Here is a 72,089-nt window from a genome sequence, read left to right as displayed (position 1 = left end):
ACATTTATAGTTACATTTAATGTTCTGAAACAATCTCTTACTTACGTTATAGCAGCTATAAACAGTCGTTCCTTCTTAGCCTGTCATTTTTAATTAGTCAAAAGCTGAGGATCAGGTGGTCGAGCGGGTCGTCCACTGATCGTAGGGTCGGCGGTTCGATTCCCGGCCCACGTGACTCCACGTACCGAAGCGTCATCGGGTGAGACGCTGAAGTTAGCGCCTCGCACGGCAGCTCTGCTACCATTGGTGTGTGAGTGTGTGTGTGTGTGTGTGTGTGAGAACCAGTGTAAAGCGCTTTGTAGAACCGCGCAGGTTAACAAAGCGCTATATAAGTGCAGCTGTCATGTTACTCGGAAAGCGTAAACTCTGCTCTCAGCTTCACCTCTGACACCGGAGACTCCTTCCATAACATGTCCATTAATCCTCTCCCTAAAGAGAACTTCACCACGAATACTTATCCACAAGTCAGTCTTCTTCCGTTTCTGTGGAGCCGTAGTGAGTAAAGCTGTTACTATAGAAACCATAAGGTTTTAGAAGACAGGCATATAAACCTCACTGTAAAAAAAAAAGAAAAGAAAAGAAAAAAAAAGAAAGAAAAGTTGGCTTAAATTAACATTTCGCGGCAACTTGCCGCAAAGCTTTTATTTTTTAAATTTTTTTTTTTTTTTTTTTTTTTTTAACTTTACTCAACTTTTAACCAAAGTAGTTGACGGAACACAGTTTTTAACCTTGAGCTGAGAAAAAAAAAAAAAAAAGCCGTGCAGCAAGTTGCCTTGGATTTTTAAGTTAAGCCGACTTTTCTTCTTTTTTTTTTTTCCTTTTTTTTTTACACTGCTGTGACCTTGCGACCAATCAGGAGTGAGAATAGAGCATCGTGTCTTTTCAGCTTAACGACTCTCACTACAATCCGAATAGTTTCGTCCTGTCCTTCTGCTGCCTCTCGTATCTAGATGGGAAAAAAAAAAAAAAGATCTAAACTTTCCTTTGAATCCTTTGTGTCCTGTTGTCTGGTACAGTTTGCACTTTCCTCGCTCTATTGTCTGATCTGTCGACAAATGTTTGTTGGTGGTGTAGTCCGGTGGTTTTCAAAGTGGTTTTCACTCTCAGACAACCACACACACACACACACACACAATCAATTCCTAATGTAATGTAAAGATGTAAGATGTAATTATTAATAAAAAAAAAAAAGAGGGATATATTCAGAGGTCTGTATTTTTAATGTGTTTTAAAGACGTCTTGAAAAAAGAGGGCGGCCTCGGTCAAATGTCAATACCATTTGGGGGGCCTCGCCCTGGGAAAGTTTGGGAACCCCTTGTGTAGACTACAAAGTGACCGTTTAGTTACACGTTTGAGTCTTTCTCCCCTCGGTCGGCGATCAAAACACCTCTTCCGTAAGCGTGAAATCTGCGTTTGATTGTTTTCGGACTTAACGGGAGGAACCGGTTGGAAATGACGCAGGATATCCCCGACACTGTATAACGACACTGACGGCTGGTATCGATATTCAATGGGAGGCTAAAATGTCAAATCTGATATCTATCATTGATAATAAGAACGATGTAGAGTGAACTATTACACACACACACACACACACACACACATTTAAAGACAGAAGCGCAGCTGTATTCATGATTTCTACGTTTTTTCTTAAGTGTGAGCATTAAGGTTCTCAATGCATTCGCTTCTACCGGCTTCACGCTGTGTTTGCTCTGTACACCCGAGGTATAAATCATTCATTCCGAAAGCCCACTAAACTTGCTGTTTCGATGTTTCTACATTCGACAACACTTTGAATTTTTTAGCTCTGGTATATCTCCCTAATCTTCTGAAACAGTAGGAGTCATCTCAAGCACTTTGTTCCGCTATGGTTTATTATTAATGCCGAGGATTAATCACAGCTCAGCCGGTGGTCGATATTTTTCTTATACCGGCCCTAAACTGCGCTCGGGAATAATATTCCAGACCTCTTCAGGGTTTGTGAACGAAAAGAGATGTGTGTGCAACCTGCCGCTACTTGAGTGTAATCTGTCGGCAGAATTGATCAAGAATTTTATTTAGGAATGGACCTGACATCAAATGTTATTCATGTATTTTTATGGATTAGAACTAGGGACTGGGATCGGCTAAGCCGTGCTCTGACGCAGTGCAGTGACGGGACATGTACAGTTTAGGCTACACGTCGAATAGAAACCGAAGGCAAACAGGTCTCTTGATTCTTACAGGTTTGTTGTTTGTGGGCATGAATGTCTAACACTAACTCTTAACCCCTAAACTTAACACTTAACCCCTAAACCTAACACTTAACCCCTAAACCTAACACTTAACCCCTAAACCTAACCCTAAACCCCTAACCCTAACACTTAACCCCTAAGCTTAACACTTAACCCCTAAACCTAACACTTAACCCCTAACCCTTAACCCCTAAACTTAACCCTTAACACTTAACCCCTAAACCTAACACTTAACCCCTAAACCTAACACTTAACCCCTAAACCTAACCCTTAACCCCTAACCCTTAACCCCTAAACTTAACCCTTAACACTTAACCCCTAAACCTAACCCTAAACCCCTAAACCTAACCCTAAACCCCTAACCCTAACACTTAACCCCTAAACATAACCCTTAACCCCTAACACTTAACCCCTAAACCTAACCCTTAACCCCTAAACCTTAACCCCTAAACTTAACCCTTAACACTTAACCCCTAAACCTAACCCTAAACCCCTAAACCTAACCCTAAACCCCTAACCCTAACACTTAACCCCTAAACATAACCCTTAACCCCTAACCCTTAACCCCTAAACTTAACCCTTAACACTTAACCCCTAAACCTAACCCTAAACCCCTAAACCTAACCCTAAACCCCTAACCCTAACACTTAACCCCTAAACATAACCCTTAACCCCTAACCCTTAACCCCTAAACTTAACCCTTAACACTTAACCCCTAAACCTAACCCTAAACCCCTAAACCTAACCCTAAACCCCTAACCCTAACACTTAACCCCTAAGCTTAACACTTAACTCCTAAACCTAACCCTTAACCCCTAAACCTAACACTTAACCCCTAAACCCAACCATTAACTCCTAAACCTAACTCTTAACCACTAAACCTAACCCTTAACCCCTAAACCCAACCCTTAACCCCTGAACCTAACCCTAAACCTAACCCCAACCCCCAAACCTAACCCTTAACCCCTAAACCAAACACTTAACCCCTAAACCCAACTCTTAAGACATAAACCCAACCCTTAACCCCTAAACCTAACCCTAAACCTAACCCCAACCCCTAAACCTAACCCCAACCCCTAAACCTAACCCTAAACCTAACCCCAACCCCTAAACCAAACACTTAACCCCTAAACCCAACTCTTAAGACATAAACCCAACCCTTAACCCCTAAACCTAACCCTAAACCTAACCCCAACCCCTAAACCTAACCCTAAACCTAACCCCAACCCCTAAACCTAACCCCAACCCCTAAACCTAACCCTAAACCTAACCCCAACCCCTAAACCAAACACTTAACCCCTAAACCCAACTCTTAAGACATAAACCCAACCCTTAACCCCTAAACCTAACCCTAAACCTAACCCCAACCCCTAAACCTAACCCCAACCCCTAAACCTAACCCTAAACCTAACCCCAACCCCTAAAGCTAACCCTAAACCTAACCCCAACACCTAAACCTAACCCTAAGCCTAACCCCAACACCTAAACCTAACCCTAAACCTAACCCCAACACCTAAACCTAACCCTAAACCTAACCCCAACCCCTAAAGCTAACCCTAAAACTAACCCCAACACCTAAACCTAACCCTAAACCTAACCCCAACCCCTAAAGCTAACCCTAAAACTAACCCCAACACCTAAACCCAACCCTTAACCCCTAAACCTAACCCCAACCCCTAAACCTAACCCTAAACCCAACCCTTAACCCCTAAACCTAACCCCAACCCCTAAACCTAACCCTAAACCTAACCCTTAACCCCTAAACCTAACCCCAACCCCTAAACCTAACCCTAAACCTAACCCCAACCCCTAAACCCAACCCTTAACCCCAAACCCAACCCTTTACCCCTAAACCTAATCCAAAGCCTATCCCCTACTCCTAACTACTAACCCTAACCCCAACCCATGACATTCAAGACATGTTCTAACCCTAACTCTAATCATTTACCGTTACAAAACGGAAGACGTCGTCACGACACCGAAAGCAGACGCGCCGCCCAAACTGAGGCTATTTCTTAGTGAAGTTAACTCACAATCCCATGAAGCACTGCGAGTGACATAGTGACATAGTCAAATTAAATATCTATATCGAATTATTATAATTAGATATCTAATATCTAATATAATTATGCAGAAATAAAATTATGGGCTGTTTTTTTTTAAATAATAATTTTTACTATTCAGTACAGGTCATCCTTTTATTTATTTATTTTAATTGAAACGTTTGTTTCGTGATCAAAGAAACGACTATGCTGGCACGATTATATTTCTGTCTAAGGAACAGCGATGTTTCGTTATGTTACATCAAGTACAGACAAGAACGCGTTGGAATAGAAAATAATGCTTGAACGTCTTTTTGTAAGCGCTGCTAATTCGTTCATTCCGTGGCTTTGATGTTTTCAAATCGCCCAGACTGCAGTGGTTTTATTCTTCACGTTGAGATCACACAGGCCCGGATGGGGTGGGGAGGCATTTATCCCTGAGGGGTGTTAATAGTGAGGGGGAAGGTGGAGACCCACGCATCGATAAGTAACTAGCGAAAAAGTAGCAGGTCTTCAAAAACACAAAGAATTTCTTTCTTCCTGAACCCAGTCCTGAATCCCCGACATCCGGGATTTCCCTCGTTGTCATAATCATGCTGGGCTTTTTTCTACCATCCCAAAACGATGCTTTGTTTTCATAATGCTGCGACTTTATTCTCAAAATACTACGACTTTGATCTCATAACGTCCTTGTAGTCGATTGGGGCTCGAATCAGGTACATGCTAACGATAACTCTAACGCGTACAGCCTATAACGTACCGAGTCTCTTGACGCCAGGGCAGTCACACTCCGTTCCAGCTAGCCTCCGTTACTGTTCAGTGAAATGATCAAATTACCGTCACGGTTATATTTCTATAATAAAACACCGGTCAAACATCAGACCCTTAGCTCTGCTAGCGGTCTTGACTCGCTAGCGCTAACTGACTGATTGACGTAGCGCAGCGTACCACGGCGTACTGCTCGATCATGCTAGTGTATCTAGTATCTTGCGTTTGCTAGCTAGTTGTAGAGTTTAGGCGAGCTACGCAGAGCAATATAAACCAGCCGATTACAATCGGCCTGCTCGATGCTTAGCTAGCTCGTCGATATGATATCTAGCTAGTTGAGCTGAGATGTAACGGGAGCCGAATAAACTGAGCCGTGATTTCTAGTTGCCTTGTTCTTGCATTTTCTAGTTAGACTCCCTGCTTTCGACCGACGTCCGTTTGTTTTCCGATCCTTGCCGTGGATTAGAAACGGATCCGTCTTTGTTCGGACCGAATAATCGGACCCCGAAAGTGAAACCGTACACGCGTGTTTTTTAAGCCCCGCTAAACCCGGATTCCTTGATAAGGTATGACTCGCAGTCATGCAGCGATAAAGATGCGGTGATGTTCGAACGTAGAAGCCCGTCGTACACGGGGAATGTGGCGAAAAGTTTCTCTCGCCGTACTTTATGAAAGCAGCCTGACTCGAGCGAACCGGTTTTTGTTCTCTTCACTCCGAGAGATCGCTATTAATGTTTTATCCCATGTAGCTTGAGTGACATTTGAAAGGATATTGTTGTTTGGAGCGAGCGACTATGAGGAAGTAAACACTCCGACATTCTGAAAAAAATGTCAGAAGTGAAGCTTTGGGAGATTTCTGGGGGAGGATCCTGACAACTTTGTGCCTAAAATTCCTTTTTAAGGCCATCAGTCAAATTCAGACGAACACAGCTGGATTTCCGTCTACGGGGGTTGTTGTTGTTTTTTTTTTTAAACCTGGCTGCAGACGTACATGTTGCGCGATTTACATCTCAGAGGCATCGGCAGGTTTTTCTTTTGCTAATTCGGAAAATGTCAGCACGATGACGATTATTTTACAATTCGCGCTGAGGTCAATGTGAGATTGCGTGCGATGTTCCATCATCCTAACGTGTGCCTTAATTATCACCGATTCACAACAGTACCACTCGTGGCGTCAGGGGTGTAAGCTATCCAGTAGATCCTACTAGTAGTTTCCACTAGATTCTGGGGCGTGGCTGTGTTCGTTCAGCTACAAGAGCGTCAGTGAGGTTGATGTGAGGAGACTCCAGTTCCATTTCACTCCAAAGGTGTTCAGTGGGTTTGACAGATCAGGGCTCTGTGCAGGACAATCGAGATCTTCCACCCTCTTCCATCCTTCACACACCACGTCTTCATGGTTTGTGCACAGCGACATCGTCATGCTGGAACACTTCTGGACCTCTCGGTTCCAGTGAAGGGAAGTTGTAACTCCACAGCGTACGACGACGTTCTATACGACGGTGTGGTGAGCCGTGTGTCCACATACTTTTGGCCACATATACGCAGTCTTTCTCACGATCTTAAAAACCTCCTGATCCGAAGGTGTGTGATTAAATGTTTGAAACCGTGTGTCGTGGACGGAAATGTGATCGTGCCGACGTGTTCGTTTCTTTTCATTAGAAAACGAACGTTTTATTTACAAAAAAAAATAATAAAATGAAAAAACTCTGTTTTTTAAACGGACGACTCGGAGCGAAATATTTTCCGAAAAGCAGCCGATAAGACGTAAGGTATCGTCATTTTTCACAGCCTTCTTTGCTGGTATTTACCAAGGGTGCCAATATTAATAGAGGGCACTGTATGCATATATATATATATATATATATATTCCCAGCAGGCTAAGGCTATAAAAGTCATAATATAATTTCAAGAACATGTATTAACAGTGATCCAATACACTGCCGTGTTAAAGTCCGTCTAATTAGCATGCAACAGATGACATTTTATTTATTTATTTATTTATTTATTTATTTTATTTTTGAAGATTTAAGTCTTAATTCATATCCACTCTGATACTTAACATTTACTGTGAATTCAGGCTCTATTGTAGCCTTTCGTATGATGTGCCGAATGGGTTTAATTTAATTTTCACAGGCTCTCGGAATATTCTTCCTCTCTTTTTTTTTTCACGCTGAGAGAAGGCTGTTAGACTAAACAAGGACAAACAGGGTCACTGATGTGAACATCTATTCCACTTACATCACCTCGGGCACTATGCTAGTTTTTTTTTTTTTTATTTTTATCTCCGCAGGTTTTTCTGATGGAGCTAATTGGCCACTTATGCCTGTCCTTTTTCATAAATAATGAGAAAGCCTTCAGCTACTCTTACGGTTGCTAATAGGTAAAGGGAAGGAAAAAAACAAAACGGGAAAAACGAAACAAAACACAGCAACGAAAAACACATGCTAAGGTCTTGCTAGTCAAATCAAACTCAAGCTAAACGCCGTAGCCGATCTTTCGTCTCTAACACAGTCAAGGAAGTTGATTTTTTTGTGTAAAAGCTAATCAGCGAGGCATGTTATACCGCGCTAAACATGTCTGAGCGCGTCTCTTCATGCTAGGCCCCCACCTCACCGAGCATCGGCTGCTAAATGAGTCAAATCCAAAACACGAGCGTCTCAAACAGCATTTTGTTCGGAAGAAATTGTTTTCCTTTTTTTTTTTCTTTTCCTTTGAGGGTTTGTGCTGCCTTAGTCGCTACAGTAATTACAGATAAACAATAATGAATTCTTTTCCCCAGCTATGTTATGTAGTTTTGCATAATTAGCCATGATTATTCATTGGTTCTGGAGCTGAGCAAAACTTTTCACAGAAACTCATGTGGCTTGAAAACACATCATTAAAATGTCAAAAAAATTCAATAAAAAATAATATATATATATATATATGTGCCGAGGAACCAAAATAAAATCTAGAAGGAGAGTTTATCCAGACAGGAGCTTATGCAAGGCACTTCATGGTAAAAATTTGAGATGTTATCACGTGGTATTATGGATCAATCAATGCCATTTTTTTTTTTTTTAGGAATATACCGTATGTTTTTTGGTACGCTTTGATTCAAATGCGTTAAAAACGATCGCAAGATGTCGTGAATTATGACAAAGCCAGGGAAAAAGGAGCTGCGTCCGTCTCAGTGCTCGCTCAAGCGAAGCGCTCTCATGTTATGGTGTTTTCTCTGCACGCTCAGTTCGGTTGTCCTCGCGCTTTCGATGAAAGATACTGTTTAAACGACATAAATATGTTTTATCAGGTTGCTTGTAGAAGTAGACACCGTATATTTTGACATAGGTCTGGCGTAGTACTGTATGTATATATGTAAGTACATTTATATGCAAAAGTCTTAGATCCTTTCGAAAGCCTTAAGTCTTACATCCTTCGTTCGTTAGTTGAGAGACTAGAAGATAATGAGGAAACACTAGGGTGAACAAGTCTGTTCTTTCGACAGGACTCCAAAAAAAGATAATAAAAACGAGCTGTCAATGAATTTGAAGAAGAAGAAAAAAAAACAACCCTGCTGAAAACAACACAGAAATTCTAATGGTTTCCACTACAAATACCATCAGCTGTTAACTATTAAAACCATCAGCAAAAACGGTTTCCATTACGTAGTAGGATGCATTGAGGGCAGAAGTCTTTAATGGTATCCGCTAGACACAACATGCCACCAATAGAACGCAACAGATTACCAGAGACCCACAGGGAGCATTTCAATTCCCATTAAAACCATTAAAAAATGGTTTACTGACCGCAAAATCAAGGTCCTGCCATGACCATCCCAGTCCCCTGACCCGAACCCCATAGAAAACCTGTGGGGTGAACTGAAGAGGAGTGTCCACCAGCGTGGACCTCGAAATGTGAAGGATCTGGAGAGATTCTGTATGGAGGAACGGTCTCAGATCCCTCGCCATGTATTCTCCAACCTCATCAGGCGTTATAGGAGAAGACTCAGAGCTGTTATCTTGGTAAAGAGAGCTAGCACAAAAGTATTGACTAAAAGGGTGCCAATAATTCTTGCACACCTATATTTAACAAATATATATCTTTATTTTTTTTTTTATTTTTTTTTTTTACAAACCTGTGTTGTGGTTGCAATTGTTTGATATCCATGAGAGCAGAGTATTTTTGTGATCAAAAGTTTCACAGCCTTCACAGCTCATATTTACCAAGGGTGCCAATATTAATGGAGGGCAGTGTATATGGGGATATGGGGCAGACTACTGGGTCATGATTTTAAAGTTGAGGTGCATTACATCTGTATTGGGCATTATTATTATTATTATTATTATTATTATTATTATTATTATTATTATTATTTGCTCCTGTTTACCCTCGGACATGAAAAACAAAAGCGGCCATTTTCAGCTATACTTGCTTGGCTGACATTTCAACATATCCCTACTTAGTATATTTATTATATACTTTTTAAAGTAGAAATTCTTATCTATCACCACATTTGCAAATGTGCTCTGCAGCCACAAGCCCTAATGCACGTTGATGAATTTGGCGCAGGATGTGAGCAATTCTTGTTTCGGTTCTGTTCTGTGTATATTATATTATATATATATATATATATATATATATATATATATATATATATATATATATATATATATATTTCAGCACAGCACTACATGACTCCACCACGCTTTCCCCGCGTCTGACCAGCCTCCACTGGGATATCTGCCACCGGCAGAGTTGAAATGAAAAACACAGAGCCCGGTCTGGCTACACCTCGCTTTCGTCAGCCGTAACCATAACAGACGCTTGTTCTTCTATTATTAAAAAGTCAAAAAAATAAAGCACCACTGTGTAATTTCATGAAATCAAGTCATATAGCTTTGCTGTATATATATATATATATCTATATATATACACGGGGTGCTAGTCAGAGATTTTCTCAGGTAATTGGATTTCTCTCCTATCCTGCTTTTATTTCAGAATTTACAGGCGGTATTATAGGCTCGGTCTTATCAGCCATCCGTTTCTGCCTTTTTATTTAAATATGTATGTCCATATGGTAGAAGTAATTATATCCGAAGCAATATATTCCCAGTAAGCACGGTTGATCTCACTGGATTAGATACATAAGGTGACAAAGCTATCCAAAAGCATTAGTCATGCCGCATGGAGATAGCCCGGTGGTCAGGCTAAGTGTGTATGGATATGTATATGATATTCGACGTTATTTAAAAGAACCTCGTGAAGGTTGCACGTTAGAAAAAAACAGTCCGAAGAATCAAACGAGCGGTGGAAATCTACGCATTTCTCATTTTTGCATTGCTCACGCTGAAACAACAGACGGAAGCTTCAGGTTGTTTACACATCCATTAGGTCGCTGCCGTGACCCGAACCTTGCCGAACGTTGCTTTTATCGCGTTCATGTTCTTTTCTTCCGCTGTTTCATTCTGCTTTAATACACCGATTTCATGCCTTTAAATGCAGAACCTGGATTTCGGCGTAAATAATGACTTTTTGCGGAAAACAACCCCCGGATCTCGACGGTACAATAAATTTGAGTCGGGGTGAGCTGCTAGTCTCGACGCGTATTACTTTTTTTTTTCTTTGTTCTAGTAGTAATTACAGAGTTATTCGGGAACAAATAGACTTCTTGTTCTGGTGGGAAGACGATGTGTGATTTAGTGTACCAACTTTCCAAATCTTCAGTTGAGACGAGGGTTGTCACGGTTTCATGGTTAGTTATGGCGTATGACTGACCGTGCAGTAAAAATACAGATTAAAGCGCATTGCTGTGTCTTCTTCGTTTGGCTCGGCACGCCGTCTTTCCTCATAGCCAGTCTCTTGTTCAACTCACACCGACAACTCTGATAAATACTGACAACGGGCCTCATTTACAGTGTTTAAGCAGACGGCCTTATCCAGAGCGACTAAGACTGCCATCGAGAACATTTAGTGAAAACCTGTCGTTTTATAATATTTAAAAATTAACATATATACAGTCGTGCCCGAAAGTTTGCATACCCCTTGGAGAATCTGCTAAATTTTAATACTGTTAACAAAATAAGACGGATCATAAAAAAAAATCCCATGTTGTTGTTTATTTAGTCCTGTCCGGAATAATCTACTTCACATAACAGATGTTTACATAAAGTCCACAGGACACGATAATAGCTGAATTTATAAAAATTACCCCGTTCAAAAGTTTACACATCACTGATTCTTAATCCCGTGCGTCGTTACCTGGATGATCAACGACTGTGTTTATTTTTTTGTAAGAGTTCTTCATGAGTCGCTTGTTTATCCTCAGCAGTTAGACGGCCCACTGTTCTTCAGAAAAATCCTCCAGGTCCTGCACATTCTTTACTTTCCCAGCACCTTCTGCATAGTTCAGCCCTTTCCGACTGCGGTTATACGATGTCAAGATCCATCTTTTCACACCGAGGGCGACCGACGGACTCGTACACGACGATTACATCGAGTGCAAACGTTCGCTGATGCTCAAGAAGGCAACACGACACATTTAATAGCCAGGGGGGTGTAAACTTTTGAACAGGACGATCGGTGTAAATTGTTCGTCCAGGTAACGACACACGGTATTAAGAATCAAAGGTGTGTGAACTTTTGAACGGGGTAATTTTGATAAATCCAGCTGTTATTTTGTCTTGTGGACGATATGTAAACATCTCTGATGTGAAATAACGTATTCGGGACAGGACTAAATAAACAACAACATGGGATTTTTATGAGCAATCTTATTTTGTAAACAGTATTAAGATTTAACGGATTCTGCGAGGGGTATGCAAACTTTTGGGCGCAACTGTAAGTACATATTAATTAAAGTATATAAAATATAAACGGAGGGTGGGCAGGTCTGTCTGCGCAGAGCCTCAGATCATGGGAGATTTAGCACTCGTTTATTATTATTATTATTATTATTATTATTATTATTAATTAATTTATTTATTTAAAAAGTTTACTGGCATAGAAGTGAGTCAAAATATCTTCCATTTCTGCTTTTCAGCCTTTACCCTGACTGTTCATTTTGTGCTCCCAGCTGTCTGTTCACGTTACCTTTTATGGAGTTTTGTGGGTGTCACTAAATGCAAATGAGCTGTGTCAGGTACGCGCTTTGCATTTGACAGGTGATTAACATCAGATACACATCAGCATTTCCGAAACGTTCGGAAATCCAAGAGAAGACGTAACCACGGTGAGTTCGGGTTACGGTCACGTGACCAAAATGACGGCTGAATAAAAGCCCCAACTAGTTTGCATTAAAATGAGGTATATCTAGCACGCATGACATTTTGAATGTGATGACCATGTGCACATTGTGAAGACAGAGATCCCAGAAATCCCGTGCAAAACGATCAGAAAGACCTCCGACAACATGATTTAACAAACGTATTCCCAGAAACCGAACCGGCAGAAAAAAGACCAATTAGGAAATTTGAGCTTTTTGTTTCCTTTCGATTTATTTACGTACACAGAATCTTGTACAAAAAAAAAAAAAAAAAAATCCTAATAAATATTTCACCACCAGCTCATGTGTTTTTAAAATGGTTGATTAATAACTGTGATATATTTTTTTTTAGAATAGGTTATCATAGTGTGATATTTTCAAACTGTAACACCCCTAAGAACAAACACTCCACCAAACCCATATTAAATGTCCTACAATCTCTCCACTTCCATTTTAATCTTGCGAAATTGGCACATATGGTTCTGCAGAAGGAGGTAAAAGAGATAAAAGAGAGACAAAAAGTCCATCGTCTACATTAAATACAAGTAATTATAGTCAGGTAGGAGGAAAGCAGTTTCCTTTCCTCACTAATGAGCCTTGCAGATCTATATCTATATCTATATTTCAAGTGCCTTCTGTGCCTTTTGCTGAAAATGAATCATTCGACATCTGTTCCATGGTAATCCAACAAGCAAAATCAGTTTCACATCAAGACGTACGACCGTTAAGTCTTCCGTGAAATGCAAACCGAAAGCTTTAATTTGGCCATATTTAATATGTGCGCTAATGCTACTCATTACCGCTAGTGATGGCAAGTGCAATAAAATAACACTTTTCCACTAAATAAATGGTTCGCCGTGCATCTGGATTTCATAGCTCTGGGTTTTTTTTTTTCCCCCCGAAGAAATACTGCATGGCCAATCCGAACGCTGCGGCGGAGCAAACTGAATAAAATAATGAAGTGCAAAAGAAATAGTGAGTGAAGCATTGCTGCAATCGAATCAGTTTGGTTAAGTAACCATTGACTCCTGATTCTCAATGATTCTAATGTGTCTTGGTGCAACGTGCTAAATTGTGTGATTGGTAAACGTAAGCCGGGTTTACACTGTGCGATTTCAGCGCTCTTTTCACGCTGTGGGATGACGTCTAGGTCATTAGGTCATCGATGGATTTGCATAAACGTGGACATTCATCAAACCGAGTTTAGTAATATAAAATGCTTCCACTGTCTTAGAGGACTTGGGTCACGTGACGATTAGGCCTCCGTCTGACGGTGACTCAGGTCATGTTGGGCATAAAAAGTCATTCTGACATAAACAGTATAATGAATAAATGTTTTTTCGTTGCAAATGGGTACTCTGGTAAAGCTAGTGGTGTCACATTACGTGCGTTTGACATCATGGACCAACGACTGGGAAACGGCTTATTCCTTACAGTTAGTGAAAAATTCGCTAGTGTTCCGTTATAGATGATACGACCTTTCTAAAATTCATAGTATGTCATTTGGGACGCGACTTTGGTTTGTACTCTCTGATGCATGTTTTCGGGACAGAAGTAACGAGAATAAAATCAAGCCGAAAATCGTACAGTGTAAAGCTGGCTCTAAAAGCGAAAAGGGAATAAGTCATAAAGCCTATTGACTATAAGGAGTCAAGGGTGCTTATCCTGATGCTTACTCAAGTGAGTACGAATGGCGTACACAATGAAGAAGTTTACCTCTGTTGTCCAGAGCCGTTTCATTTGCTTTGATTTGTTTTGATTTTAGGCTGCCCTTGACATTGTCATACCTCACATTCCCTGGAGCCGGATATGGTACATGTGCAAGTACCAGTCCCATTGGCCAGTACATCCATGGCTTCTGGCGTAGCAGCAGGGTTGTAGCTCATGTAATATTCCTGCAGTTGGGAGCTCAGGTTCTGTTCTGGCTCGGGACTCTTTTTCCGTCGCTTCCGTCCGACCACGGAGCGCTGTTGCAACAGCCGTGTGGCTCCAGGATACCGTCTACAGGAGACGTATATCACCATCAAGATGAGCGATGTTGTAAAGAAAAGTGCCACACCACCAACCACAATCTTATGGAAGGATAAGTCCTCTTGTTCTGGAGACGGTGTCACTAGGAGGCTGTTGGAGGGTGGTGGCGTATTCGGAGGGGTGTCTCTGGGGTTGGTTTCAGGGACAGTAGGATAAGGAAGAGGTTGAGCCAACAATGGTGGGATGGGTGGTTCAGAGGTGGCTGGAGGCAGGGGTAGTTCGGCAGTTGTCAAAGGCAAGATTGGCTCAGGGGTAGTTTCCATACTTGACTCCCAAGTGTGGTGCGGAAACGGTGTTTGGGCAATGAGTTCAAAATCATCACAATCGATATAATTTTTTGTTGCCTCCATAACCTTTTCCCCTTGAAGATGTTTAGGGTTACTGCAAATGATACTTGTGTCTTTAGTTCCACGAAAATTCTTTAACCATGCGACGAGAGGACAAATGCCCGGCCCACAGTCCCAGACATTCCCAGCGAGGCTGATTGTTGAGAGGGAAATCCAGGCTGCCACCGTCTCATGGGACACATTAGCAAGCTTGTTAGACTCCAAGTTAAGAACCTGAAGATTTGGCAAGCATTGGAAAACCACAGGATCCAGACTCTGGATCTCATTGCCAGACAGGTCCAGCTTCTGCAGGGTATACCACATCCAGGGGAAGCCTTGGTTAACTGCCCGGATACGGTTCCACTGGAGATACAGCCCACGGAGGTTTGCAAGGCGTGGAAAAAGAAAGAAGTTGATCCTGGAGAACTGATTGTGCTCCAGGTGCAGTTCCATCAGCCGAGATAAACCCAAGAACGTAGTACGCGTGAGGACACGAAGTCGATTGTACCCCAGATCCAGAAACTCCAGGCTTCTGCACTCTATGAAAGCCCGAACAGGAATTGTTGTCAGCCCGTTGGAGCGTAGATGCAGATTTTGTAGCTTTCGAAGACCATGGAACTGACCTGGCTGCAATTCCTGGAGTTTGTTATAGGACAGGTCCAGGCTACGGAGATTTGGCACGCCGTGGAACGTAGCATTGTGTAGTTGTGAGATCCTGTTGGTGCTTAAGACCAACTCCTTTAGCCGTCGTATGCCCTGGAAAGCACGGCTGTCTACAAACGAGATCTGATTGTGGTCCAGGTACAGCCAGAGGAGCTGGTTCAGGTGGGCAAACTGGTAAGGGAGCATTGTGTGCAAGTCATTGTTTCGCAGAGACAAACCCTGGCAAGTTACTGAAATGTTTTCTGGGACATCGATGAAAGATGCTGAGTCACAATGGACGATTTTACTCTCACAACGGCAGCTGTAAGGACATGTTTTCTCCCCGGAGCAGAGAAGATGGAAGAAGGAGGCAAGGAGAGAGAGGAGGCATGCTAATCTCTTGGCACAACTCGACAGACCTGTGAAAAAAAACAAAAACAACAACATAATTTTAGTCTTCATCAGAAAGTTGATAATACTGCAACTGAGCTGCTAGAGGTTATTGAGGGTAATGGTTACCCAGGAAAAGATCAGCCTTGAAACAGTACCAGATGCTACCACACGATTAAAGTTTATGACTTGAATTCATTAATATAAGCAGTGTATAAAGGTGCCTAGAATCTGTAAAAGGTTTATTCTTTCATTAGACTCTCACAGTGGGGTCCAGGAACCCTTACGAGTACGTGACACATAGCCAAGAGGTGTAGCTGCCTCAACCTACCATTATCAAAAGTTTTATTTTGTTATTGAATGCTTATAGCCTTTAACTTGTTGCTTAACTTGGACTTGGAGTTGGTCTTGGACATACTGTGTTCAGGAATGAATAGTTCTCTGGCTGTAATAAATATCCAGAATATTATTGTGCGCATTTAAATAGTGAGCCTAATGTTTGAGTAGATGGATTATGTTCATAAAAATTAATCTGTACCGGCAGGGCTCATTGAGTTTCAATTACAGGTAAAAGCTTTCACAAACCCTTGCTTGAAACGGTCCTTCAGTTTGTCTTTCTGGGATTCTGTGCGCTTTAGAAAGCTAGAGCCGCACAAACGAGGCATTCCGAAGTCGATTCCTTCCAAAACGGAGGACTTTGAGGATCGCGATGTTCATAGAAATTGGTACGAGATTTTAATAGCACCACCCGCAGGACCGGAGGCAGAATGTGCGAGCTTGTAAACACGTGAAGATTGTTTTTGTTTCTGTACAACCGTCTAAGCGGTCTTTCATTAACCGCGCATTAAGAGTTCAGAATCAAGAGGAAGGTCTACGAGGTCAGAGTTAATAGCATACATCAACAGATAAAACCACAGCATTAATCCCTGACAGATCCGCATCCTTCATGAATTATGAATCATCAACAAGAAAGCCAGGTGATATTATAATTAAGACGCCATGCTGTCTAAAGAGCATAAATATCTCTATGTCTAAGAGAGTACACAAATTTTTTAATGGAGTAAAAGTGCAATTAATCATCTCAATAAATGTGATGCAGTCCTGAAAAACCCGGAGGAATGTGCCAGAGCTGAATTTTGGAAAACAGCCACACACACAAAAAAAAAATAAGGATCTGACCTAAATTGAGTTTGTCTGCCAATAATATACTTTGACAACTCTACTGTAACATAACATAAAATATAGTTTTACTGAAAGAACTTGAAAATATTTTCTAACCTTGCCTCGGTGTCTCCCTGCAAAAAGATCATGCAGTGTGAGGAACCAGGTTAAAAAAACAACAACACAGCAGTAAAAACTGCTTCAGTCACTCTGAACACGTCTAAAACCTCTCTAAACCTCCATTCGACCATGATTTTGGAGAGTTGCGGTGCCATTGGGAAACAGAATGAATTCGGTTCGTACTACGGTTCCGTCAAAATGCCCACGATGCTCCTGCTCCATCACATAATCATCAAAACGAAGAAGAGTGCTTACAGATGACAGAGGTTTAAAATGTTCAAATGGCCTAATAAATAAAACAATAACAATAATAACGAGACATGTAGTCTACAGAACAGTAGTGAGTGAATAAATCAGTGATTATTCTCCCCAGCGACCATAGCGTGAACAGAGATACGTGGAGCGAAGAGTCGCCGAGTCAATGAGGCTCATGTTTAAACTCTGTGAGTGACTTTTACCTCAGGTGATGAGAGAGAGAGAGAGAGAGACTGATGTGGATGATTCTTATAATCACCGCTGGAAATGTATAATAAAATTGGGCAGTAATGTTATTGTTCCATCAGTTCATTCGGTTATAAATGTAGAGGTCGGTGCAGCGTCTTTCGGCGGTTTTTGGAATGAAATTCCAATGAATTGAAGCGATTTTCTCCCTTGCCGCATTTGGCGCTAATGCAAAAATGATAAAACTGTACCTTGATCGAAAGATAAATGTATTTCGTGTTAAAATTCCACTCATTTTAGTTCCTGGTGGTAAATTAATGCAGGTTTTTATCAAGGAAGATAAGACTAAAATAAGCTAAAAGACTAAGATAAGCTAAAATGCTAAGGCTAATTAACGACAGCTTTGTTGCTAATCTCTCACCTGTTAGCTAGCATGAAAATAACCGAGGATGCAAGCTCGGTGAAATGCCTTGGGAAAAGAAAGCGTCCATAGCAGCAGATAGATTACATGTGGTAAAGTTAAGGATTTCGATCGATTTCTTCATCCTAAAACGTTTCAAATAAACGATTATACAGAAATGTAGTTTTTGAAAAAGTCAAAATTGTTAGGTGAAACCTAGCGGTCAAATAAATTCGATACCTACAAACACTGAAAAAAAAGTTCTGTAGCACAGGAATTGTACTTCTTGTCTAAGTCTTACACTAAATAAAACCTCTATAACCTCTATTAGACAAACTTTGCAGGAGGAAGTCGTCCGTGGACTCGATTCCCCCAACACCACCGCGTGGTTTTTCTCTCTCGCTCACCGAACACCAGCATTAATGTGTTTTCTCTACAAGCTTGACTACATGGACATTTTTAAAATCGCGGCGCGCTCCCGCCGGCTTTATTACATCGTCTGTTCCCGTCTCCAGTTTGTCTAATATTCAAACGGAATCGATGAATCAAACGTAAACATTATTAAATAGATAAAGACATAATATGTATATATACCTAATGTGGGGTTGCCAAGTGATTTAAAAAGCACTTTAATACTCTCCGAAATTAATTCTCATGAATGCCCTGAAATTAAATTATACCGCGAATACCATTTTTATTGCGTTTCATTAAAAGTGATCGGTCGAGCTCAAACGATAAATCAACCTATTGTGTCTTTTGAGCCATTAAATCTAGCTAATAGCTGCTTCAGTTTGCTTCATACTGTCTGATCCATGCCAGAAAGAGATTGGGGTAAAGTGGGCAATTTGTTTCAGGGTAGGATTGTATCCAAACTGAAAAAAAAAAAGAAGAAGCAGAAATGACTCTGACTCATCATATAGAGTAAAGCACGATTCTGTGGATTCGGTGCACATGTCCGGACCCCTCAGTGTGACAGAGCGAGGTCCAGGAGTCATCCAAGCTTACTGTGTGTTAGAAATGATAAAGTCATCAGTTTTGGTGCTGCTAGTAAATCTCTGACTGATTGCTGCCATCCTTACGGTCACATAATAAAGTCCTGCTAATCCGTTCTCACTAATCTCCAGCAATTAGCATTTATCTATATGTATGTATACTATATATACGGCAATAAAAATCATACTATGGACATGGTCCGTGTGTCTCGCTGATTATGTTAATGTAACGTATGGTAATAAAACACTCGGACGTGTACTGTTACCACCATGAAGCACGTCCTGTTTTATTCTTCTTACACGAGGACAATTTGCCAATAATGACTATTTTTAACGTATTAATGAATGACACGTTGTGACACTTTTAATCTGTTTATAGTTACATTCAATGTTGTGGAACGTCCACAAAACAAGTTAGGTCCTGTTCTCGAAAGCAGCCTTTCCCCGCCAGCCTCCATTTTTTTTTTTTTTTCCCTGTCTCTTGATTGTCAAAAGACGGACTCGTCTGGCCCGGAAATGCCCGAAAACGTAACGGTAAGTCTTTACCTTTGACTGTTACAAATGGAGACTCCTTCCATAAAATGGTACAAGTGGTACAAGTCCACATGAACAAGCTGTTACTGTAGAAACGATAATGAATTAAAAGGATTTACATGCAATTTGCATGTGATTTGCATGTGATTTGCATGTGATCTGCATGTGATTTGGAGTTGCACTGCTCAGGTGGTAGAGCGGGTCGTCCACTAATCGTAGGGTCGGCGGTTCGATTCCCGCCCCACGTGACTCCACATGCCGAAGTGTCCTCGGGCAAGACACCGAACCCCAAGTGGGCAAGCTAGCACCTTTAATGGCAGCTCTGCTACCACTGGTGTGTGTGTGAATGGTTAAAAAAGTGCTATTTACCAATTAGGCTTGATCATTAAAACCTGGTTATAACATGAGCAATGAGACCTGACTTACACTGATGTTACACCGAAATGACACTAATTTACATTTATTGTGCCGTCGTTGTGAGCTGAGCTAACCCGAACCGACGTTGTGATCGTTTGATGACGGCTATTGGTGTTTTGTATGTTATCACAGTCACCGAAACAATTGCCACGCTGCCTCAGTACAAAAGCTCCGTAGGCGATGGAACGATTTTCAGGATGCAAAGTGCCTCTCTGCACGCGCCAAAGCCAGACAGTGCTCTCACCCCCCCCCCCCCCTCCCCCACCACCACCCGCCCCCCTCCTTTTTAACCAGTCAAATATTCCCTAATAGCTTTTCTCTTCTCACTCGAGAGGCTCTTTTTCCCTTCATGTCTTCGTCTATTATACAAAAACACGGCAGACAAGCCAGGGCTTTTATTCCGCTGGGTGGCACAGATTTTGAATAATTAAAAAAAGCCCATATTTATCTACGTTAAGTGCAATCCCTAATTGAACTTTGCAGCACCTGCAATTAACCCTTCCCTCCAATTCCCTGTAAAACCCAAACGATCCATGCTTTAGCCTGTGCCCTCCTTTTGCGTTAAATATTCAATACACTACATTTATTTTTACACAGTCCATTCCGGTTTAAATAGTGCTTTTAGTATAAATCCCTCATTTTGTCGTGCCCTGCATCCCCCTCTTGTCAGTCAGCACGATCACACTCGGGTGCATTTTAGATGAGTATTACATCGAATAATGACACTGAGTTGAGCAGGTTCTTCACTGCATGACTGTGGCTTTTAAAGTTTGGATGGCAATCCTGCATGAGTCATGTTTATACATGCAGTCCACTCCGAAACTATTGGGACGGCAAGGCCGATTCTTTATTATTATCCTTTTTTTTTTAGCTGCAGACTGAAGACATTTCGGTTTGAGATCGAACGACGAATATGAAAAGAGAGTTTAGACCGTTGGTGTAATGAGTGACACCGAATGGGTCGGCCAAGGAAAACAACAACGGTTGATGACAAACATCGTGAGGGCTGTGAAGAAAAACCAAAAAACAACATACAGTGACATCACTAAGGTATCCCAATGCACTGTTTGAAGAAGACGACGAAAGCAGAAATATAGAGGCCGTGCCACAAGATGCAAACCAGGAAGCGGTAAGAATCAGAAAGCCAGACTGGAATCTGCAAAGAAATACAGAGATGAGCCACAAATGTTCTTGAAACCAAGATTAACCTCAGTGATGGAGAAAGAAAGGATCTGCTCATGGTCCAAAACATACAAGCTCATCTGTGAAACATGGTGCCTCTGTAGTGGCACGGCTTGGGCTCGCATGGCCGCTTCTGGAACATTCTCACTAATCGTTATTGATCATGGAAATCATGATGGTAGCCGCAGAACGAAGTGAGAAGTTTACAGGAACATTTTGTCTGCCAAATTAATCGGGAGGAACTTCATCACGCAGCAAGACAACGATCCAAAACACACTCAACAAAGTGTGTGGTGGAAGATCAGAGATCAAGACAATGGATTCTATTTGGAAGGTTGTGAGTTCAAATCCCAGGACCAACAAGTTACCACTTCTGGGCCCTTGAGCAAGACCTTTAACCCTCGACTGCTCAGTTGTATGAATGAAATAACGTAAGTACGGCACAGTAGATATTTTTGTTTCTTTTCGCCACCGATTTCAATGAAAACATTGCGGATTGCTGATGTGTAAAAATTACACTCTGATGCCTGTTAAAGTTCGCCGAGTTTGATGGAACACACTCCAACATTAAATGGTGTGGGCGGAGCTGCAGTCACTCATGCCAATGTTCGGGAAGACGGAGGGGAAGCTAATGGCGAGCTCTATGCTCCAGCACTGAAAGTCTATAAGAACCGCTCACAATGAGTTTAGTGTTTCAGGTTACAGCACAAAACACACATTTCACCAAAAATCAATCTCCGCCCACAAACACGCCTACTACTAAGCAGCAGCGAATATCAGTGTAACCCTATGGGAGGAGACCGCAGTCAGTCCACCCACCTTTTCATAAGATCACATGCAGAACGTGTACTGGAGGGTGGGGGGGGGGACAAAAAAAAAAGTGTGAAGGCAGCCTTGTGTGTGCAGAAGATTTTTTCAAATCAAGATATCAGTAGGATTATAAACTGATTATTACACTATATTCCCAAAGACCTTTGATTTGTTTTGGTCACAGAGGACCTTCCAAACCAGAAAGCATTACATTAAAATTTTTTTTTTTTTTTTTAGAAAAGCACCAACTGATGTCGAACGTTTTCTAATCTCTTGACTAATCAGGTCCTAAGAGGATCAAGCTAAGAAAGTGGGAGTTTAAAAAATGCATTAGGAGTTAACACTAAAATACATCAGTCTGGGAAGGGTTACAAAGCTATTTCAAAGGCTCTGGGACTCCAAAGAACCACAGCGAGAGGCGTTATCTCTAAACAGAAAAACTCGGCACAGTAGCGAACCTTCCCAGAAGTATCCGACCTTCCAAACTTCCTCCAAGAGCACAGCGACGACTCAACCAGGAAGTCACAAAAGAGCCAAGACAACATCAAAGGACCTACAGGCCTCTCTTACATCAATGAAGGTCACTGTTCATGACTCCACTATCAGAAAGACTCTGGGGGAAAATGGCGAGGTGAAAACCACTGCTAACCCAGAAGAACATTAAGACTCGTGTGAATTTTACCAAAACACACTTTAACTGATGAGTGGAAAGTGGAACTGATTGGAAGACAGGAGTCCCGTTCCATCTGGCGTAAACCAGACACAGAATTCCACAAAAAGATCGTCATACCTACGGTCAAGCATGGTGGAGGCAGTGTGATGGTGTGGGGATGCTCTGCTGCTTCAGGGTCTGGACAACATGCAGTAATCGATTTATTGATTACTGCACCTTTATATCAGGAATATACCGTGGAGTACAGATTGATTGTTTTCATTACATTTACAGCCTTTAGCAGACGCGACTTATCCAGACCGACTTAAACAAGAGCTTTGGCGTCTCTATAAGAAACACGTTCTCGTGCTAGTCCACTACGTCAGAGACTAACAGCACCGTCGAGAACATTTACTGAAAAGCAGTTGTTTTATGTTATTGGCATTAATTCAAGAATATGACAAATAATGAATGTGAGCCAACACAAACCTATAAATTAAGACCAATAAACGAATGTATTAAGTTTAATTAATTATTCAATTCAAAGAAATGTCACCATACACACGCTGGTAAATCATGGGTCATTCAGCTATACACTCACGCGAGTTGGAAGTGAACCAACATTTCAGAAACGTTACATTTAGCTTAAGCTAACATCTATACACAACTTATGAGGACCAGCGACAGTGAACAGGTTCCTTTCCATGTACACAATTCGGGTTCAGATGACATGTAACACACGTATAATTAGGACTTTCTGTCATACTAAAGTGTTGAAGTGAAACAGAATTAATTGGGTTTTTATGTCATCTGGCGTGAACTCATTTGGACCGACTGCGTATAAACACATCCCCTGATTGGTTCCCCAATGGGAAGGATTTTAATGGAGTTAATTAACGAGAAAGACAATGAAATAAGAAGCCACTCGTTTGAAGATGACAGCAGAATGTTTATAAGTAGATATCATGTTTAATTGCTCCAAAAAAACGGCTGGACAACTGCAAAGTTTTGTGTCTGTGCGTATACAAATATATCTGAGCAAACAACTTTTCTTTTCCCAGCTTCCTCTGGGATTTACGGAGAGCGGAAACGATCCTGCTTCACGCTCGACTGGGTTTGCGAAAGTTTTTCCTCCCTGAAGGCCTGGCATGCAATCTCTTATGGATAGAAGCCATCATTAAGCTGGTGATGTTGTGTATTAATGGTGTAGGTGCAGTGTGACGGGAGTGTATACTGATCCGTGAAAGCTCTGGCGTTGGAGAATAAAAACAAAAAAAAACATTCTGTCTATCGGTGCGAAGACTTTCGCCAATCTCGAACCGGCTCCTGAATGAGCTGTTCATACAGTATCAAAAAAAAACAAAAAAAACCCGGAACATTCTGTAGACAGTCTTTGGTTATATGCGTGATGGGTGTAATCCGATCCAAAGCGTGTTTACATTTAAAAAATGTATACACAAAAAAATACAGTCCCCTCCAAAAGTATTGGAACAGCAAGGCTAATATATTCGTTTTTGTGCTGTACATCAAAGACATTTGGGTTTGAGGTCAAAAGAGTTTAGGACTACAGCTTATATTTCCTGGTATTTACATCTAGACGTGTTAAACAACATAAAGCATAAAACCTGTTGCACCAGACCGCCCAATTTTTACATGAGCAAAAGTATAGGAACACATAAAACTTGAAGTACATTACCGTCAATAACACTTAATATTTGGTTGCGTATCCTTGTATTTCTTTGCAAATTCCAATCTGGCTTTCCGATCCTTAGTGCTGATGAGTGGTTTGCGCCTTGGGGTAAGTCTTCTTTGAATAGTGGATTGTTCTACCTTCACCCCTGCCCTGTGGAGGAGGTTGTTGTTTTTGTTCACAGCTCTCATAATGTTTCTGTCGTCAGCTGTTGTTGTTTTCCTTGGCCGATCCGTTCGGCGTCTGTTCCTCAGTACACCAGTGGTTTCTTTCTTTTTCAGGACATTCCAAATTGTTCAATACCCAATGTCTCATCACAACTTCAAAATGGCTTGCTTTTCTCCCATAGACAGCTCTCTGGTCTTCATGTTGGTTTATCCTTTTTCACAACAACTAAAGTACAGCGATATAATCTTCACAGGTCAACCTGAAGGTAAAACCTAAACCTAAACAATCAATCTAACAGAACACTCCTTGGTAACAAGAAACACCTGTCAGTTCCATGTTCCAATATTCTAATATTTATCTACAAATTGGATGGTCTGATACAAAATGTGCTCTGTTCTATGATTTTTTTTGTTTGTTTAAGACATCTACATATAAATACTTTGAAATTTATAGCTGAAAGTCTAAACTCTCTTCTCATGTTCATCTTTAGATCTCAAACCCAAATATCTTCTGTCTACAGCAAAAAGAATTGCCTTAAAACTGCCATTCTGATGCCGATTCAACTTGAACTTCGCCTGTTTTACTGCCCCAGGAGTGCAGTGACGCCAACACATGCACAGAACGAATGCAGTTAATGAATCATTTACAAATGAATCGAATGTAAAGGTGAACATGACTATTATTCTTCAATCACCCTCATCAGATAGGAATCAGATCAGTATTTTCACTCAGATCGGCCTCCGTCGCTTTTTTTTATTCACTCCAGCTCTCGTTCGGATCGGAAATATACGACCCCCGGGGCTTCCTGGATCTATGACTGACACCGAGTCTACAGACTGATTCTTAAACAAAATACCTTGAAGATTTGCAGTGCTCTAAACCGAAGCCTCCGGAAAGTGTTTTGAAACGTACCCGGGGACCGACTGGAACCGTTTATAACCGTATTTCGGATTTCATCTTGTTTTAAGGAGCGCTCTGGGACCGAGCCTGTTATTGCACTGACATTTGTGCTGCATGATTCAGAAGTGAATTCATCTGTGTAGTGATGAAAAACGTCGTGGCAGCTCGGAACAGAACAAAAAACAAAACATGACTAATCTGAACGGGGGGACCTGCAGATCATCACCAGATTATTTGGATAAACATAGGGCGTTAAATTTTCTGTGCAAAGGGAAATGACTGTCGTTCATCCTGGATATGCTGTCCTGACAAACAGCTTTCAGTTCTCGCGGACGAGAAGGACAAGTCAAAGAGCTGTACGCTATGTGGAAAAGAAAAGAGATTAAGAATGCATGGATACGTATACTGGTATCGAGTATCAGATCGATACGGTGCTCATTTACTAGTCCTTTTAAAAAAAAAAAACTCGATACACATCAACACTGCATGATGTACGCCTAGTTAACGTTGCTGTCCTAATCAACAGACGACACAAAATGACATCGATCAGGATGTAGTTCATGCTTAATTTAAGATATGCAGCAAAACTCCTCCGTACCAGCTTGTTAGGCAGCGCCGGTGCTTCAACCCCTGACCTTCCCATCATTAACCCAGAGATTTAAGGACTGAGCCATCAAATCTAATGATGTTTGAAAACTTTGTGCAAACATCACGACGAGGAACGACAGCATCTTTAACGGCGTTTAAACCGAGAGCGCGAGGACGGCTGACCCGAGCGCTCTCGTCGAGCGCCGTCATTAAAAACCAGCACGTTGAGTTCATTAACGTTGAATGATACTTGGATTTATCTCCTTGTAAAAATATCTGGCGCGCGCATCGTGTGCACGACGATTAACGCCTGTAACTTCACGCGATATACACAACGACGCAAGGGGCACCGAAAAGGGACGTTCTCCAAATATTCCACACTTTCCCTCGAAGGGATTGATGGGAAGTCTTTCACGCGGCCTTGAAACCTAGTCTTAAAAGCTCTCTTTCTAGAATTTTCTAGATGAGTAAATACTCATGAACGAACGTAAGGTCGGAGTTTGGATTCGAAACACAGCTCGTGACAACAATCACAACGACAGCGGAAAGCTCGATACGAGGGCTCCTCGGCGTGTTGCGCACGAAATCACGAAACATTCCGGGACAGGGACGCTCCGGCGCCGACACGCCATCTTGTGGATGTTGCTTTTAATCCTTCGGACGTCCATAAAACGTGCGGGCGAGTGTGTCATACGTCACGCGCCAAGAATGCGCTGTCCTTTAGCGGCACACGGCGGCAACTGACGTGAACGAATACTGAGTACGTGTACCCGTACTCTGTCTGGGGGGGGGGGATAAATAAATAAATAAAAGGTAACGATGCGTCCCTAATAATATCAGCAATCAGTCTCACAAGGACGCAGATAGGCAGCTCTCACACACAGCTACAGAAGGAGCGCCAAGATCGGCGAGAATCTACTTCATTTCCAGCGTTTCATTACTTTTAATTTCTGAATCATTCGAATGATTAATGACTAAAGTCTCTGGGGGAATTATCTGTTATTATAATTTATTATCACAACAATGTGTATCCAGTGTAACTCTAGAATAAATAAACCGGGTACGACAGGGAGGATGAGTTCACCTTGTTGAACTCTAGCCCGATTCTGGGCCTGACACCTTTAAGCACAGTTTACCTTCCCGGTCAGATTTTAAAAGCAGAACAGGACTCGGTTTTATTCATTTAAATGTTAAAAGTCCTGTCCCGAGGACGGATACAATCAAGATCTGGGTAAATATGACAGACGCTGATACAGTATGATGGTTCTATCTGAAACGATGGCTTGATTTTTACCGATGGCGAGAAAGTTTATAGAACTGATCGTGTTGGTCAAGGAGCTGCGGTTGCCATATACGTTAAATCCAACTTTATTAGCTCTGTTACTTTGTCAGTTAGTAAAGCTAAACAGTTTGAGGTGTTGGCAGTTAAAGTGGTGTATCAAAGGATTGCCATATCTGTCATACCGCCGCAAGGCAGCAACTCCATTTCCCAGAATGCACCACGAACTACAAACATGGCCGAAGACCACACACGGCCACGTTCGCCATCATCATAGGGTTAGTGTTTCAAATCACACGTACTCACACTATTCATCTTTAAGAGACTCTTATGCGGTGATCAAGTTGCGAAGTATACACTCAGTTAACGTTTTCCTCTGTTGATACCAAGCCTTTGTACCATGTCTGTTTATTCTGTTTGTTTTTTTTTCACTTTGCTTACGTCTACGACCTCGCCTCTTTGCCTTGCACTGTTTGCCTGATCGCCTCGCCTCTGCCTGTTCGTCATTATTGACTTCTGCCTTATCCTTTGGACTCTCATTGGACTGTCATACCTGCATTTGTTTCCGTCTGCGCCTCCAGATCGTGACAATATCACTGTTGTTGGTTGTTACAGACCCCCATCTGCTTCAAAGAATGCTTTTAAATCTATTTCAGATATTTTACATGGATTAAACGATTCCGAGTTTAACCTCATGGGTGATTTTCAATTGGGGTTGCTCAGGATCCTCAGATTGTTTTAAAGAATTGCGTGATTCCTTAAATTCTGTACAACTCATAAGTGCACCAACAAGGCCAAACATCAAAGTACAAGATAAATCTACTTTGCTTGATTTAATTATAACAAACATGCCTTAATGAGAAGGAAGTCTAAATCAGAGCTTTATCTGAAGTCAGTTACAGAAAACCTAAAGAACCGGGAAACAGATTAAATCCTTCTTAGGCAGACATGGGGTTATCCTCCCTGAACGCTTATTGGTTGGCTCTGGGGACAAATAAGGGACAAAGCTGTTATGATCAATCAGTTTAACAGACATTTCGTCTGTGCTAGGTCTGTGTTTGCTCGCTCAAATGTAGACGTATCTGTTCATTGTTCTGTACCTACTGGAAGTGAAGGGAATCTGGATTTGTACGCTTTTAAACCTATTTCAGTTGCTCGAATTTATAAAACTCTGAAAGATCTTGACCTCAGAAAGTCTGCAGGTCCAGGCAATTTGGATCCTTATCTCCTAAAGCTAGTGGCAGACATTATTGCTGAGCGCATAAGACGTATATTTTTAATTTGGGTCTTATGTCTAACTCTATACCCATACTGCTTACGTTCTTCCCGTATTAAAAACTGGAGTTCCTTCTGATCCTTTAGTCCTATTTCCAAACTTTCAATACTAGCTAAGATTCTTGCGTCTCGGGTTTACAGTTTAAGTTTACAGTTAAAAAAGTTTTTTTTACATGATAATAATATTTTAAATGATTTTCAGTCCGGTTTTAGAACTGGTCACAGTACCATCACTGCTGCAACGGTTGTGACTGCCTAGGATTAGGGTTGGGGTTTGGGTTAGCGGTTAGGGTTAGAGCTGGGGTTGGGGTTAGGGATTAGGGGTTAGGTTTGGGATTTAGGGATTAGGGGTTAGGGATTAGGGTTAGAGTTGGGGTTAGGGATTAGGGGTTAGGGTTGGAGTTAGGGATTAGGGGTTAGGGTTGGGGTTAGGGATTAGGGTTAGAGTTGGGGTTAGGGTTAGGGATTAGGGTTAGGGATTAGGGTTAGAGTTCGGGTTAGGGATTAGGAGTTAGGGTTGGGGTTAGGGATTAGGGGTTAGGGTTAGGTATTAGGGTTAGAGTTGGGGTTAGGGATTAGGGGTTAGGGTTAGTGGGTAGGGTTAAGAATTAGGGTTGGGGTTAGCAGGTATGGTTAAGGATTAGAGTTAAGGATTAGGATTGGGGTTAGGGATTAGGGTTGGGGTTAGGGATTAGGGTTAGAGTTGGGGTTAGGGTTAGGGATTAGGGGTTAGGGTTGGGGTTAGGGTTAGTGGGTAGAGTTAAGAATTAGGGTTGGGGTTAGCAGGTAGGGTTAAGGATTAGCGTTAAGGATTAGGGTTGGGGTTGGGGATTAGGGTTAGAGTTGGGGTTAGGGATTAGGGGTTAGGGTTAGGGGGTTAGGGTTAGAGTTGGTGTTAGGGGTTAGGGTTGGGGTTAGGGTTAGTGGGTAGGGTTAAGAATTAGGGTTGGGGTTAGCAGGTACGGTTAAGGATTAGCGTTAAGGATTAGGGTTGGGGTTAGGGATTAGGGTTGGGGTTAGGGATTAGGGTTAAGGATTAGGGTTAGCCTTATTTGTGGATCTATCTAAGGCGTTTGTTTCAGTGGACCACAAATTGCTGTTGGACAAGCTTAGGAATGCTGTTCTTAGTTCTAGGGCTGTAAATTGGTATAAAAACTATTTTGCCGACCGAACTCTGTCTGTCTATTTTCATGGCCATAAAATCTGATTTTCTTGAGATAATTTCAGGTGTTCCCCAGGGCTCCATTCTGGGACCTGTTTTAATTTCTGTTTTTATAAATGATGTTGGAAAGGGCATCCAAGCAAAATATCACCTGTATGCAGATAACTCTTTTATTCATGTTATTCACACATGTGCTCCCTCCTTAGTGCAGGCACTGCAAGAGCTTCAGATTGCATTTAATTCATTGCAAACTGCTCTGTCGAGTTTTAAAATTGACTTTGAATGCACAGAATGATAACGAGTCTTTATTGGTGGCAGCACAGTGAAATTCTTTACTTCGCATATCCCAGCATGCCAGGAAACTGGGGTCACCGCGCAGGGTCAACCATGATACAGTGCCCCCTGGAGCAGAAAGGGTTAATTGCCTTGCTCAAGGGCCCAACAGTGGTAGCTTGGCAGCAACGAGGTTTGAACCCCCGACCTTCCGATCAGTAACCCAGAGCCTTACAGAGCGCAAACAAAGTTTAAGTTTTTTTCAGAATCTCGCTCACAGACGCTCGATGATGCTAGTATTTTCATGTCCGATGGTCGATCCATTGAAAGGGTGTCCTCATACGAGTACTTGAGAATATGGATAGATGATAAGCTTTCCTTTAAATTACATATCGCTAATTTAGTTGCGAAGCTCAAAATAAAGAGTTGCCTTTTATTTTAGAAATAAATATTGTTTCAATTTAAATACCAGGAAAAAAAATTGTAGAAGCTACTTTTTTTTTTTTTTTTTTTTTTACCTGTGATTGATTACGGTGATATATTGTATACGCTTTGTATACGCGTCCAGCTACCTCTACTTTACAGAGCCTTGATCCGGTGTACCATGCATCTCTGTGTTTTATTGCAGACGTAAAGTCTCTTACTCATCATTGCACTCTTTAAGATTTAGTGGGCTGGGCATCATTGACTACACGTAGAAAACAGCATTAAAGTTATATACATTAGATCGGGTAGTTATCCGTTGCGTTCCTCCACGTCTTTTGCTTTTTAATGTACCCTGGGTTCTGACAGACCTGGGGAAAACGGCTCTGTCCTATTATGCACCTCGGACAAGGAATAAATTGCAAGAAGATTTAAATCTATTGATGAATTTAAGGCGATCATAAAGAATGTGGTGAAGGAGACGTGCAATTGTTTTTGTTCAAATGTTTCGGTGTTTAAATATCATATACCATGAGATCGTTCGATCTCAATGGGACTTCCTGGTAAAATAAAGGTCGAATAAAATGCTTTTTAAAATGCGAATTTTCACTTTATTCTCATTCCCTGACTTTAACGAGTTAAGAATCCTGAACCTGAATGAATAATAATAAATAAATAATACAAGACCTTCTTTACGGATACCGCGTTCAGAAGCACTGATGATAATTAGCTTTGTAGTTACTTGACATTCGCGCGTTATATTTGACCACTTTCATTTACAGAATAATAAAACAGTGGTTAGATCAATTCTGATCTTTTGCTAACGCCAGGCAGCTATATTCCTAGTTAGCTATAGCAGCTGGCCAACATTTGTAGTCATTAGCTTACTTTTCAGGTTTGCCATATTAGCTTCGTTTATCGCTCTAAACAGATAAAGTCAGTTACTTTAATGTTAGTATTCGGTAAAAAAGATCATTACTTCCTGGAAAAGGCTAGCTTCTGTTGTGTGAAAAACAACATGGCCGACTCCATGAAAAGCATGTGTGCAGTTTGTTACCAACTAAACTAGCCAGCTAATAAACTCATGATCGCTAATGTTCGCTTGCTAGCTTGTTGACGTCCTGAGCTGCCATTTCACCACGCCATCGTACGTGGAACTCGGGGTTGAAGACAACTTCCCATCTTTCCGAGTAGGAATTACAAACTGAAGGAACGTTTTCTTTGGATTTTCCTAGTCGGAGGATTGCGATTCTGATTTGCGGAATCAAGCGTTAATCGAACGCAGCATTAGCCACGCAGACCTAGTCCGTAGTCATAAAAGGGGACGTTGCGCATAACAATCAGCTCCACAGGATGGACATCTGCTCTCTGCCGAACTCTCGTCCCCTCGGATACCGTCAGCTTTTCAGGGTGAAAATGGAAAGTGCTGACCTGAGAGCGCTGACAATAGCAATAAACTTCAGTGCAGTCTGAAGCAGCGAGACAATACACACATCATACTATCCTTGGGTATAAGAGATTTTTTTTTCATCGCACAAACTCATATTTCCTCTGCACACCATCAAGGGAAAAGATATAAAAAGATGACACAGCGGTAAATTGTTTAGATATGTAACACACTGCTAAGTTCCCTGAACTATTACTTACTACTAGACCACATTGTTGTGGTTTTAGCGGAAATACTTTTTCCAGCATAAAAAAAAAAAAACAGGAAGTGTGGGGAAAAAAGGGCCCATTATGTGAAACCAGTAATATAGAATTAATTCATGTCTTTTACTCCATTCCAACTCGTTCAGAATTCGCCACAAAATGATGCAACAGTTTTGTTGTTGTTGTTGCTGTTGTTTCTCTCACGAATTAAATCCATTCACAACACAGCGAGACATTTACTGAAAATAGTTTATGCAAAATGAAAGACTTGTTTCTGATTGGCTGGTGGGAAGTGTATTAGCCAGAGTGAGCCGATACCGCTACGGATATTAGCATTCAGCTTCCGATACGGAAATACTTCATGAAAATCAAAAGCTAGATCACTTTAATGATCTAGCGCCAACTGAACACTAGCCTTTATTTCCATTTCGTAAGCTTGCATAGAATACGAGTTCACAAACTCCCAGAATCCTCAGCGTGTCACGTCACAACATCTCAAGACCTCAGTTCCTATAATCCTTCACGTTCCGGTTAAGATTCCGAGCCTCGTGGTTTTACTTTGTTTATTTCTCATTATAAGTTCGCCTTCGTGACGTTATTTTCCGTTTGACGATCGCCGACCCTTGTCCTCCCGTCACTCCACTTTTGCCCCGCCCCTTAATTTAACATCTTGCGTATATATATATATATATATATATTTGCATCCAACCCATATACAAGCACATGCCAGCGTTACCTAAATGCAGCAATGTGCTATTGTTTACTGCTTACTTAGCTCACTAGTTATCTCGGTAGCAGTGTGTAGTTCATGCTAAGAGCTAGTCAAGTAATTTCAAATGAATTATGCTAGCAAGCTAGCAAGTGTCGGGTTAGTGTATTGTGTAGATAAACGCACCCTGCTGGAAAAAAAAAAACCAATAGAAACCCTCATAGAAACTGTAATGGCTTTAATGGTTATATTGGGAAGTGTATTGGTTTTACTGGAAAATTTAATAATCCCTGTGGGTCTCTACAGGTAATTATGTTATGTCTAGTGGATACCATTAAGGACCAGTAAAGGTTAGTTGATGATTTGTAATGGTATTTGTAGTGGAAACCATTTTTTTTGTTTTCTTTTTGTAAAACTAGCCTCTTGGCTTTATTCTTTCTAAAAATAAATAAATAAATTTAAAAATCCAGTGAAGAAATTTGTTCGGAATTCTTTATTTCTCTCTCTTTCTGTGAATTCAAAGAAACCTAAAATTACAACACGACCGTATAAACAAATTCTATACGAATATTAAACACACATGTTGTGCTTTGTATCCGGTCTGAGAAGCTGCGAGTTAACATCTGCCATGAGCACAGCACGCTAACAATGATGTATGAGGACACTGACAGCAATCCTGATGGGAATACCAGCACAGGTTTTGTGTGTGTGCGTGTGTGTGTGTGTGTGTGTGTGTCTAACTTAATTATTATACATCCCAATGAAGTTACACCACCAGAGCACTGTTGCATTCTGCATTCTGATTGGTCAGACGGTGATGAATTCTCTAGAACAGCAGCTCTGACAGTAGTGCAGGTTTATATTAATGCGCTCGTTCTAATACGTCATCGTTTCTATGGTAACACCTCGTTCATAGGGACTGTAGTAACTGAAACGGTGAGGTTTTCCTCTTGTAAAGAGATATTTATTGAACATTTTATATGGAAGGAGTCTCCAGTGTCAGTGCTGTAGAGTTTAAGTTTAACTTCAAGAAAGAACAAAGAGGCTGGTAGGAGGAGGAAACGACTCCTTATAAGGTGCTATAACGTAAGCGCTAACTCGTTCCGCGGATGTTCCGCGACGTCGGACGTAACTACAAACGGACAAAAAGTACGACACGTCGCTCTTTTAACAAACAGAAAATCGCGGTCATCGGCATAAGTGGAACAAAACACTGTAGAAAACGTTCAGCTTCACAGCTTCGTCACACCGTATTGTTGTTGATTATTTTCCTATAATAGCATGACATAGAGTGTGTTAAACAGGCTTGCTACACGGAACTGGGGAAAAATATAAATACTTTGGTTCAGTATAGCAGCTTCAACGTGACGGCTTTCTCCTGATACGCTCAGAGTCCGTAGAAATAAACGAATGAAATGAAAGTGTAAAGCTATAGTCTGAATTTAGACCCTGTTCCATGATTTTTACCCATAACTGCCAAAAGTGTACATCCAACACACACACACACACACACACACACACACACACACATGCGCGCGCGCGCTAGACTCTGGATGATCGACGGCGGCATCAGAACTCACGATAACCATCAAATCAGGTGATCTCCATGTTTTATCTGTCGAAAAACCCCGTAGCGTCTGCAGCTTTAAGACGTTCAGCTATTTTGTCCTCCTGTATTAACCGTAATCGTCCAGGAAGAGAAAAGACGATCTCCTGATGCATCTTCTCTTCCCTCGGCGGTGCTCGCTAACCATAAACCGTCGCTCGCAAGACATGAAAATTAATCGAATGGAACGCGCCTTGTTTATCTCCAAGCAACAAGTCAATAAGAACCTCTGCTCGCTCTTCAACACGTACGCTATACCGTTTTATTTCAAATGCATAATGAGCCTAGTTACAGTCGAGGTCATGAGTTTACGCACGGCTTGCAGGATCCGCGAAACGTTAACGAGCATAAAACAATCGCATTTAGTTGTTTGTTTAGTCCTTCCCTGAAGAAGCTCTTTCACATAACAGATAGATGTTTACACAGAGCGTCGCTACTGGATGATCATCGACTGTGTGTATGTTCTGTGAGCGTTCTTCACGAGTCCCTTGTTTGTCCCGAGCAGTTAAACTTCCCGCTGTTCTTCAGAAAATTCCTCCAGGTCCTGCACACTCTTCCCTTTTTCGGTACGCATCTTCTTCGTACTGTATTCGAGTCGTTTCCAACAGCGGGTTTTATGATGTTCAGATCCGTCTTCTCCACCTAGAGGACCGACGAGGGACTCGTACACGACTGTTACAAAAGGTTCGAATGTTCACTGATGCTCAAGATGGCAACACCATACATGAAGATCCAGAGGGGATGATGGGGGTAAATTGTTATTATTGTTGTCTAAAGAGCTTTCTTTTTTTTTCTTCTTCTACATTTAGTCCCGCCCTTCGTTCCTTTGTTTCCCAGAAGACGTGATAATAAAATTGCGCAATCTCTGCACGGCGTGTGCAAACTTTTGAGCTCAACTGTAAAGTAGCTAATTAACCCGTTACGTTTATTTACAGTCCCGACTTTTTTGTTTGCAGCTAATTAATCAAGAAAACCCAACTAGCGACTAGCCGCTACACCCGACTTGTAACTAGCTTACAAGTTATGTAGCACGTACACAGAACATGCTAGGTATGTCTAGCCACGCCCCCCACTTTCTCTCTGACACTGCAGGACCCACAGGTGATGCTATCATCGATCAGCGAGATAGACGGATGGCACGACAGGACAAAGCACACAAGCCTAAGAGATTCTCAGCGCAGCTCCATTAAATATCTACAGGAAAAGACTTCCCGCTGCCTCTAATAGACGAGTGGATTACAGGCTGAAGCCTGAGGCTCCTCAAGGTTCACGCTACAGATGAAACAGATCTAAAATTGGATCTAAAGTGCCCGGGATGTTAAAGCTGCCTCAGTTTTCAGCTGCGTGTTTAGTACCTGCTTTACACGTGCCCATAAATTCCCATTTTATCTCATTTAATTAGGTGTAGTGCGAATTCCGGTATACGGTCTTATATCACACGATGCTCTTGCAGGTTTCATCTCTGCACGAATCTACGAATCGAGCGCAGCCTACACTGAAGAAAATGAGATAGATAGATAGATAAATAAATAAATAAAAATAAATCCGTCAGTGTCCAGCGCAGCTCCAAACCCACAAATTCCCTTCATGCACGACCGAGTCAGCTCAGCAAAGCCACCCACACCTGAGCTTCAGAGCAGAGCAGAGCAGAGCGCCGGGCTGCCATCATGTCAGGACAGTAAGGAGGAAAAATACCGCAACAGTTCCACAAACACCGTCATGTGTTTTAGGGTTTCATTGTTTGCACTTCTTTTATATTACTGATACAACACATTTACAATGTTTTTTTCTTATTAATTTTTTTTTTTTTTTAGATAAGCCCCCCCCCCCCCCCCCCCCCCCCACACACACACACCATACCCTCCTAACAAACAAACAAACAAACAAACAAACAAATAGACTGCATACATGTTCAGTTACAGTTCTGGATTAATTCCTACCTTTTTTTTTTTCTTTTTCTTTTTTAATAAAAATACAAAAAAAAAAAAAAAAGACAAATGGATCAAATAAGCTACAATTCTATAAGAGCTCGTGCAGTGTTGAATGAATGATGAACATGAACAGCTACAGTATTAAACCCTCACACAGTGCTGCACACATTCCTCCAGTGGATGATTAACACCTACAGTGCTACACACTCACACACACACACACACTCGTGCACGCCTGATTTAACACCGTAACATGGTGGGTGTTGAAAAAAATTTTTTTTAACAACCTGCACGCGCGAAATCACGATTTGACTTAACACACTACAGATTCTGAATCCTGAACACTTATTCAGAATGAACACTTATTCAGAAGCTCTGCATCATTGTTAGTTATTATTATAGTTATATATTTTATATATTATATAGGCTATATATATATATTATATATATCATATATGTATATGCCTACTGTTTGGTTAAACTCACAACTCACCCATATCTGCGTCTCGCCTCCAGTCTCGTGCACTTTGTGTCCCCTCCGGTTTCTCGAGAGATTCTCCGACGAGTCTCCTCTCGGTGCAGACCCGATGAAGACGCGCAGGCACGCGCGCGTCTCAAGTCTTAAGTCGTAAGTCTCAAGTCGGTCCTTCATCCAAAAATAAAAATAAATAAATCAAATAAATAAAATCAAAAAATGCTTGCAGAAGAAAACGAAGAAGAAAAGAAAAGAGAGAGAGAGAGAGAGAGAGAGAAAAAAAAAATCTGTTCTAAGGGGACCAAAAAGCGCGCGCACGGACTGACCGAGCGGCCGCGCGCCTCCTCCGGTTGGGTCCGAATGCGCCGGAAAGAAGCCACGTGAGCGCCGGAGCGCCGAGCAGCATAGTGCGCGCGCGAAAGTAACACGGCGGATATGAACGCAGCACGAAAACGACAAACAGCGAAACGGAAACGAAAAGTTGTTTTTGCGGATAAACAGTCTACTAACCGAACACACGACTATTATTATTATTATTATTATTATTATTATTATTATTAATACCGAACGCTTCTGCGCGCGCCGCGAGCATCAGAAAAACCCAGATCCCCATCGACGGAGAGAAAACGCGCGTTCACACACTTCTTCTTCTCCTCCATCCGAGCGAAGCGCAGAACACACACACACACACACACACACGCACACACACACACACACACGCACGGGTTTTTGTGCACTACAAGGACACTGCACCCTAAACCGGTTTTTTTGCTGCATTAAGGGGACTCCCCTTTCCACTTGCTCTACAAGAGATGTGTGTACATCAAAAAATAAATCTATTTTGAGCCACACAACACAGATTTCACTTCAGAGTTTGTTTACACACAACACAACTTATGAGGACTTACAGAATTATGAGGACAATTGATATCTAATTAGATGCACAAAACGGTATTATAAGGACTAACAGGATTTATAAGGACATTGGCTACACACACACACACACACACACAAATGTAATTAAGGTGTATTAAAGGGTCGAACATAATAAAAGGAACATGTCTAAAGATAAACACAAAAGTGAAGACACTGTGCATTAAAAGGACATACCTAATTTATGAGGACAAAAGATTGGACTCAGCACATCGTACACCAGCCCTGTGCATTGTAAAGACATCCCTCACCTGTGGGGACATACTCCAACAGACCCAACCCTTTAAACTATATATGATATTTCTGTATAGTGATGTAAATATTCAACCGTACCTTTTACAGAGGACTTATAACAGTACGCACAGTCAGTGAATAAAAGAAGGAGCAAAAGTTTCATTAGTGCTGGTTTTCAACAACATTACAGTAGTTGCCCTGATAATATTACGTATCAGAAGATACGCTGACATTTTCCCTATGTGTAACGGGAAAAAAAAAAAAAAAAAAAAAAACCCTCTCAAATGAATGGAGGTGGAGAACGTAAATATTTTATCGTGTCATCAACGTAAAAAGCAGCAATGAACATTGCTGAAAGCATCTTAAAGCATTCGACAGTGTAAAGCGTAAAACTTAAAGCCTAAAAAATTTAAAATGTTTCCAATGCAAAAAACAAAACAAAAATAAAAACACTTATTCAGTATTTTTCAACTGTTTTTTTTTTTTTTTTTTTTTTAAAGCGTCAAGCCCCCGATTCCTGACAAAGTCTCTTATGTTTTGGATATTTAAGTGACTAGCCACAGCAGGACGCTCAGCAGTCTTGCACTGTTGGTATTCCATTTCACTGGCGAGTTTACCCCTTGCGATGTGGTTCCGGAAATGTCTCATTACTGCAGAGATTTCTGTCGGAGACTATATACGTTTTTGTCTCCTTCTTGCATCATCCCTTTCGGCAGAATGTTCAAGAATCACTACAAAAAAGGAAAACAAATTCCTGAACCCTGAGGTGAACACCATGACGACCAGAGCTCATCTCCATCCAGAGCTCCATCCAGAGCTCATCTCCATCCAGAGCTCCATCCAGAGCTCATCTCCATCCAGAGCTCCATCCAGAGCTCATCTCCATCCAGAGCTCCATCCAGAGCTCATCTCCATTCAGAGCTCCATCCAGAGCTCATCTCCATCCAGAGCTCATCTCCATCCAGAGCTCCATCCAGAGCTCATCTCCATCCAGAGCTCCATCCAGAGCTCATCTCCATCCAGAGCTCATCTCCATCCAGAGCTCATCTCCATCCAGAGCTCCATCCAGAGCTCATCTCCATCCAGAGCTCCATCCAGAGCTCATCTCCATCCAGAGCTCATCTCCATCCAGAGCTCATCTCCATCCAGAGCTCCATCCAGAGCTCATCTCCATCCAGAGCTCCATCCAGAGCTCATCTCCATCCAGAGCTCCATCCAGAGCTCATCTCCATCCAGAGCTCATCTCCATCCAGAGCTCCATCCAGAGCTCTTCTCCCAACCAGCCACACTTCCCAACCCTTTAGTCTTTAGTCTACTCTTGTTGTAGGCTACCGATTACTAATCTACAGAGTGAAAATGTGCTGAACTGCTGCTTTTGTCAAACATGTGTCCGCCCGTTTGTTTTAGTTAGTCAGGCGATTTATTTATTCACGTCGGTCGTGTTGTTATCGTCCTCGGATAAGATAATCGATTGAAACCCTTTCGCATCCTGATGTTACATTTAACTCCATAATATCAAGTTTATACTTGCTTGGTTCCTGATAAAGTTCCTTTATACAATGTCTTGATAGTTCAGAACACTCGTTTGAATTGTTTCAACTTCGTACTAGGGAATTGTGTAGATCAAGAATCAGTGTTCTTTGTGTGCTTTTACCAGGTTTGTTCACACTCTTCTTTCCTCCTGCTGTGCTCTTTGTCCTTCCTATCAGTGTTTATGTTCATTACTAATGAATGGTGGTGGTGGTGGGGGGGGGGGGATAATAATAAAAACCAGAAACAAACAGGAAAAACTTGTACAAGTTAATCCTAAATGTAAAATTTAATCTAAATTTCAATTTGTGTCGTTTACAGGACATTATAAAATCGATACGACCAAAGCAATCGAAACTGCATTCTAAACAGCTTCAGAGCATCCTACAGTGACTGAATACATGTCAAATGAACTAGAAAGGGAGATCATACAAATCTCATTTAAAATATGTAAAAAAAAAACAAAAAAAAACCACACAAAAAACCCCCCGACTATTTATGGCGCTCATTTTAGTTAAAAAAAATTGTTTATTTCGATTAACATTGATATCTCGTTAAAATGAGCCTCGTAAGGCAGAGTCAACATCTGTGAAGGGATAAATCAAATACTATAACAAACAGTGGTAGTGCTTGGTGTACAGGAAGTGAATCAAACCTCAGTGGACATGCTGGTAGACTGAAGTAGATGCTCATACCGTCTGAGGTGCCTGGAGGTTCCTCAACAGGTTGCCGAGCTCTGTTCATTCCTGTGCTGTGTATAATAGTGTAGCTCAGGAGAAAGGTTCTGGTGTCACATGATCAAACATTTCACACACAAACTACACCTTTACAGTGAAACTGTAAATCTCTAACAAGACGTTCTCCGCATCTAGGTCTACGACAAGTGCGATAAGCAGATCGACCTCGTGCGTATTAACCGATTAAGATATTTTACATTGTCTTGGCACATATGGACCATATTGCTTTGTTTAACGATGACCATATTGCTTCAGGAACAGGCGTGTATATCAGAACTATTGTATAATAATAATTTGGCGCATCATATGGTACACTTCTTATGTTGACTTTAATGATTCGATGTTTGTATGTTTAACCCATTTCTGTTGGAGTCTCCGGATGTAACCTCAGCATCACCGTCTTCACTTTGCTCAGAATCACTCAAGTCCATGTCATCTAACAAAAAATAAACATCCCGAGCATCGAGTAAGTTGTACGCAAGGGATTATCTTTAGGCTAAGGATACTTGATAGCCTTTACACTAAACTATACAATATCATTTGTAAAGACTTTAATATCGATACCTTCGATTTCCATCTCTTCTCGTGTTTTGCGCTGAAGATTCGTAAGTGAACCTTTCTCCATGGCAAGTAGTAGTTTGGATATTTTGGTCAGCCGGGTTGTAACCTCTGGAAGCCTGTAATACTCTCTGTGGACATGAATATCGTGGCCCAAAAGGTCAGCAACTTGGTCCAACTCATGGTTTTTGAGGTTTAGGACCTGTGACAAAGTTGCAAGATGTTTGCATAATTGTGTTGACCTGAGAAGTTCAGGGTTTTACCGACGACACTCATTTGCATAAATCGTCAGACAGTCTTGTCCTCGATAAGCAGTCAAACAAACAGGAATGTGTTTTCTTCTGGGATGCCACACTCTTTTCTTCTGCTTATGAGGTGTGTTAAGGCATCAACCATGTCTGGCGATAGCAACGCTGCAAATTTTTAACCCCTTTTACCTCTAATTTAATTGTAAGGCCAACAGCAACGTCCTTATGTAGGTCAGCTGTGTTCCTCTCTAGGTAGCCTTACTTCTCCTCCATTTCTTTCGGTGGAACAGTATTATTTAAGCTAGGTTTGCTCTGCAAAGTTCCCCATAGACTTGTGCTGATGGCATCTTTTTCAAGTTCTCAGATGCTAAACCAGTAATCTTTTCAAGATGCTGGTGAAGCTGCTGAACATCCTCTGTGAACGGGAAGGAGGATGGATTTTTAAAGTGCCCCTCCCTCTTTCAAGGTGGTCAAAGCTGTGTGAGAAACAAGTTCAGACCACTTTGAATTATATAGCCTTTTGAATGTCTGGGTTGACTTCATCCCCGCACTGTCACCTAACTCGGACCCTACTGTCCCTTCTAAATTTCGCCCAATCTCTAACTTACCGTTCATTTCTAAAATACTGGGAAGTACTGCTGACTCCCAGCTCCAGTCATTCCTTGCTCAAAATGATCTCTGTGACCGCTTTCGATCTGGCTTTCTTCCTCTTCGTAGTACCGAAACTGCTCTCGTAAGGGTTGTCAATGACCTATTACTTTCTACCGACTCCGGTTCTCTTTCTATTCTTCTATTACTACTTAGTTCCGCTTTCCGTCATGACTTACTTCTCTACCACCTCTCGGTTATTGGTGTCACGGGTGCTGCTCTATCTTGGCTTACTTCATATCTCACGGATAGACAGCTTTACATTTCTATGCAATATTATAAGTCGTCTACTGTATCTTTAAAATGAGGTATCCCTCAGGGATCGGTTCTTGGACCTCTACTATTCATTATATTCATGATATGCTGATATTCAAATCTATACAGCTTGTAGATCTGCTCCCACTCTCCAGACCGGTCCACTGTCAGCATGTGTAAATGAGATAAAGGGAGTTTTTAAAACTTAACATGGACAAATCTGCTATCATTATTATTGTTACAGCAACACTTACTAAAAATATCCTTTATGACCTTACTTGTGACATTGATAGCCCTCTCATTAAAGCATCCAGCACTGTAAAAATTTAAAAAAAAAATTTAGACATCATCTTTGATCCCTCCCTCACCTTTTAAGCTCACATAAATCTCTATGTGTTCTGCCACTAGAGATCTGCAATGTTTAATGTCCGGTATCTTTTTCAATGAGTGGCCCGACTTAAGAGCAAGGTTTGGAGTCTGGTAGGAGTTCTTTTCATCATCAAACCCAGACACCTTCTTGACAGCTTGGATAACCACCTTAAAATTTGCAGGTCTTACAGCATCCTCATGAGTCTGTATTGAAAATTCTCTTCACAGAATCAGCACAAGTCTTCCAAGCTCCCGGAGTCGAAGACAGTCATATTTGGAAGGATCCTGTCAATGTTTATTGAAAAATTAAAGACTCGAAGAGTGCAGAAGTCACTCTGCAAAGCAGCCGAGATGTCATCATCTTTCATCACACTTAACAGCTTCCAAACACCCCGCGATATCTTTTGACACAGAGCTGTATGAGACATTAGTGCCCAAGACAAGACCCTAGTTTTTCCTGGCTCTGCCCAAATTTCCACTGGTTCTGAAAGACGATTTCGAACGTGTCGCCACGGATCTCTCTGAATTATGTATTCTTTAGTTTGCGTCTGAGTTTTAACAACCTGGTCCCACTCGCCGAAACATCTTTATTCTGTCCGAAGTTCCCTTTGCACCCTGTCCGGGGTGTACCCCGCCTTGTGCCCGATGTTCCCTGGGATAGGCTCCAGGTTTCCCCGTGACCCTGAGAAGGACTAAGCGGTAGAAGTTGTACGGATGGATAGATGGAAGTCCCACAGTTGGTCCAGCACTTTTTTACACGCTTCGGAGTACCAAAACTTGACCGACACGCACAGTTGTTTTCTCATGGGATTTTTAAGAGACGTATACATTTTGACTGTGGCTTTCCACAAATGTAACAGTAATTCTTCTTGCTTACTGCTGAGGATACATTTGAAGACTGCACACATGGATCTTCCCCAGTTCCTGTTCTATCCTCAACTGTGCAGACTGGATCTTTTGGCAGTGAATATTGGCAGTGAATGAGGCTTTCTTGGCATTGTCTGCCATTTTGAATTTCTGCAGTAGATTCTTTAGACACTTTAATATTTTGGAAGCTTGAGAGTTGTTTGGGACAATCGTGCTCTCACGACACCGTGCTCTCTTCTGAACTCTCTGAATGAAAATCAGGTGCATAGTCCTGATCTGGCATGTCCTCACTGGAAAATTATTCTTCGGAATTCTCCGCACGATTTAATTAACGACTCCGGCTGACAATTAAGGGGCTTAGGGAAACGCTCAGTCATTTCCAGGAAATAAAAGACATACTGTCTAACTACAAATGCTCGCCTCGGTCCACGACCTTTCCCGTGACGTGACCTAAGCGGGTTGGGAAGGCCACACCCATGAGGTATAGTGCGAGAACCGCCCCCTTGTTTACAAGTGTGGAGAAAGAACGCCGTCTAAAAGTTAAATGTTCGTCACTGTATATTAGTATTTGTTTTAGGTTCTTGTTAAAGATAGTGTGTATCCATGTGCGGCCTTCCCAATGTGCATACCTCACGTGAGAGGTCATGAACTAAACCGTCTCATGAACACGCATCGCAGAGCTGGCCCAAGACGACCAATTGTAGACTATATGTAAGCAACCATATATACGTTATATAACTTCCATAAGCTATTCTACCTTTGTTAGAGATCAAACCTATCCAGTATTGTTGAGTCATCAGCAAATTTAAACATCCTAACAGCCTGGGAGTGGACAGTAAGAACAGACGTGAGGCCCGAGTGCTAATGGTCAAGGGATTACAGAGTTTGTTTTCACAAATGGCGATAGAAATGCCCAAATATTGCAAACAGCCAATCAGTAGCCTCTTTCACATAACGTAATCATTTGAAGTTCAAAGGTCACCTCAATTCGTTGTCACTAAGCGAAGCCTACAGTCACGTCGCATGTGTTGTAGAGTGTCACGGCGAAAAGAAAGCAGTTATCATTAATGGCATTTTTTTAAGAACACAAACAAAATACCAAAAAGGCAAGAGTCCGAGAGAGCGAGCAGCCGCAGGTCACTGATGAGGCAGTTTCCCATGACTAGCAGTGATAATGCTAGGCTAATCGCGGAAGGTTTTTAGAAGCGCCTATGAGGCTAAACGTTGCCAACCTGCGCATGGCTTTGAAAGTGAGACACTTTTTCTTCACAAAAAGAGTACATACTTTTAGTGCATACTGTAGAATAAGTAGGCGAATTGGGATGCAGGGCAACTCGTCTGTCACTGAAAGCCATCACGCCCTTGCTGATAAAACAGAGCGCTGTAATATCTGAGATAGCAACCTTCCATTGTTTCCATCCATCCATCCATCCATCCATCTTCTATACCTCTCATCCTTCCTTCAGGGTCATGGGGGAACCTGGAGCCTATCCCAGGGAGCATGGGGCACAAGGCGGGGTACACCCTGGACAGGGTGCCGATCCATCGCAGCCTTCCATTGTTTGTGCGTGTTCATTTCTCATTAAAAAAACAACATTTGCATTTTCTTGTGCCTGACAACTTAATCAATAGGTTTCAACAGGAAGTAGTTCGTTATTCTGATATGAAGACCTCATGAGAATATAAGGATCGGATCTCGAGCCCTATTCATTACTCGTTATAACATTCGACGCAGGCGTCCGTACGATTCGATCGGTTGGAGGTTTATAATCGTTCGTCGTCGTATGGCGTGTCGCTAAAGTAACGCAGGCTGATCTTTAATCATGTCCCGTTAGCGTTAGCTTTTAATAAGTCATGTTATAATCTTTAATAGAGAGAAATCTAATTACGATGCATCGTTCAGACCTGGTTTCTGGTCCGAGCACGCCACCGTGTTGTGTGTCGAATCGATCCTTCGCACAGGAATATCAATAAGAATGACGATAACTGCCTTTTTTTTTTTTGCTTACAGCCATCGCTGCTTAGCAGAGTAAGAGAAATGGTGGGGGATTTTTGGCTGGGAAAAGGTTGCTCGCAGTCCTTTTGCACCAGGAGCAGCATATTAGCTGATTTGGGCCTCAATCTGTTATTCAGTCTGTCTTGGAAAGGAAGGACGTTATTTATTTACAGAGGCTAAAGCAAAGAAACCGGTCGATGTGCAAATGATTTAAACGTGACTTGGATTTTTAAGAAAATACACAACGCAGGTTTAAGCATCTGCATTGTGTGATCTGTCAGCGTCGGAGCGCGGATAAAAATGAACTGGTTTTGATCTTCAAACTGTCAGCAGAAGATTTTTTTACTTCTTTTTTATTTGCGCCTGTCTCGTACAGAACTCTGGACACTATTCACCGCAGATCAAATCCAGTACACGGTGACTATAGAGGGATGCCGGCGTGATTGATAGGTCATTACCCTGATACACAATAGCCAAAGATGTTGAATAGCTGTATTCCTAGAAAAAAAAAGGAAACGACAAAAAAAGGAACAGGCACAATGACACGACTGCTGAAAAGATAAAGACACACACACACACACACACACACACACACACACACACACACACACACACGAGACTAAAGAAATTAATTAATCTTTCGCTGAGATTAATGCTGTATTCAGATTACTTACTGTAGGAAGTCGGAGCTCTGTGCTCGTAATGACGTCATTTTCGAATGATGAGATGTGATGTTATGTCATGTGTAACGTATATTTTCCTAAAATGGCAAACTGTATACTTGTTACATTGTTCTATACAGATTTAATAAGTTCGATTTTATTTGTACAGCGCTTTTAATTATGGAAATCGTCTCAAAGGAGCTACACAGAAACATATAAACACAGGATGGAGATTTTAAGCGTGTGAATTTATCCCTATTGGGCGAGACGGTGGTGACGGTGGCGAGGAAAAACTCCCTGAGATGATACGAGGAAGAAACCTCGAGAGGAACCGGACTCAGAAGGGAACCCGTCCTCATCTGGGTCACGACGGAGAGTGTGAGAGTAAAGGAAAGTACATTATGGTTTAATATGAAGTCTGTGTGTTGAGCTAGTCCACTGTTCACTAAAGGAGACCCGAGTGTAAAACTGCACGCGGTCATCGCAGTCCCGAGGCCATCGCAGCAACCGTAGTCCCGGCGACCACAGCGAGAACGTCCGTGTCGAATTGACGTCCAAATCCATTTCATGGTACTTCAAGCGGTACCGTCCTCAGCGATCTCCACGCTCTAGCCTCCAGTTGATGAGAGACTGACCTAAAGCAAATACTTGTATACACATTATATAATGCATTTACAAGTAACTTTGTTTACTGTTGATGCCACGAGCGGCCATTTTGATTTTTTCATCCGGTAGAAATTCCGACTCGAGGGGCGTGCTCTTCGGTTTGTCCTCGTCAGAGGTCAGAGATTACGATCTCTGACACTGGAGACTCCTTCCATCAACGTTACCTACAGTAGATGTCTGCTCGTGCAGCTTCCACAATAGGAGTCCCTGTGAACGAGCCGTTACTATAGAAACGATAATGAGTGCATCGGGGGGAAAAAAATAAATAATAAAACTGCGATTTGCAGCTGCACTATTGTCAGAGCTGCTATTACAGGAGATGAATCAGTACTCTCTGACCAGTCTTGTAATGATGCTCTGCTTATGTAATTCTTCGATGCTAGTAGCAATCAGGTGATGATTTACAGCATCTGGATTGCGGGGTCCAAATAATAATCCCCGAGCTGCAGTAGCAGGAGGTGTCCTTGGTGGGTTAATTGTTAGTTGCAGCTTCCCACCTGCACATTCAAAGACACACTGAGATGGAAGTAAGGGTTATTTCACAAGATTTCACTGAGCCAGAAAATAAACTGTCAAGAAGCTCACCTGTATGACGAGGCACTGAAATAGCAAAGCTTTCAAACAGCAAGGATAACATTCCTACCGCAGCCATTTTATTATTATTTTTCCCTCCGAGCCATTTACAGCTATTTTAAAGGTGCCAGATTTCAAAACGTAGATGATTGTGATAGACAATTTATTGGTCGTCAAAGAGGAAATTCGTTTCCACCATGGGTGCGTAGAAAAACAAAAACATAACAACATCATACATAGAAACCATCATAAACAATCACAGGCAGAGAGGGGAGAAGGGGACAAAAAGAAAAACATCAGGATCATCATACAACAAATGCGTGTGGCATCCCAATGGCTGAGTACCAGTATAGCCATAGGAACAAAACTCCTACCACAGCTGGCCTTTCTGCACATGTGTAGTCCATACCTGCGGCCAGAAGGAAGGGGGTTGAAATATTGATAAAGTGGGTGGTTTGGATCATTTAAAAATGTATGTGCCTTCCGGAGCGCATATGGACCGACACAGTCCGATAAATTGAGGGCGAGAATACCAATAATTCATCTCGCTAAATTAGTTATTTTCAAGAATTTGTTCTTATTGGTTACTGTTAGCATACGGAAAAAAACAAACGGCACCATACATAAGAACCGGTTCAATAATACTTCGATACAGAAGAAGAAGCAGACTAGGCCGGACAGTTTACGAATAACTATGAGTCTCTGTTGACAGCACTTGTAAATACCTAGAGTATGCCGAGTGAAGTTGAGATGTTTATCCAGTGTAATGTAATGCCCAGATATCCGAAATGCTCCACTCTTTCAACCACCTCTCCGTTAATGGTAACACTGGAAGGACGGGTCGGTGTTTTGGAAGAGCTAAAAACCAGTTCCTTAGTCTTTTCGATATGAAGGTGGAGAAAGTTATCATCACACCATGTACTAAAATGTGCTATGGAGCGTTGATGGTCCAAAAAAGAATCATTGTCCTTATTTAGCAATGCCACAATGGCTGTATCGTCTGCATATTTAAAGTAATGACTGGGAGGTGACTGGACTCTGACGGTCATTTGTATAGAGAATATAAAGAAGTGGACTAAGTGCACACCCCTGAGGGGCACCAGTGTTGAGAACAATAATGGGCAATAATGCACTGTCCACCTTTACCACTTGTGGTCTCTTAGAAAGGAAATGATAAATCCAGTGTTCTAGTGGTGATGGGACTTGCAGACACTGTAGTTTCCTGGTTACCCGATGACGCTGAATTGAGTTAAAGGCGGAGCTAAAGTCAATGAAAAGATGTCTGGCATATTTTCCAGGTGTCGAAGTAGACAGTGCAAGAGACAAGCCACTGCATCCTCTGTACCTCTCTTCTGTTTATATGCAAATTGGAGGCAATCCAAAAAAGCTGAAACATATGGAAGCGTCATGTTTTGAACCATTCTCCCAAAGCATTTCATTATGATTGAAGTTAATGATACCGGCCTGTAGCGATTTAACTCTGTTGGATGAGGTTTTTGGGGAAAAGGGGTAACAACTGATGTTTTCCATCTGATTTGTATTATTGAAGTACAAAGTGCTCGAGGAAAAACAGAATGAAGAATGGGGGTTAATTCCAGAGCGCAGTTTTTCGAGACCCGACCTGGAATTCCATCTGACCGGGGAGCCTTATTCAGTTTGCACTTAATAAGATGGAAATAGGCATCCTGCTTAGTTAGAAGGGACTCGTAATCCAGCTCTCGAGAATGAAAAGAATCCAAAACGCTATCACACTCTGCTGAAGAATCAGAGGAATGAAAACGGGCATAGAAATGATTAACATTCGCAGCAAAGGTGGTGGGATCTGGTACAGAGACAGTCTGTTTAACGGCTTGTCCGGTAAGAGACTCGCTGAAAAGCCTGTTTGGTGTTCATATTTGCAAAGTCCTGCTCCAATTTGTTTTTATACTTCATTTTAGTCTTAAATATTTCCGTTTTGATGTCCTGGTGTATGATTTTGAGACCGGCAAAGTCCTTTTGCTTAAAGGCAAGTCTTCTCTTGTGGAAAAGAGATTTTAGAGATGAGTTGATCCAGGGTTTTGAATTTGGGTATGTTCTGGTAGTCTTTACCGGTATCAAGGAATCCATACAGAATTGAATGTAATGAGTAATAACTGAAGTCTGCTCATCAAGCTCTCCCTCAAAGGCGCATTTAACTGAATTAAATGAATTATTATTTCAGCTCGTGGTCCAAAAAGAGAAACTGCAACAAGCACTAATAGAGGCCCATCGGGGCAGGAATAACTGTGCTCGGGGGAGCGACAAAATACAGGACAGTTTATGATGCCATGGTTTTGATGCCATGGTTTAGGGTTGATGCCATGGTTTTGACGCCAATGTGGGCTAGCTTACAAATACTCTGCGAGCACCAAGATCTGGCTTTATAGCAGAAATCGGAATAAATTGTCGCTAATAAAGGCAAAGGCAAAGTCTAAGCACATACAGTGTGTGTATGATGTACAGATTGTAAGATATATTGATCGGGAGAGGGAATCATGGAGCAAATAATGTCCGTACGTCCGAAATGCATGCGCACCATGATGACCTTTTCATGTTTTCCCACACATGGGCTGAGAACAAGAAGAAAAATGTCTTTAGTGCTGAATTTGTTGGCGTGCTGCAGTATCGTACAAATACAAATGATGAGCCTTTTTTCTGTAGATTGCTATGGCACACTATAACACCTGTATGCTTCTGAACTAGCCATGGAAACCGCCTCTCTAGCCGAAGCTGGCGGTGGCTAAGCGAGGTTGAATAGTGCACTGCAAAGCACATGATCGATTGCAGTCTTTCACTCAGCACCTGTTACGAAAGAGTTCGCCATACCACAGGGCTTGTAAGGAATTTACTGTCAGACTTCAAGGGAAATCTTATTCTGGCTAATTCTGATGAATCACAAGCAGGTTGGAGTCGTCTCAGCAGAAAAAAAAGCAGTGTGTATTGACTCCCTGGTCAAGACTTATGATATTGCGTTGTATTTGGCATGCACTTCCCAATGGACAACATGATGTTAGTCCAAAATTAGTACCCAAGCTTGACCTAATTGAATGACTAAATTTTGGCCCAACATTGGCGATATGTCTGAAAGACATCCGCAGCCAACCGTGACCCAATTAAATGGCTGGATTTAAAGGTGGTCGTTGGAAATTGTTGCCCAACGTCGGCCCAGTAAACAAACATTAGTCAGCCAAACATGAGACCAATGTCATTCTGCTACCTGGGTAGCTATGTGTTAGCTTTATCACCGTTGGAATTGGAACAGTCCTTCCAACTTTCCCAAGAAGCCAACTGACATGTTATGTTATCCCTTTTTCCCGGAATTAAACGCTTAAAGTTGCTGCTTGTCTATAGGAAACCGACTCATTTACACCGAAACGCAACTGTATTTGGCCTGGAATTGATTCTTCTCTAATACCATTTCCTAAACAGGTGACTGAACTGTCGCAGCTTAGCAACTGTCACAAAGCACAGCCAGAAGGGTTGGATGGAACCGGGTGGAAGGAGGGAAACTCTGGCTCTGTCGGTTTATATGTACTGGAAACGGCGCTGACCCACCGGTCCTGTCGTTTGAAGGAACTGCCAGCTGTACGAGTACATGTCCAGTCTTCATGACAGCCATTTTACTGTTTGATCAGATAAAAGTTTGATCGAGCTGAAAGTAAACAGCCGGATACTCTCCACCCTTCTCTTGAGCAGTAAATATTGAATCAACGTCCCCCGTGACATCACACAACCTCTAACTCCTCACAGGAATACCACGAATACAACATAAGTCAGCACCGGAATCGCTAAGCACGTCAGAAATCTTCCGATATAAACCTAGTCCATGTGTTTCAGGCTGGAAGCTCTGCCCTCCCAAGTGTGGTTTGTTAAATCAAGCCGTGCGGACTTAAACGGCAATATCGAAGACGATATAATAACAATATCATCTCCGACGTCTCCTGGATCTCCTGATTTAACCTCTGCACACGGTGTTCGACTGGAACCTCTGATATGTTCTGCAATACGTCATGTGTGGTATACGTGTGAGTAACATACTAGCCGATATACCTGAGACGCAAGAGGAGAGGAGAAAAATCGAGACGAGACAGATTTTGAATTTCGTACCTAGCAGCAAACATTTCCTCCGCTACTGTTAACATGTGGAATCTAGTCTCTTGTAGTCCATCCGCCTCATCGTTCAACGAGCTGAGCATTCTGAGATGCACTTCTCAGTGTTTAAGTCTAAGCTTAAAACGTATTTGTTTACTCAAGCCTACCCTGACTAGATTCTGTTCTACTACTTCGCAGTCATAATTATCTTTTTTCTCCCTCTCTCCTTTCGCCGAGCCCCACACGAATTTATGGAGATACTAGAGATCCAGATCCTTTCTGCCTCTGGATGGAGCTCAAATCTTCTCTAATTCCAGACTGCTGGGACTACGGCTGCTCCTAACGCCATACAGACTTCATATAAATCCATAATGAACTTTTTCACACTATCTGTTGTTACCCAGATGAGGACGGGTTCCTTCTGAGTCGGGTTCCTCTCAAGGTTTCTTCCTCTTAAAACATCTTAGGGAGTTTTTCCTCGCCACCGTCGCCACTCAGTGTCTTGCTCAGTTGGGATAAATTCGCACCTTTAATATCTGTATACCGTGTTGATATTTCTGTAAAGCTGCTTTGAGACGACGTCTATTGTAAAAAGCGCTCTACAAATCAAACTGAATTGAATTGAATTGAACTTCTACTCATGCCAGTTGTAAAGAGTGGTTATTTGGGGAATGAGACACAGTGTAAAGCGCTTAGGAAGCGCCAAGGTGCTTAAAAAAAGTGCAGAAGATTTACCATCGATCATAAATAAGTGCGTAAGCTTCGGAGTTGGTTTGATCTCGTGGAACGACGCCTGTGAGCGACGAAAAATTAAAACAGTCCAATACGGCTAACTCGATCATCGATGTGCAAAGGACCCGGGCCAGCTGCTTGAACAGCATTACTTTGTTTTCATTCTCCTTCGCTGTTATTTTGAAATAAAAGCATCTGACAAATTATACACATCAAAAAAAAAAAAAAAAGAAAAAGAAAAAGAAAGAAAAGGCAGCACAGGACAATCTTTCGTTAACGATGCTCTCGCTAATTAGGAAAAATCACTCAGTCTCAAAGCCTCAGCCTTTCAATCGTTCTCCATTAAAAAAAGGCTCCGTTTTAAAGAGATAAAAAACTTTTCTCTGTAATTTTGGAGACATTTGCTCCTCACAAAGGCGCCATGGGGGTAACACAGCTTGGCAGCGGGAGTGGGAGTGTATTTACAGTCCCCTCCAGAGCTCGGCGAGAAAGCGAGGGAGACGGTAATTGCATTCTGCCGTCGCTGTCTTGTACAGTACGTATCGATCAAATGAACATTACGGTGCACTTCTTCTTCTTCTTCTTCTTCTTTTTCTTCTTCCTCTTCTTCTTCTTCTTCTTCTTCTCAGCACGCCATGCACAATAAGTTTGATAGGAATCGAGTGACAGGGAAGAGAGAATGGAGAGAAAGCGAATCAAAAGTGAGAAAGCCAAATTGAAATCCTCACAGACTCGATCACTATCAGCGCTCGGACGAGTTCCCGCGGCGCTACAACCCGCCATCACTCCTACAACACGCGCGTGTCTGCCGGAGTCACGCAGGGGATTGACCCTCTGTTCAATCTGACATTGTGACCTTTCAAAGTCAAAGCTTCTCAATCCAGCCCTGAAAATTGACTTCCAGCGGACGGCCATTTTGCGGATTTGGATTTCTCTGGGAAGATGATGTCCGTGAGTGAAAAGGTTGTTTATCTTAATCCCAATACACCGTAGCGTCCCTGTATTAACCTGCATACTCCAGACCGGCCTTCTGTACAATGATTTCTAATAAAAATCCAATCAAATAAATAATTATATATATATATATATTCATAACACATAACGAAAGACAGGGCTGGTCAGAGAACGTCTGTTTACAGCTGCTATAACGTAAGCGAGAACAGGAACTAACTTGCTTTGCAGTCATTAAACGTATCTATAAATGGATAAAATACAATCGGACGTGCTCCTATAGGAAAGGAATCAACTTCAGGCTGGTAACAGTGACTCCAGGTAGTATCGTAGAGCTATTCTGTCTGGCTTTGATAAAGGATCGAGACGTTCCGCCGCCGATGAGGACGAGCGAGGATGTCAAAGCAGCCAGAACTCTTGCTACGCACACGTCCAGACATCCGAGTGCACCGAAGCCGAAGACGTGAGTTTCTGACCCGTGTGGAGTTTCGAACCAAGGCTTTTTTAAAAAAATTTTTTATCCACGCTGCAACAGGAAGCCCGTGTAGTGAAGTCGGTAGGGAGGCTACACGAGAGACCGTCGGGAAGTCGCGAGCCGAGCGGGACGCAGCGTACGGTCGATATCTCAACAAAAAAAAAAAAAAAAGACCAGGAAGAAGAAAATCTGGAAATTACTAGAGCTTGTTAAAGTTCTGCTGAGGTTTTAAAGCAATAATCTGCAGAGTCTACACAATAAGCATTCTCTCTCTCTATTTTTTTTCGTAATGCCTGCGAGACTCGATGTTATTAGATGACCCCGCTGTTCAATTTTTAGAAATGTGAACGCAGTGTACTGTTTCGGAACACGCAGGGATGTCTAATCCTGAGATATAGCAGCGTCTCCACACAGAGTTTTTTTTTTTTTTTCCCCGCAGTTTTCAAACGGTGAGAATTATGTTCATCGCCTCTGGCTTGCTCGTTGGGGATGAATTCATACATTTAAAACCTATATCCTGAATTTATACGTTTCTGTAAAGCTGCTTTGGGACAATGCTCATTGATAAAAGCGCTATACAGATAAAGCTGAATTGAATAATTCCTCAGAAGGTGTTGATTATTATTATTATTATTATTATTATTATTATTATCTCCCTCTCTTTACCTCCCTCCTCCTCTCTCCTTCTGTCGAGCGACACATGATTTTATGGAGATGCCCGTGATCCCGACCCTTAACGTTTATGGAAGGAGTCTCCAGTGTCGGTGCTTTGAAGCAGAAAGAGAAAGAAAACAGAGAGGCGGGAGAGATACCAAATGAATGCTGTTGTATAAAACACACGTCCTCGAATGGAACGCCGTGCTCCTGTTTACATCTGGAGGATCCCATGGAGCTAAAGTTCATCTAGGTGCGAATTAAATCCGGACGACGTGGATACGAAACGCACCGCTACAAGAAGCAACTGGGGTTTCTTTCTTTTTCTTCACACAGTCCTTCTACAGTCGCTCTACGGTGTTTTATTACCGCAATTTAAAAGTAGCGTTATATACAAATAGTTACTATAGTAGTAATAATAATAACTCCACCCACATGAAACTTAAACACGGTGAAAATATAGACGCAGGGATCGATATACAGGAGGAAGACCCCATTAATCAACCCGCGGCCCGACACGTCGTCTCTTTGACATCGTGCATATCGCCGTTTTGTTCTCGACGAAGCTTATAAAGCTTGGCAGGATGATTCAAGCCTGCTGTGGATATCTTTATTTAAACGTTGGCACACTTCTCCGTGCTTTTCCCCTGGCGGAGGCGAGGTCGTGATTCGTTTTGTTCATGAATCTCAAGTCCAAGGCTTTGATTTTAAAGCTGAATGTCAAGTTATTTCTTTTTAAAAGTCGTCGAATTCGTGACTCACGTCCCCAGCTCCTCTGTTTATTCGCTCGGGTAGGGTTATACGGGCAGGGTGGGGCATCTCCTACAGTACCGGCGTTTTTGCTCTTCAACGTAGAACTTTCATACACACTCCATACTACACTCTTTCTGTATGTTTCGTCGCAAAGCTCTGAATCACAGGTTAACGTCAATCAGTCCGTGCAGGATCTCAGAGAGTTCGTTTTTCCCGTGATCGGTGCGGCCAAAAACGCTCGATTTTTTTACTGCGGCTGTTTAAAAAAAAAGTCGCGACGCGACTTGCGGAGTTTTTTTCCTTTTAAACGTTTCCGGGAAACGGCGCGAACCTTCGAAATCGCGATTGCACGGGATGGCTTTGCGCGCGCTTTTGCAGCGATTTAATAATAAAAATAAAATGTTGGTAAACGAGACCTTTTCGCTGTCCTCGTGTTTGACGCGCGTGAACCCGACGCCCGTTGTGATGACGTCACAAAAAAAATCTTCCGCAAGATTCTCCGAAATCGACTTGCGTTCATTTCCACGGTCGCAAAAATCGATCGTCAAATCGTGGACGGACTGAATAACGCGCTCGTTCTGAAACGTTACCGTTTCTATAGTGACAGCTCATTCACAGGGACTTGTGAACAGCTTTTAAAAAAAAAACGTGTAATCGTCGACGTGGTGAAGTTTTCTGTGAGGGGATGTTTGTTTAACGTTTACGGAAGGAGTCTCCGGTGTGAAATAACTTTAAACAAGAAAAGATATGTCTTTAATAAAAATACAATTGTTGATAAATTGCTGTTTAATGAAAGGAAGAAAACGCTTCGCCAATCGACTTTGGTGTGGTGAGAGTAACAGTAAATCCGCTTTATTACACCACCGTGTTGTTGATTATTTCCCTGTAACAGCGCAACACAGAGTGCTTTATTACTTACTTAAAATGTATGAATTTGACTGAAATTTTTGTCTGGAATCCTATCTGAGAAGCGGATGTTAGTGAGTGTTCCATCGGTAAAAAAAAAAAAAAAAAAAATTGCCAACAATGTCAGTTCAGATTCTGAATGAGAATTTGGATGCGATGTGACACTGGACGTTTTTAAGCACAAAATCTTTCTCTTTCTGGTGAGATGTTTTTATACATTTTATACATTCATCCAAGAAAGAACAGCATGAACTGTTGAAACCCTCCCACTACACCTCCACACGGAAACCTTCAAACCTCTTGCTGAAGAATAAGCATCTGTGGAACAAATCGTGAAGTTTTCCAGAGTTTTGTGCACTTTCTCTCTGTCTCTCTGTCTCAGTGCCACGGGGTCAGGTTTCTACTGTCTTGTGTCTGAGAAGAGCTGGTTAGAATTAACAGTGTTCGAAATCCTTCGACGCCCTTTCGTTTTTACCCCACAGCACCACAGCGCACAAAATAGCATGTATTTAACCAAATCTCTACCTCGAGAGTTCAAAAATGAACAAAAGAGGCGAAAAGCGACGCCGTGATTCAGCGGTCGGATGTTGGGGATTAAACAACAAAGTGAACACTAAATATCAGATTTCTTATAGCTGTGAGTCTTTTAGCTTGGGTTAAAGACATGTTTTCTGAACATACAGAAGGAAAACATGATGCCAGAAGAGCAGAGCGTTAAGATCGCGTCCACACGCTACCACTACCACCACTTATGTGATAGCATAGGTCCCATTATTCACATTAGGTCCCATTTGTCTTTAATTTATTTATTCATTTTCGTATGATTCATTTACATGTGATTCATCTTCATGTGATTCATATTCATGTGATTCGTTTACATGTGATTCATTTTCATGTGATTCATTTTCATGTGATTCGTTTACATGTGATTCATTTTCATGTGATTCATTTTCATGTGATTCATATTCATGTGATTAATTTTCATGTGATTCATATTCATGTGATTCGCTTACATGTGATTCGTTTACATATGATTCATTTTCATGTGATTCATTTACCTTTTCTCTTCTCTCCTCCCTTCCCTTTCCCAAATATTTCATTGAGAAGAAGAAAAAACTAAACAAACAAAAAAACAAAACAAAGGAAAACAAAACTAAAAGTACCAAAACAACCCCCCGGCTCATCATGGCTACTCAATAACTGTCGCTGGTTATATAAATATTATAAAACCCAAGAACAGGCACAAAAATTTAAGTGGGAAAGGTTCCATTCGGACTGGAGAATAGTTACGCTTTTTTTTTTTCCAGTAATGCACATGTTTTTCTCTGTATAATGGTGAGGAGTGAGATGAGGAATCCTTTCCTACCATTCAAGACACAAAAATACAAACATTCATTTTCGCATGGAGAGATAAGTGCATTGGGATAGGACGAGTTCGCTGGCCTCGCTCATACCTTCTTGGAAATAAAGGTTTCTTGAAAGTTCTTTGGATGGGTTCTAGATGAAAGATTTTGTGACCCTTCAGGGATTCTTTACACATCGATTTTTTCGATATGAAACCCCCTTTTAAAAAGATCTGCTTTAATGACGGGTTGTTTAATGAATAATAATTGCTTTGTTTATTAACCATTTTAGTCAAGTTTGACGTTTGCTTACTCCACACCACGGGCCACGTCGAACTAAAAATTCACATCAGATTTCCAAAAGTTTGCACGTCTTCTTTGCACTCATGTACACACGGTCTATCAATAAACCCCAATCATCTGTGAATGACCAAACACCTTCACGGTACAGTTTATTGACGTTTAGCGACGCCCATAAAATGCCATGAAAGCAGAGCTGAAAATGACAAAATGATGACTAAACAATGAAAAAAAACAAAAAAAAACGCCAATGCCGATTTATTCTCCAGTGAGTGATAAGTTACACAAGTAAAAACACACCAGGGAACCACATTTACTGCTAATAAGCTGCTACTGTAGACTAAGATACACCCCTGAGGTGTACCAAGACTGGTACATGATGAGTCATCAATTTTTTAAATTGTTGTGATGATAATGTGATAAACTATTGTATATAAACTACCTTTTTTTTTCTTCTCCATTGTTGTCCATGACACTAAGGGGCAGGTGGAAAAGAGACATTTTGGTATCTGGGGCACTTCGTGTAATATTTCAAGAATCTGTTTATATACTTAACAGCGGTACAAGTTTAGGATGGTTTCGAAACACAAAACAGGGGCCAAAATGTTATTTCCTTAATTGTTAGTTTTTGTCTGATTCAATTTTTTGTCAAACTGACAGCCTTTCTTTGATCATTTCAGGTCTGGAATCTTCTGCCAACAGGTCTGAACACATTTGTTGCTCGACATGCTAAATGTCTGACACTATGCGATGGTGAGACCACTCGAGATTTGACTTCACAAATCTCAATTTACCTTTCACAGAGTTCTGAAAAGTCCCACGCTAACATTATCCACGTCCCTGAGCGAGGCTGAGTCAGCTGGAGATGTCGTATTAGCATAAAGACAAAGGCAGCTGTGCGCTTATCCATCTGCTAGCCTTGGACTTTCTGCTTGATCTCCCTGGATTACTGCAGGAGTATGGCAGGAATATACGCTCACACTGATCGCATACTATTAGTCGTTACCATCACCATTATTTTCATTAATATATATATATATATATATATATATATATATATATATATATATATATATATATATATAAATATAAATAAATAAATGATAAATAAATAAATAAATAAATAAATTTTAAAAAATCCCCAATATACCAAATGTGAAACTGCTTTAAAATCAGCGGGGCCAACAAAACAGTCATGTGACCAGTCCGGAGCCGTGCCACAGCGCCCTCTGCTGGCCGTGGTGTAACAGACAGACAGTACAGCGACATGACATGACGGGATAATCCAATGATGCAATCGGGGAGCCGTCCATAGTGGAATTGGATCTGTGTATTGGTTACGACATTGATAGCTCGATATCTACAGTAAATCATTAAGATTTGTAGAGAAGTGATAATTAATACCATGTTGGCAGACAAAATGGCGGCTTGTCCGTTTTGCAGGTGCTGCAGAACCCCACCAGTCCTCATTCTCAACTCCATACATTTTAAATTCCACTTAAATACTACTGAACTCTTTTGCGTGGCAAACAGCTTTTAAAAAAGTGTCGCTGTTTGACAGATATTAGTTGATGTCCGATGATTTGTTGCTTTTCTAGATTTGTGCTGAGCTCACTGCTCCGTTTAGCTCCATAGAGTTCTCATTGCCCCTAGAGGTCAAAAAGAGGAACCAAACAAGCACTAAAAGAGGTCCATTGGGGCAGGATTCACACTGCCCCATGCTCGGGTGAGGGGAGGAGGGGTTGTTAGCGGACCAGACAGATGATGACAAGGTCGCCACGCTGGGCTAGTTTAAAAACACTCTGCAGTGACCGAGATCTTGTTTCATTGCAAATAATCAGAACTAAATCGGATTCTGATGGAATCAAAGTGCAGTTTCTGTGATTGGTAAAGAACCATTTCTTTTGTAAGATATTTTGCAAAGATCGGGGGAGGGAAAGGAGGTTAATGAAGTGGCTGACGTCTGTATATTGGAAATGTGTGCGCACCATGGTGACCATGAACGGTTTGCCATGCAATGGCTGAGAAAAAGAAGAAAAAGTTCTCTTTTTAAATTTAATTATTTATTTATTTTTTTTTAGATTTGGCTAATTTCAGGTCTGTTGTGTGTTTTTGTGTGCGTTATCAAAGAAGAAAGTTACATCTAAAACTGCTCAGAATGAGCCGCTGGGGCGTATGCTAAGCTAAAATGACTCATTTTAAAAGACTAAAATTCAGCAGGTAGTAGCCTGTAGCATTATGTCATCGTTAATGTCAAATGTGAATCTGGAATTCTGTAATGTAATGGAAATCTGCAGTCACGAGAACAGTATATTGATGGAAAATAACAGCGTTCCAAGAACTAAGCCCTGAGGAACACCAGAGATAAGATTAACTTGCAATGTTACTTGTCATTCTCTGTGACAAACAATCCAAGGTCAATGCAAGGTCAGAGCAAGATCAGCGATCCGAACAGTGATTTCCAGTGTCGGTGTCGGGTAAAGAGTGATATGAAATGGACGATTAAATGTTCAGAACCTGCACAAATGAGAAGCTCATGGACCAGGGAAGAAACAACCGTGGTATTCATAATGATCTGGGGGAACACGTGGTTAATGTGTATTCTAGCAAAACCTGCCCGAGGTAAAACGTTTGGAACAAATTTTGTGCGATGGGACACGTTTAGACTGTTACATGATTACCATCCATCCATTTTCTTTACTGCTTATCCTACACAGGGTCGCAGGAAGCCTGGAGCCTATCCCAGGAACTCGGGGCACAAGACGAGGTCCACCCTGGAGAGAGTGCCAACCCATCCCAGGTTACACAGACGTGAACAAAACCGAAATAAAACCTCGCAGAATTCAAAACAAGACCGAGATCACCAACAAAGCCCCATACAAATTACTCTAAAGCTGGAAAATGCTCCATCCAACGCATGAACAATGCCTTGGATTGCCAAAATGACTGAGTCTCCAGTGAAGCTGCCATGCAGAGGAGGTCAATACGGCAAAGTGGCATCACAGGGAAGTCAATCAATGCTGAAAAGACACACAACACAAGACCCAGCTCGGCAAAACACAACACGCTTAATTAAAGCATAAGTTATTCATGAAGCATTCTCTCATGTAGCAGTTCCATCATAAACTAGACAGAACGTTATCTTTATGGCACAGTGATTGTTCAGAAGGTGTGGATTAATATCCTACAACAGCCGCTCTGACAGCAGTGCAGCTGCGAATCACTTTATCGTTTCTATAGTAACAGCTCATTCACAGGGACTTGTACTGTATGACTGCTTCACGGATGCTCTGGTAACTATACACGCTAGCTTATTTCCCTCGGTGTAAGAGGAATAAAACTCTCCGTGTCGTGATGTTGTTGGGAAATATTCCACCTTGGCGTGGTAATCCTGACAGTGTTTAGCAAGAAGTCGAGGGCGGGTAAGTATTATAGCAGCCTGATGTATAAAATATAAACGATGGATTCGAGCTAGTGCAGATTTTTGGGAGGTGAATTGAAGAGATCTACCTCATGGCTAAACAATTGAGCTAAAAAAAACAAAAAAAACAAACCCCTTGAACACAAAACCCACAGCAGAGATGTTTCTGTGCACCAGCGTTAGGCCACAACAAAAGGAATGCCTTTTCCACCCTATATATGACGATATACATAATTAACTGGCATGCAGGTGTCATATTACTCCCATTACAGCAGGATTTTTTAAATAGGCGCACCCCGGCTGTTATTTAATTCAGTTTCCCAATCTGTGTGAGGAATTTGAGACAGATTAACAGATATATGCTGTTCATAAATGGACGCATTGCTGCCAGTGGGCTCGTCGTACCCATGGCAACACGGACCTTCGGCTCACGGAGGTTTGTGTAGGTAGGCTTGTTGATCTTGGAGAAATCACACTCAGGCAAAACAACGTAGGAATGCTTCATTTCTGTCTGCTAGATCCCAACGAGAGAGAGGATTATCGTCTCGTTAGGTAGGCAGTTTTGTCCGAGACCGAGTTACAGCTCCGATCGTGCTTCTTTTCCCGAACAGGATTCTCTGGAAAGGTTGGAATGAGGCGATTTTGGGGGAAAAAAACAAAACAAACGTCACTCTCTAAAACATCTCGAAACATCTCAAAACACAAGTAATTCTTCGGGTCCGTGTTTCGGCTGTCTGTTCACATGACACGTCGAATTCTCAATTTGCCAGAAGGTGTTCGTTCATTTTCCATACCGCAGTTATAAAGAGTTATTGTTACTATAGTAACAGCTTGTTCACAGCGGCTTGTACGGAGAGCGCTCCGCGTGAACGGATATAAAAAAAAAAAAAAAACGCGCAATGGTTGACATGGCGAAGTTTTTTTATTATTATTTTTTTTTCTGTAAGGGGGCGTTTATTTAACATTTTATAGAAGGAGTCTCCAGTGTCGGAGATAAAGCTGTAGCTGTCAGTTTTCCGACACCTTCAGGACAGAGGAGTTTACGCTATGCAGTTTGACAAGGTGAAGATTTTTGAGAGAAAAGAGAAAAGAGAGGCCAGTGTGGTAATCGTATGAATCGCTTGAATCTTATGAATTGTTTGAATCGTTGAATCATATGAATCATTTGAATCGTATGAATCGCTTGAATCGTATAAATCGTTTGAATTGTATGAATTGTTTGAATCGTTGAATCATATGAATCATTAGAATCGTATGAATCATTTGAATCGTATGAATCGTTTGAATCGTATGAATCGTTTGAAACGTATGAATCATTTGAATCGCATGAATCGTTTAAATCGTATGAATCGTTTGAAACGTTTGAATCGTTTGAATCGTATGAATTGTTTGAATGCCACAGCCTAGGTGAGTATCGTTGCTCATCACGTTCATCACTTTATGCGCAAAACGAACCATTTTATAACATCTACATCCATCACAATAATGCACCATGTCTCAAAGTCCTCTCAAGCTGGTTCTATGAACATGACGTTGAGTTCAGGTTACTTCATGAGGGTTGAAAGTAACAGGGTTGAGTTTTTAGCATAGAATAGTGCATACAAATACACTAATGGTTAACTAGCACCTGTGCTAATGAAAGACGTTAAGGACGTAAGGATGAGCTTGAGGAACGATGCAGCTTACTGTGGAACTTGGGGACGTGTCATAATGGAGGATTTGATGGAAAAAGGTGTTTCAGACATAAGATGTTAAATAGTTACAATACGATTTCTGAAGTATTTTAGTGATTATATTTCAAGGTAAAGTGCAGAGTGAAGTGCTGTACATTATCGAGGTTCTAGTTATTTATTCGGAAGAATCCATATGAGGATGCTGTAGATGAATGATGAAACAGGATCCAGAGCCGCAATGCACTTGTTCACTACACGCCACCGTCCTTTAATCGTCCAAGGACATTTACTCCTGGATTACATGTTATGTCCTGAAACTCATGTCACATGAACTCAAGTGGCATTATGTGAATAGTATGTGATGGATCAAAGCAAAGGTCAAAAATGACCACGGGAAAATAAATAAATCATGCGGGGGGGGGTTTAACATGACTAGAAATGAAACTGTGAGTAAAATATTAAAACATTGCATGTAGAAAGAAATAAATCATAAAAATAAACACAAGTGGAATAAAAATTGTGTAAAAAGATGTGAAAATACATAAATAATGTGTAAAAAAAAAATTGTGTGGAGAATGAATCAAATGCAAAAAAAAAAAAAAAAAAAAATCACAAAAACAAATGAATCGCGTGTGAAAGCATATGAATCAGATATATTTATAAAAAAAAATACATGTGGAAATAAATGAATCATTTAAAGATATCACGTGCAAATCAAATCAAATGTAAATAAGAAAAAAATTCAAAAATAATCCCAACAATGTGGGAATGGTGGAAAAAAAAAAGTGACAAAATAAATCAATCTTGCATTGAAAAGACTCATGTGCAAAAGTAATATTACACGTGAAAACAATGATGTGAGAATAAACAAATCAAGTAAGAAAAAAAAAAAAAACTTAAAATATATGACAATCACGTGAGGAAAATGAATCAAGTGAAAACAATGACATGCAAATAAATACTTCGAAGGGGGGAAAAAAATCATGTGGAAATAAACATGCACTACATTTGAAAAAGCTACGATGCTCGGAATTGATAAAATCCTGTTATTTTCGCTCAGTTGAGCGTTTTATCGAGCGTGTAAAACACGTGTAGCGTGTGAACACTCTCTGCTTTGACTGTACTGTATACGGGCTGTAACGACGCAGTCGTCCCTCTGAGCATTCAGTTAGAGTTATTTGTCCTTAATGGCTGTGTGTACTGTGTACGCACCTAGCTGCTGACAAAAAACCCCCAAAACATAATGACATAATAATGCTGTTTACTCCGGTATTGCATACAGAGAGATTCGGGGGGGGGGGGGGGGGGGGGGTGTGTGGATGTGGGGAGCGGAGGGGGGGGGGGGTTGTTGTTGGTTGTGTTTCCTTTTGACCAGAAAAACATGACATTTTAAGAAAAGCATTTCCCGTAGAGTGGGTTAGAAATGTGCACTGAGTTTCGGCTTCCGATGTAGCCGTGCCGACAGATTGAAAGACAGACAGATAGATAGACAGATAGACAGACAGGTAGGCAGACAGTCAGATAGAAAGACAGATAGATAGATAGACAGACAGGCAGACAGATAGATAGACAGAAAGAAAGACACACAGACAGATAGATGGACAGACAGATAGATAGATAGATAGAGAGATAGATAGATAGATAGATAGATAGATAGATAGAGAAGCAGGCAGACAGACAGATAGAAAGACAGACAGATGGATAGATAGATCCCCCTTTCTCTCCCTCTCGTTCTCTCCCTGTCTTTCTCTCTCTCCCTCTTTCTCCCCCTCTCTTACTCTCTCTCTCTCGTTCTCCCCCTCTCTTTCTCTCTCTCTCCCTCTTTCTCTCCCTGTCTTTCTCTCTCCCCCTCTCTTTCTCTCCCTCTTTCTCCCCCTCTCTTTCTCTCCCTCTCCCTCTTTCTCCCCCTCTTTCTCTCTCTCCCTCTTTCTCCCCCTCTCTTTCTCTCCCTCTCCCTCTTTCTCCCCCTCTTTCTCTCTCTCCCTCTTTCTCTCCCTCTCTTTCTCTCTCTCTCCCCCTCTCTTTCTCTCTCTCTCCCTCTTTCTCCCCCTCTCTTTCTCTCTCTCCCTCTTTCTCTCCCTCTCTTTCTCTCTCTCTCCCCCTCTCTTTCTCTCTCTCTCTCTCTTTCTCCCCCTCTCTTTCTCTCTCTCCCTCTTTCTCTCCCTGTCTTTCTCTCTCTCCCTCTTTCTCTCCCTCTTTCTCCCCCTCTCTTTCTCTCTCTCCCTCTCTTTCTCTCTCCCCCTCTTTCTCTCTCTCCCTCTTTCTCTCCCTCCTTCTCTCCCTGTCTTTCTCTCTCCCCCTCTCTTTCTCTCCCTCTCCCTCTTTCTCCCCCTCTCTTTCTCTCCCTCTCCCTCTTTCTCCCCCTCTCTTTCTCCCCCCCCCCTCTCTCTCTCTGGATAAAACCGTGAGGGTGAAAACCAAAGAGGTTCTCTCTAAAGCACTTTGCACGAATAGATATTTTTCTTTTCTTTTCTTTTTTTTCCCTTTTCTCGGTATTGATGAGAGAAAGTGCTTAACCTTCAAACAGCACCATTTTCACACCTCATGCTGTCGAGCCGCATGCAGTACGAGTCGCACATCAACCGCATTTAAACATCTGCTTCACACTGAAAGCACCCCGTCACTGATGATTTTCCTCTAACAGCACGACCCCGTGAGAGTTGTATTCCTTTAAAATCGAAACCTCTTCATTTCCCAAAGCGAGCGAGACGTACGGTTAAAGGGAAACACGGTGAACGAGTTTCTACTCATCTATCATTTATATCCTGAATTACTATCCTCAGGTGTTTCATCACAGGAATTTACCAGCAATTTTTATGTGATTATTTATTTAAAAAGAACGCCACATCAGCATGCTATTAATGTTTTTTTTTTTTTTAAATATTGTTGTGTGTGTGTGTGATTCTATGCTATTTCCAGCCAGATCGTCTGCGGTGTGTAAATCGGGTGTGTGAGGAGAGTGCCCACTCGCCACTCATGATAGCGGTCACAAAAGAAGCACTAGAATATATTATTGATGGTTGTTTTGTTGGCTGGGGCGAGGAGGTCTTTGGAGAGGTAATAGGTCATGAGGTTCTGGCATTCACACACTCCATGTGTCCAGACACTTTGCTCAAGGCCACTGGGTCTGCTGAAATCATAAAATACCTGCTGAAAAAGAAAAAATATATCTTCACCCGGCACTGCTGCTCACACAGCATGTTTTCTTTTTTTTTTTTAATCTTAATGCATGCTAGGTACAAACAATCACAAATAACCAAGGAACAAGGCCAGCACAAACTGGCTTGGACCAGCGAAAACCAGTGGAAAGCAGCTCAAACAAACAAAGTCTAACTTGGACCAGGACAACCGCGTTGGATCAACACAAACCAGCACGGACCAACACAACACTGCTGAGCAATAATACCTGCCCCATATCTCCAAAGAAACAAGCTAGACTCCTTTTGTTGGCGTCTAGGATCTTTAGCGTACATGTCGCACTGTTTTCAAACGAAACCCCATCACTTCAGCCAAAAGTCTGTCTCGGCCGTAAACGTGTGACTCACCGCTGAGAAACATTTACAACAGTCGACCGGATGAAAACGAATTTCAGCTCTCCTTTTCCCATGACAGCACGTTTATTCCAAATACACCACACCGATCCGCTAACGAGTACGACCTTTTATGATTACTCCACCAGCGACACGTCATGATTCTCCCGTCGTTACGGCTACATTTGATGGTGTGAAACGACAGCTTACTTCCCGTCCTCACTTACGTCACGGCGCTCGTTCCCTCACCGTCCTTCCTTTTTTCTTTCTCTCCGAGATAATAAGACCCGCAGCTTATCGCGCTACCCAGAAACCGCGAAGGAAACGTCGGAAAACGTGAAGCTACAGCTTTACCTCTGACTGGTACAAAGCGCTGACGCTGGAGACTCCTTCCGTACACGTTAAACAGCTGTCTATTCACAGTAAGAACACTTCACCACATCCGCCATAACATACGATTTTTACATCTGCAATACACGTCCCTGTGAAGGAGCCGTTACCATAGTAACCGTCCCGAGTGTATTAATATACTTACTAGCACACAAATACAACTTATATTTTATCATGTTTTGTTTATAATAACCTGGGAAAGTGTTCTAAACATGACGTATACTGCATTCTATTCATTTATAAATGTATTATAAACATTGCTATAAACTGTGATGCCTTGTGATAAATATTTATAACAACGTCTGTAATGCCTTATTAACGCATCGTATTAGTGCATGATAGGACGGCGATAATAGTTTATTATACATATGTCTGTTAGCAAAATAATAATAATAATAATAATAATAATAATAATAATAATAATCAGTAAGAATCTCAGTGGCAGCTGGATCAGTTTTCTCAGAGGAGACGTGTTTAACTTTTATGGAAGGAGTCTCCAGTGTCAGCGCACTGTAACAGTCAGAGGAAAAAGCTGTAACTTGAAGTCATCTGACATCTTCAGGACGGAGGGGTTTTGCACTCTGATTCCCGCCTCCGCCCTGTGTGCGTACAGTTTGCATGTTCTCGCCGTGGTTCGGCGGTTTCCTCATGGTTCTCCAGTTTCCTCCCCCCGTCCATTGACGTGTTGTAGGCTGACTCTAAATTGTCCGTAGTGTGTGAAAGTGTGGGTGAATGTGTGCGTGATTGTGCCCTGAGATGGATTGTCCAGGGTGTCCCCCACCTTGTCCCCTGAGTTCCCTGGGATAGGCTGCAGGCTTCCTGTGACCCTGTGTAGGATAAGTGGTACAGAATATGGATGGATAATAATAAACAATAAACGACTGAGGAATAACACACTTTGTGACGTGCTCTTAACGGTGGTAACGACCCTCCGTGACCCCGGCTTGGATTATTTTCTTATCACAGCACGGCCAATTAATTTTTTGAGCTCATATTCAAGTCAGAATTGTGCATAACTGAGACAGGTCTCTGTTTTAGACAAACTCCGCCCCTTGTGCGTTAACGTCTCAATAGCGCTGTACTTACATTCATGGCCCGAATCCAGACGTGCGCAATTTTTGATTGAAGTCCTTGCTATGTGCGATTAACTCGACTCTGAATACAAGGCGGAAAATAGCTCTTCTGGGTGACCCAAAATGAACTGCTGAAGAAATGGACCAGGCTTTTGAATTTTGTCGGATATTACATCAGTAAATTGATAGAAAAGCGATAAAAACAAGCCGTGCCCCAAGCGCTTAACTCGTTCATGTGAATCGAATTTGCTAATGAAGGACCGAGTTGAAATAAACACGTCCGTTCTAAGCAGAGCTAGACATAACGGTGAGGGGAGAAAAAAAAAAAAAGCTCCTGCCCTCTGGAGCACAAGCCAAATGACACTCACAGCAACAAGCCTGGCTTCACCTTCTTCACTCCCTCCTCCACAACTTATAAATAAAATAGCCTTCTCAGGCTCAAACTGCCATCTGTGTGTGAGTGTCTTCGTCCATACAGTGCCTTCGGCTGAGATCGGCATCACATCCAGACGGGAGGCTGCACGGATATATCGAGAAAGTGTGATGTTGACGTTGTCTGAATCCTCTATGATGCTCTTCGACCTTCTCATTCTTTTATCCAGGAACGTAGAGACGCTGTTTGGTCAAGACGAGAAGAAACTTTACTACCCAGCCACAGTTTATGATCACGTAACGTACCTCAAACAGTACATGAAATGAAACGACGTGACACTGATCCAGAATTTTCCAAGGCGAACGTTTTTCCTCCTCCAGCTCGGGTTATGATAATGATAATGATAATGAGCGAAATTGTCAAATTAGACCCCAGCATGTCAGCAAGCCACGATACAGCGCCCCTGAGCAGAGAGGGTAAAGGCCTTGCTCAAGGGCCCAACAGTGTTGGGGTTTGAACCCCCGACCTTCTGATCAGTTACCCAGAGCCTGGCAGTGCTGGGGTTTGAACTCCCGACCTTCTGATCAGTAACCCAGAGCCTGGCAGTGCTGGAGCTTGAACTCCCGACCTTCTGATCAGTTACCCAGAGCCTGTTAGTGCTGGAGCTTGAACTCCCGACCTTCTGATCAGTAACCCAGAGCCTGTTAGTGCTGAGGCTTGAACCCCGACCTTCTGATCAGTTACCCAGAGCCTGTTAGTGCTGGGGCTTGAACCCCGACCTTCTGATCAGTTACCCAGAGCCTGTTAGTGCTGGGGCTTGAACTCCCGACCTTCTGATCAGTTACCCAGAGCCTGTTAGTGCTGGGGCTTGAACCCCGACCTTCTGATCAGTAACCCAGAACACGGCAGTGCTGGGGTTTGAACTCCCAACCTTCTGATCAGTAACTCAGAGCCTATTAATGCTGGGGCTTGAACCCCGACCTTCTGATCAGTAACCCAGAGCCTGGCAGGTGCTGGGGCTTGAACCCAGACCTTCTGATCAGTAACTCAGAGCCTATTAGTGCTGGGGCTTGAACCCCGACCTTCTGATCAGTAACCCAGAGCCTGGCAGTGCTGGGGTTTGAACTCCCGACCTTCTGATCAGTAACCCAGAGCCTGGCAGTGCTGGGGTTTGAACTCCCGACCTTCTGATCAGTAACCCAGAGCCTGGCAGTGCTGGAGCTTGAACTCCCGACCTTCTGATCAGTAACCCAGAGCCTGGCAGTGCTGGGGTTTGAACTCCCGACCTTCTGATCAGTAACCCAGAGCCTGTTAGTGCTGGGGCTTGAACCCCGACCTTCTGATCAGTTACCCAGAGCCTGTTAGTGCTGGGGCTTGAACCCCGACCTTCTGATCAGTTACCCAGAGCCTGTTAGTGCTGGGGCTTGAACCCCGACCTTCTGATCAGTTACCCAGAGCCTGTTAGTGCTGGGGCTTGAACCCCGACTTTCTGATCAGTTACCCAGAGCCTGTTAGTGCTGGGGCTTGAACCCCAACCTTCTTATCAGTAACCCAGAGCCTGTTAGTGCTGGGGCTTGAACCCCGACCTTCTGATCAGTAACCCAGAACCTTTATTATTATTATTGTTAATGCGCTTGTCATAACACGTTACCGTTGCTATAGTAACAGCCCGTCCACAAGATTTGTTGGTAAAAGTTTCTCGGTAATATGTCAAGCTGTGTTTTTTTTTTTTTTTTAAACAACAAAAAAAAGAGCGGCTGATGAATTGGGAATGATGGTTTATAGCTGCTATAACATAAGTGAGAACAAGAACTGATTGCATAAGTATTCACCCCCATTGCTTTAGCTCTTTTAAGAATCGATACGGTTTCTACATCAAATGCTGAGCTTGCAAATTAAGAACTGTATATCATCAGGACGTCAGGTCAGTAGCTGAGTGGGTTTGTTGCGCTAGTTTGCCCTGTAGTAAAGTAACAGAGCTCTTTTTTCAATCTATGAATTCAATTACGGTCCACAACACAATTTTAATTAAAACATGGATTCTAAATACAATGATTGTTGAGCTGGATTAGAACCTTTATCGGGCCGGTCCTGGGCCATGGGCAGTAGCTTTGACACACTTGATGTATTACTCTGCCTCTGTTGCAGAGGCAGGAGACTTGATATGGTTTTATATTTGATATCAGGTTAACCTTTTAGACAGAAAATCAGTTATTTTCATGCTAGCTTCACTAGTTTCAGTTTTATGATAATTTACGGAATTATAATATTCTGCTTAAATTGCCATATATTGCCATTAAGAGAGCATCTTCTGTGTATTTACGTCAATCCCTTCCAAAAAAAACAAAACAAAAAACAGTACATACTCTATGACAGTACGTTTCCGTTTAGCTTACGTTGACGTCTCAGATACCGAGTCATGGTTCCTATCATAGCAAGTGCTGCATGGGTGTCACGATTTGTTCCGAGTTCATCGTGTGCTTTTGTTATTGTTTTATTCTTGTTGTTGTTGTTTTTCTCCTCGTCGGTTTTCTTGTGTTTATTGTACTGTACACCGAGCAGCCATGACATTAAAACCACGGACGGGCGACGTGATTAACGTCGATTATCTCATTACATTCGCAGCTATCAAGGTGTGGGATGTATCTATTAGGCAGGACGTGAACAGTCAGTTCTCGAAGTTGATGTGTTGGAAGCAGGAAAAATGGGCAAGCATAAAGATCTGAACGATTTTTAACAAGGGCCAAATCGTGATGGCTAGACAACTGGATCAGAGCATTTCCAAAATGGCCGGTCTTGTGAGGTGTTCCCGGTACGCACGGGTTAGTGGTTAGGCAGTGTGATGTTCCGGGTAGTGTTCTGCTGGGAAACCTTGAGTCCGGGCATTCATGTGGACGTTACTTTGACACGTACCACCTACCTAAACATTGTCACAGACCAAGTACACGCCTTCATGCCAACGGTGTTCCCTAATATCAGTGGTATATTTCAGCAGGATAACGCTCCCTGACACACTGCAAAAACTGTTCAGGAACTTTTTGAGGAACATGACTTCAAGGTGTCGACTCGGCCTCCGCATTCCCCAGATCTCAATCCGATCCAGCTTCTGTTGGACGTTCTCTACAAACGAGTCCGATCCACCGAGGCCCCAACTCACATCTTACAGGACTTAAAGGATCTGCTGCTAACGTCTCAGTGCCAGATCCCACAGCACACCTTCAGAGGTCTCGTGGAGTCCGTGCCTCGACTGGTCCGAGCTGTTTTCGTAGCACAACGTTCTGGCTGATCGGTGTATAATTTTCCGGATTCCGTTCTTTGTCATGGCGTGTTCTTGTTTCTCGCCTAGTTATTTAGTCCGTGTTCTTTTTCTCCATATCGAGTTCTTCTTTAAAACATGCTTTTTATTTCGTAAAAGCCGTCGTGCATTTCAGTCCTTCTCCCCGACAAACTTGTTACATCTCGAATGTAAATTCTATGTCCTCTTCACCTTTTTTTTTGCCCTTCTTCACAAAATCAATTCTGGCATTTGCTGAATATTCAAATCCGAAAATCAGAGATAAAGGTCGCGATTAATGCTGAGACGAGATGCTTCTTCATGTCCTTCTAGATGATTCGACAGAGATCTCAGTGCGCTCTACTCTTTAGCTTCAGATGACACGTTATACTTTATATATCTCCGTCTGGTTCTGCAGTCAACTCGCTAAAATCTGAACTAAAAATGTTAACGCTTAATTATACACGTTCAAACCATCTGTGGAAAATATTGCCCACGTGGCATGTGTGCTTTGCCAGGAATGTGGATCGAGAACTTCACTCGTCCGGCCATCTTAAGCTCTGAACACCGAGCGGTGTTCATACTTCACGTTTACCGAGCGGCTTTGCTTAGCTTTGTGCTTTGTTTACGCGTAATTACATTATCGTCAGTTATCAATAATGCAAATTGCCCGTCAATAATCCGATTGGTCGCATCGGTTGTTTTTCAACCCTGCAGCTGGATTACAAGTTTCTACTGTTCGGTTCTATAGCAACTCTTATAGTGGATGAGGAAATATTCTAAAAAAAAAAAAATGTTAAAAATCACCATGTGATCTGTACAATTAATGATGAGTGCGACATCCTCATGCATTTTGGCTGGATGTCAGACTGTAGTAGAAGCAGTGGTGGTGTTATTTATTATTTAAGGCATAATTTACCGTCAAACCCCATCTGACATCTCACAGTATTAATACCACTAATAGGAAGGAAATAAAATACCTCGATGTCAGTTTCACTGAAAATAAAATAAAATATCACGCTCGTAATAGGAAGGAAATGACCTCATATCTGACCTTCTCCTAACCCTTCGTCTCTTTCCCTCCTCCTGCACTTTATCGTCTGTAGCTAGCTGGATAGATAGTAGCTTTCAAACCAAAACGGCAATCCCGATCGGTTAATCCTGTTAAGCCGCTAGCCGAAACGTAAGCGACGAGACACTCCGTCTCATGCTGTTATAGTAAAATAATCAACAATGGTTACCGCTACAATCCAATCCCAATGTTGACTATTTTCCTATAACAGCACGTCCCTTACGTGTTTTATTCCCCTTATGTGCTAGCAATTTGCCGATGTTTACATTTTT

At 41.9% G+C, this 72,089-nt stretch overlaps 1 protein-coding gene across 1 annotated transcript; it reads right to left on the bottom strand.

Annotated features, from left to right (window-relative positions):
- Window positions 1-12,569: 12,569 nt before the first annotated feature.
- Window positions 12,570-36,688, bottom strand: lrrtm4l1 (leucine rich repeat transmembrane neuronal 4 like 1). The gene is made up of 3 exons (XM_053687070.1): window positions 36,530-36,688; window positions 24,079-24,208; window positions 12,570-15,702 (listed from the first exon to the last, which is right to left on the bottom strand). The coding sequence occupies exons 1-3, from the start codon at window positions 36,686-36,688 to the stop codon at window positions 14,066-14,068; spliced, it is 1,926 nt and encodes a 641-aa protein (XP_053543045.1). The 3' UTR covers window positions 12,570-14,065.
- Between the last annotated feature and the right edge of the window lie 35,401 nt (window positions 36,689-72,089).

This window comes from Ictalurus punctatus, chromosome 16 (genome assembly GCF_001660625.3).
Source record: "Ictalurus punctatus breed USDA103 chromosome 16, Coco_2.0, whole genome shotgun sequence".
Taxonomy (NCBI): domain Eukaryota; kingdom Metazoa; phylum Chordata; class Actinopteri; order Siluriformes; family Ictaluridae; genus Ictalurus; species Ictalurus punctatus.
The sequence above is the reverse complement of the archived record's forward strand: the minus strand, read 5'-3'. Positions and strand labels throughout refer to the sequence as shown.

Coding starts and splice junctions, on each gene's coding strand:
- lrrtm4l1 (XM_053687070.1), bottom strand. CDS start 36,688: ATGAAGGACCGACTTGAGACTTACGACTTAAGACTTGAGACGCGCGCG. Junction 24,209..36,529: donor GAGGCGAGACGCAGATATGG/GTGAGTTGTGAG, acceptor GGGTGAAGGTAG/AACAATCCACTATTCAAAGA. Junction 15,703..24,078: donor AATATTAAGTGTTATTGACG/GTAATGTACTTC, acceptor TTTTTTTCACAG/GTCTGTCGAGTTGTGCCAAG.